The sequence below is a fragment of the Hirundo rustica genome, chromosome 12 (genome assembly GCF_015227805.2).
Source record: "Hirundo rustica isolate bHirRus1 chromosome 12, bHirRus1.pri.v3, whole genome shotgun sequence".
Taxonomy (NCBI): Eukaryota; Metazoa; Chordata; class Aves; order Passeriformes; family Hirundinidae; genus Hirundo; species Hirundo rustica.
Window position 1 is genome coordinate 15,301,429 of NC_053461.1, and position 60,948 is coordinate 15,362,376.

Sequence of the window (60,948 nt, forward strand, 5' to 3'; positions counted from 1 at the left end):
AGAACCAAGTCAGTTTTCACAAACACTGAACGGAATTCCTCCCTCAAACCCAGTCATCAGTGGAATGGACCCCTTCCATGCTTGTAGTATTCTTCAACAGCTGAAGACCATGTATGATGAAGGACAGCTGACAGATATTGTGGTGGAAGTGGATCATGGGAAGACATTCTCCTGTCATAGGAATGTTCTTGCTGCAATCAGTCCTTATTTCAGGTACAACCGTTCATTGTTCTAGTGCTGATCAAAGCAGATAGAATGCTAGCGTAGGTATGAGTTTTAAAATTTTACTTTAATGAAAATGAGTTCTGTGTATTTGTGGGTAATACAGTGCACCTAGCAAGTGAAGATTATTGTTCTCCTCAGATCAATGAATTATCAGTGTCTGTTTCTCAAAGGAAAGTTTCATTGGAGAGAATGTCACACAATTGTAAACCAAGCAAAACCGCCTCCAGTACCAAGGGTGCTAGAGCATCTTGAAACTACTTGTTTTCTTTTCAAGTTACATATTTTAGCATGCTAGAGTATGCATATGAAATAATTTGTTGAAAACTGAATGCGAAAACTTGGATATGTCAAGAGCTTTGCTTGCAAACTTGGTGAATCTTAACATGGGGTTAGTGAGAAAATTAAGCAAGAAGTTCCACTTTTGTTTCAGTAAATGTAGAAATGATCTTAAATTTAGGTACCCCAAGAGGAAAGTTTAACACCTGTGATAAATGTGTTTCTGCTGATGGAGGGGCCAACACGTTGTACAGCTGTGCAATGTATTTAATTCCATGCCTGTAGTTACAGGTGATTACAGACAAAGCGCTGGCTGGTTTTGTTTTGCAGATCGATGTTCACGAGCGGCCTTACCGAGAGTACCCAGAAGGAAGTTCGGATCGTTGGTGTGGAAGCAGAGTCGATGCATTTAGTGTTGAACTATGCATATACCTCCAGAGTAGTGCTGACAGAGGCCAACGTTCAAGCTTTGTTCACTGCAGCCAGTATCTTCCAGATCCCTTCCATACAAGACCAGTGTGCTAAATACATGATCAGTCATTTGGACCCGCAGAACTCCATTGGGGTGTTCATCTTTGCTGATCACTACGGTCATCAGGAACTCAAAGACAGGTCACAAGACTACATTCGCAAGAAGTTTCTGAGTGTCACCAAAGAGCAAGAGTTTCTTCAGTTGAGAAAAGACCAACTGATAAGTATCCTCAACAGCGATGATTTAAATGTAGATAAAGAAGAGCACGTTTATGAGAGCATTATAAGGTGGTTTGAGCACGAACAAAATAAGAGAGAAGTGCACCTTCCAGAAATATTTGCCAAATGCATCCGTATGCCTCTGTTGGATGAGACCTTTTTAGAGAAAATCCCTCCCGTGTTTGCACAGGCGATGGCCAAAAGCTGTGTACAAAAGGGACAACCCAGTGCCAATGGCTACACGCAGCGGCTTGGAATGACCGCTTCCGAAATGATCATATGCTTTGATGCTGCCCACAAACACTCAGGAAAGAAGCAAACAGTGCCTTGTTTAGATTCGGTCACAGGGAGAGTGTTTAAACTATGCAAGCCACCAAATGACTTGAGGGAGGTGGGAATTCTGGTGTCTCCTGATAACGATATTTACATTGCGGGTGGTTACCGGCCGAGCAGCAGCGAGGTCTCCATCGACCACCGGGCGGAGAGCGATTTCTGGATGTACGATCACTCTGGCAATAGGTGGATTCCCAAGGCTCCTTTGCTGCGGGCCAGGATAGGCTGCAAGTTGGTTCACTGCTGTGGGAAGCTGTATGCCATCGGGGGGAGAGTTTATGAAGGAGATGGGCGGAACTCCCTCAAGTCTGTGGAGTGCTACGACAGCCGGGAGAACTGCTGGACGGCTGTGTGTCCCATGCCGGTAGCAATGGAGTTCCACAGCGCTGTGGAGTATAAGGATAACATCTATGTTTTACAGGGTAAGGTGGTTTGACTGCCTCTCTGATGTTTTATTGGAAGTGGGGATTGTTCATTCTGGCTGTGTTTTCTTAAGCGATTTGGAAAAACCCTTTGGGCATCGGGGAGGGGGTGTGTGGGGGGACTAGGAAGAGGAAGGTTGCTGCTTGGATTCTCACGCGCTGAGAATGTGTCACTGAGCTGTAGTACTGAGTTATTGCTCACATGGCAGTTTTGATGGTATTCTGAGTCAACAATACAGTATTAACTCTGAAAATTCTTTATTAAATCCTTACCTGGGTGAAATGCACCAACGTTGAAGGAAAGATACTGTCCTGTGAAAAAACTTTGCATTTTACTTGGCTGAAGCTGGGAAAATTCCTGGTGTCTTTCTTCTTGGTGACTTGTAAAAGTCAATTAAGGACTTCTGAGTCTTCATTTCCTGCCCTATGCTGCTTTCTGAAGTCATCTTAGAAACTAGAAAGAGATATAAAGCACCTCTCTAAGTTAACTCGGTTTTTTGGTCAGTAATTACAGTACTGCCTTTACATTCAGTGCACACTGAAAGTGTTGAGGCTGGTCTGAGGCTGTGGTAGGAGGCCACAGAGTGGAAAGAGGGAAGGAGGGGGAGGTATCCCAGTTTTTTTCTGCTGAGGGCCACCTCTGTAACCACCTGCACAAGTTGTGGTCTCGGATGCACACCAGCTCCTTCTTGGGTCACTTCCATACAAAGCTGGACCACAGGGAAGAAACAGGATGGAGAATACTGTAAGATCCTTATTATTTACCAGAAGTTGTTAACATTATTTCTTGACTTTGCATTCGTGATCTTCCATGTGACTTGCAGTTCTTTTCTTCTGTTGTTTCTGTGTCATGTTTGACTCTTGTTGGTTGTGGCTTTAAATAGTTGTTATGCCAAAACGTTTTCTAAATCTCTCTCTCTCGGGTCAGATGCCTGCTTTAGGTGGTTAGAAAGGAATGCTGAAGAGTACTGAACCTCAGTATTTGTTCTTTTAATGTTTCTTTGAACTGATAGAAGGTGGATGATACTATTATAACCTACAGAGTAAGAGTGCACCTTGTTCATAAATCTTAGCTGCACTGATGCTGTGCTTCAGTGCTTTTGAGGACTGACTGTTCATATAAATAAACTACTTCCTGTGCTAACCAGCAAATTCTGAAGAGTAGTGTCATGGGTGGCTAGAAAAAACCTTGACTGAGTTGTGCTGTAGTACAAAGAAGTTAGCTTTTAGTAATTTTTCTAGGGAAAACTCAGAAGTGGTCAATAAGAATTGATGAGAGTGTGAAAATGCCTATGGAGTGCAAGTGACAGTCACAGGAGATTGCACTGTGGAACAAAACTGAAAAATCAAAATCAGTATTATCTGTAAGACCTTATCTCTTAAACTCTGCTCCACCAATTTTACTGTCTGTATTCTTTGTTATACTTGAGGTGCTTGGTCACACAACAGCTTGGTTAAAATGCTTGAGATAGTCACGTGAAATCATGCATGATTTGAATTATGCTGGTGTTTGTCAGATTTTAGGCCTTTCTCCCACTGGACTTAAAAAAGTCGAGATGGTCTTTATCCATGAAATGTACAGAGCACAGGTTTTTGGTTGTCTGAACTTCCTTTATCTGCAGTCTGTAGCTGCTGCTCTGTGCACTGAGCACCAGAGGTGTTTTATAACCTAACCACAAACCTAACTGTGAATCAGTCACTTCACGCAGGTTTTCACCTGGCCTCTTTTTAAGCAAATCAGCCTAAATGTGTAACCCAGCCACCTGGTACCAGTAGCTTCAAAATCCCTGTCTAGTATAAGATGGAATTCAGGGTTTGAAAGCTACTAAACCCGAGCAAATAATTGTGAGACTCCCTGTCTGCAGATGACACATTGTGAGGATGTTAAAGAGTGAAACAAATGTACTTCAGACATTTCAAGACTGGAATCCTGAAAGGTTTTGTCCCAAATTAATAAGCATGGTTTAGAAGTAATAAAGGACACCTAGAAACTGTGTAAAATGTGCTTCTGATATGCTTCAAAGTCCCTTTGCTTCAGCTGAAACAGAAACTCAAAGTAGGTTTTAGTCATGCTGTTAATATTTTTGTAAAGCACTGAAAGGAAAGCAGTTGATGGTGCTGGGGTGTTTGTTCTGGGATCCAAGCTCTAGAAAATTTGGAGCGTTTCTATCTGTGGAAGAGTGTACCTGGGAGAGCGTTGCCTCAGATCTGTTGGCCTGGAAACAAAGCCTGAATTACGTTTTGTTTTTCCTCTCTGTTTTCAGGGGAGTTTTTCCTTTGCTACGATCCTCAGAAGGATTACTGGGGCTTTCTGACCCCGATGACTGTGCCTAGAATCCAAGGCTTGGCGACAGTGTACAACGACTCCATCTACTACATAGCTGGCACCTGTGGGGACCATCAGCGCATGTTCACCGTCGAGGCCTACGACATCGAGCAGAACAAGTGGACTCGAAAAAAAGACTTCCCGTGCGACCAGTCCATCAACCCGTACATAAAACTTGTTCTCCTCAAAAACAAACTCCATCTCTTTGTCAGAGCTACTCAAGTCACTGTTGAAGAGCACGTTTTCAGAACCAGCAGGAAGAATTCGCTCTACCAGTACGATGAGGTCACTGACCAATGGCAGAAAGTCTACGAGACTCCAGACAGGCTCTGGGATTTAGGCCGGCATTTTGAATGTGTTGTTGCTAAATTGTATCCGCAGTGTCTTCAGAAAGTTATTTAAATTCTTTTTTTTTTTTCCTTCTTTTTTTTTTTTTTTATTTCTCAGTAACAGGCCTTAGTGATTTCAGTGGTAATTTGATGCTAGAGAAAACATGTCTTAAAAGAAAACAAAGAAATTCTGTCAGTATTTATTGTAAGATGAAACAGTCAGTTTTTTTGTATATGGGGATGGGTGCTCTTTAAAGGTTGCAGTCCAGGGAGGGAATCGTTCATTAAGTTTCATATTTACTGATATTTTCCTGGGAAATGAGAAGGAGGTTACAAAGTGCAATTATCAGCATTTTTTTTCTGGTAAACACTTAATCATGTCATACTAAAGGTTTGATTTTTTTTTTTTTTTTTTTTTTTTTTTTTTGTGGTAAAAGCAAATTAAGTGGAAGAGCCAGGATAACTATGCACTACAGTGAAAGAAGATCTAGCATTAATAGTTAAGGATGTCCAAGATGTTTTGAAGTGACTTTTCTTCTTTTTCTCTTTTTTTTTTAATACGGGTAAAATTTGAGGCAATATCACTAAGTTTTGTTGCTTTTCTTTTCTTTCTTTTTTTTAATTTAGATTGAAAATACATAGAGAGGAATGGTAGATCTTGATTCATAATGATCTCTTCTTTTTGTACTGTTTTTGAAGTCTGCTAAGATGTTTGTGATGTTGTTTGTGCACTGCAATTTGGGAGAAAAACTCAAGTCAGATTTGGATTGTGGAGTACCTTTGCCCCGGATGGAGGCCTGTTCATATTGTTGTACCAGTTCCTGTCTGTGGATTTTTGTTGAGATTGAGCTTAATGATAGTGGGGAAAAAAACCCCAACACCTGTTTTTTGCCACATAGGTGTAGTGCTGTAAAAACTTTTTTTTTTTTTTAAAATCACTGATTAAAACCTTTTTTTTTCACCCCGTAAAGGGCTTTAACCCAAAAGTTGATGGTGCTAGTACATTTTTAATACTTGTTTGTCTGAACTGGGCCAGCCTCCTGCTACTGTTTTAGACAGCCTGTTGTTTTCCTTGGAGTGTGTGTCTGTCTTCAGGCCCTGTCCTGTCATCACATTGTCTTTTCTAACATAACATTTTTACTGCAGTGGTGTTCTTGCACAGAATGGTGACAGGATATGGCCTTAATAATACTGATACTCTTTTATTTTTTCTTTGTGTGGAGTGTTCATTCTGTCTCCACTACAGTACAGTGCTATCTGCAGAGTTGGTGTGTGCTCTGGTGATTTGGAAAAGTGTGGTTTAACTTTGCGAGTTGTTTTTCTTTTCTCTTTGCGGTCAAGCCCCCAACTATCTTCTATTTCCTTCTGATCTATAATGTGAAAGATTGCACTACTGAGCTGTCAGCATTATCCAGTGTATTAAAGCAAAACTGACAATAAGCGTCCATGGCTTAAATAATCTTAGGGGAAATACGGAATAAGGAATATATTGCAACACTTTTCTTCATGTATTTAACATTTAACTTATTTTTAAAAAGTAAATAAGTTCAAGGTTCAGCCTCTACTTCAACAGTGAAAATTGGATTTAAAAGGGAAAAGAGGACTCCTAAAACTTGCATCAGCTGTAATTTACCGGGTTTCTTACAGCTCTGCTTTTTGCAGAGCTTTCAGTTATCTTACCCTTTCCTGTTTTTTCCTGTTGACCTAAGTAAACCAGTTAACTTGACGTGGCACTGGCCATCATTGGCTGAAAGTGCTTACCATTATCTGGCTTAACAGCTGATATTTCAGTCAGCCAAATATTTAGCTCATTGTTTATCCCCCTGGCATGGCTGAGGATTTGGATAATGTTTGTTTACTATGTGGTCTTCCTGTTCCCAAATGGAATCTTCCTAATACATGAAAATACTCGCCTGGTTCTGTTTATTAATTCTTGCACAAAATGTTTGAGAGGCAAAAACAAAAAAACTGTGAAATGAAAAGCAAAATAAAAATGCCTCTTTGCATTACATACCTCATCTTCCAGAGATTCACCAAACTCTTCTTCCAATGGGAGCATCTGCATTTTTGTTTTTTTCCTGAATTTGGCAATTCTCGCTAAGACTGCATTTTCCACCGGTGTTGAGGTGTATTGTTTCTTTGTTTTGTTTTCTTCTGGGTAGTTTTATCTATCTGCATAGCCAAGAATAAGGGGTTTTCTGAAAAGTACAACTAATTAAATTTTTAACTAATGATCCTTAGTCCTTGGCTAGCTCTCTTTGCGCTGTTGTAGGCCTCTAGCTGCAAGCTTTCTGAAGCACCCTCCCTAACAGTGTTGCATTTGTGTGTGACCTTTTTTTTTTTTATTTTGCAAAGTGTTATGTAACTTTTTCTTTGTTTCTTTTTTTTTTTTAATTTTGAGCTTGGTTGAATATTTACAAGATTTCTTGCTGCTTTTTGACAATCTATATTTATTTAGTAGAACAAATTTCAATATTACTTGAAACTATGAAATAGAATTGAGTTAGCAGTTGACTGGTCGTGATGTATAGAAGTACAATATGCTGTGGTTAATTCTGCAGTAGGTTTGTTAATTTTGTTTATCTGCACTAAAATACGAAGATCTCCATTCTGTTTAACCATTCAAACTGAGGGTGTGATCCAAGTCTGTCATGTGTTTGAAAGCTAAACCCTGGAACTTGCTGTGGGAGTAGAATATACTAAATCTTTTGCATGAGGAGTTGTTGAGACAGTAATGTAGCTGTGACATTTTGCCAATTCTTAAATGCTTCTCAGTTATGCTGAAAGTCAGATTCCTGGTAAAGTTTTGCTTTAGAGTTGGGCTTAAGTAAACTTGCACAGCACACAAAAAAAAAAAAAAATTGCACCAAAGGTACTGATAATATTTGAACAGTAATCTGTACATTTTGCTCATTTGGAATTTTTTTTGCATTCGTTTGTTTCCCTTCATGAAATGAATTTCTAGTGTTATAAGACCTTAGGTGAGTATAAATCTCTTCCAAAATTATTAGTTACTTTAGAAGGAAACATTTTGTAATTTCCACTTGCTTCCATCAATGAAATTTAGACTAACTCAAAGCAGTTTTTGGTGCAGCAGACATGCAGCGTGTGTATGTTCTACAAGAGATCCAAGAGCTCCCTGTTTGTGAGGCTGTTGAGAAGTGGCATCCAACATTCAGTGCTCAGGTATGTTAGTAAGAAGTACTGTAGTCCTATGAGGGCAAATGTGTGGATTTTTAAACATTTTGCCATAATTGCACAATTTTGCATTTTTACTTAATGTCATGTTATGTTTCTTAAAATAAACCTATTGTTGAAATACAGTGGAGTTCAACTGTTTTTGTGACAAATCTGTGTGCATTTTAGTAAATTTCTGAAAATTAATCTGATGTATTTTTGATGTTTGTTTGGTTCTTCTATTTCTGCACTTGTGCCTCACTGTGTATTGTCATTTTTTTTTTAAAGGTGGTGGAAGGTCCTTTGTTCTTTTGTCTCATTCCTTGTGGCTGTTCAGGTGTAACTTCTTACTTGTTTACACACAGGCACCGTGGTCTTTCCCTTCCCTTTCTCCTTGCCTTTGTCTGCAGCTGGCTTCCCAGCAGGAGAGTCAAGTGGGGCTTTCCAGCCTGAGAACGCTGTTAGAAAACCCAACCCCCTTGACACTGAATTTCCCAGCAGAGCTGTCCTTGCTGCAGAGCTGAGAATTAGAGGCCCCTGGCTTTTACAGCAAAGCTCCACCATTATTTGTGGTTTCTGCTGCAGTGATGGTGCTTAGGAGAACTGCTTTTACCTGATACTGGTTGTTCAGAACCTTTGTTCTCCCCAGAGCAGTGGAGATGCCAAGTCATGGCAGCCTGGGAAAGCTCTGTGGAATTCTCTTGTTTGGGAGCGTGCTGAGGCTGTCAGGTTCTGCAGGCAGTGTCTGTGTGCACTCCAGGGCTCTGAGCTCACTGTGGCTGCAGAGGTGTGCTGGGGTGGCTCCTGTGATTGGGATGGTGGTGTGGAAGGCTGCGCTCTTTGGGGAAGACAGACCAGGAGGGCGCCATGCATCTGATGGCAACACTGGGAATGTGTCAAAGTCTGTCTTGGGGTGAATGATGAGTGAGCTGAGACTTAGGGCTCTGCTTCAGAGATCTTGGAACAATCCCATAGGAACAGGCTCTGCAGGGAGCAGGGGTCCAGGAGAGCTCGTTGATACTAAAGGATCACTTCCTTCAGGGTCTAAAATGATGCAGCCTGATGAACAAGAAATTGGGTAAAGGGGGCAAGACACATGTAAGGAAAAAGGAATTGAGTTCCTGCATAACCAGGAAATGCACAGGAGATGGAAGTGGGATCAGAACACGTGAGGGAGTGTTTCAACCATGCTCTTTGGTTCCCTAATTTCTCTTCTGCTGTCGTGGCAAAGAACAGATAACTGGATTGTCCCGTAGTGCCACAAGTTCCTGTGGAGCTCCTGTGGAATCCTTTCAGTGCTGCATTGTGTTACAGTGCCAATGCTAAAGAGGATGAGATCACTTTGCCAAGGTCAGGTTAACCTGCTCAGGTGCAAGGAGTCACCCTCCTTGCTGACTGAGGGAGCTGGAGAGCCACAGGTTTGCAAATGATTATACTCCTTTTGTGTCAATAAGAATTTTCCTTCTTTGGATACTGAGTAAATTCCAATGTGTTTTTTTTGAGGAGAGAAGTAGCTGAGCCCTTGAGAGATTCTTTCCGTCTGCAGGTTGGGGGTGGAATTACTTGCTGGGCTTATTTTCTTTTTGGAAATGAGTCGTGTTATTTTGGAAGTGTCTGCTGAAGGACGGGAACACACAAACCCTGCACAACCCCTAAAACTAAGTAGCATTACTTCAATGAATTTATCCTCTGTGTTTGTGCCCCAGAGCTGTGCAGTGTATGCGGCATGCAGGGGAGTATCTCACAGCTTGGCACTCATGTGCAGCCAAGAGGTGGGGAAATAATCATCCAGCTGTTGCTTTCTCCTTATCTCTTTGCACATGTTCCCCCCTCTGGGCCTCTCGAAGATGGAACAGTGAGACCAACAAAGCTGGAACCTCCCCCATTTCTTAATATCTCACTAAGGTCCCCATGCCTCACTGCTGATTTTTGTGTTTTACACAAATGCAAATACACACTGTAAGAGGCAGGTATTTATTAACTTTTACAAAGATTATGTGATCAAGTTGCTTAAAGAGTAGGAGCAGCAAAACCAACTGATTTCTAACACCTCTCCAAGAGGAATTTCTGAAGTACAAGATGTATTTTTCAGCTTTCCTGTTCAGAATCTGCTGGTGGGGTCTCTGCTTTTAACCAACCAGAAGGACACAAGTCCTGGACACACTCTACATCTTTGAAAGCTTTGACCCTCTACAAAATGCAATTTTTAAATCAGTCACCACCTGAGCAGTTGGGGGGCAGTGAGCAGACAGTGAGAGTGATCAAGCACATATACAACCCCCTGAATATTGTATTTACTCATGGAAAAAGTGCTAAAAATCCCCACTTGGAGAACATTTGGCTGTGTTTGACTGTTTTTGCAGGAGTAGGTGAATTCCTGCATGTCACCAGCTTCGAGTGAAGAAGGCCTTAGATCTGCCTGAAGAGGAACAAAAGGGAAATAGGTAAAGCATGATGTGCTGCTCTTTGTCACACCTAGGTGATGGGGAGACCTTCCCAGCATGGAAGGACCTGTGTGTGATTCATACAAGTGGGTCACAGCTTTCTCCTCTGCCCTCCCTCGTTCTGTGGCTGTGAGCCAGGGCACAGCCCGGTCCCAGAGCCACGCCAGGGTAAAAGGACTAGAGGTTGTGCCCAAATAACCTCAGGCTGCTGTCTTTTAACAGATCAGCTCCACAATTTACGTATGGTGTGTGCGTGTTTAGAGCTTTAAGTGTCACTGAGTGCTAGCAATGGTAACGTACCTGTAAAACATCCACCAAAATGGTATCAAATATATCTATTTTAAGGAATGACCTCTGTGTTCCCATGTCTCAGATCTGCATGTGACCTCTGTTTTGCAGCCCTCACTGTCACACAAAAGTAGCAATGTCCAATCCAAGTGTAAGAACTGTGAACTGAATGCCCACTTTGTGCCAGCTTTTGATTCTTTTATTTAATGATACATATCTAATTTTTGATTATCTATAAACTCAGTTCTAAATTTCATTAGATTATTTTGAAGTCAAGATGGTATGTGACTTATCAGTGGAAGAAAAGGATTTGCAGATAAATTCTGAATTACCTTAAACTCTTCCAGTTTGATTCAGTTCATATTCCTTCAGTAACAGATTTCTTCATAGATTCTGAAAAGTTCAGGGGCAGGAATAGCTGGTGAATATCAGATTAACCTTCTCCAACAGCCAATAAACTAAGTGCTGAAATTGTCTTTACTCTGCAAATTTACATTTTATTTTTCTTAAGTAAAAGGTATACCACATTTTATATCCAAACTAGTATATGGAGAGGTAGTTAAGAAGAAAGATCTATTGGATTAGTCATTCAAATTTCAGTATTTCATTCAGGCCAATGAAATAGTGAAGGAGAGTTTCTGCTGCTTTTGTCCATCTCAGCCACAAGGGAGGTGTCCAAGATTTTCCAGAGTGCTTTTGAGGAGCAGTCTCCATAGTATGAGTTGCTATTGTGTCTGAAGTGCACTAGAAATGGTCACAGCCCAGTAAATACCAGCAAAATCCTTTATAAATCAGGAAAATGCTGTTAACACAGAGATGGAAGGAGGGACAATATCCAACAAATCCATGTTTTGGTTTGGTAAAGCACCAGTCTGAAATGGCTCAGTGCCAAGGGAACTGTTAAGTATCCACAAGCAAAATAGAAAGTACATCTCTGGAAGTGTAGAAGTTAGTTTATTCTGGAAGTCTAAAGGAATTTCACCTCTTGCAATGCCATTCTTTTTTATGGTAGCATTCTTCCAACATTACCCTTTTAGGAATAAATGACTCCCATGAACTCTAGGTCTGGTGCAGTTGCATTCACCTCCACAAGCAGCTCCTGGTGCCCTCCCATGGGGGGGAGCACAGAGGATCACATGCACCTCCAGCAATCTGCAATGGGTCCCCACATCACCTATAACTGCCTTTATGGATTTACTCATTTTAGAAGACAGAAAAAGCACCAGATATGCTTGTTATATTTCTGGCTGTAAAACATAACTGGTAGGTGCCATGACTGGTGAGGTGCAAAGACCTGGACCACAAGATGGATCAGCCCAAGGAATTGGAATTCTCTCCCTGACTCTGAGCTAATGGTGGGTGCCTGGGGAGACGAGCATGGAGCTGCCTGTCAATACTCCCCAAGCTCCAGCAATTCGCCATTTGCGATGCCAGAGGTGACATCTCTGTGTTTAATAGCTCTCAATGGATTTCTCCTCAGAATTTATCTTCCTGTCTTTTGACCACTGGAGACGTTTTTATCAAGCTGTTACAACTGCCTGGTAGAAAATCTTTTTAAATGGGAGATTGTGTATTGTGTGTCCTGTGTTGTGAGAACATTTAAGCTGGCTGGGAGAGCACCGTTTGCAGCCTTTTGTGCTAATACAAACTGGGAACATGTGTGGGGGTTTGGGCATTTATTGTGTCCTTGCAAGAAAGATATTTCTGCTGGGACCCTATGAAACAGTGTGGATGGCTGCATGTGGCTACAAGGTAGGAAATATGGGCTACAGGAGATTCTGACTGGCAAAGTTAACTTGGATGTGTCATTTTTCTGTCTCCATTTACCTTTCTGATGAATTTTCTACTCAGATTGGATGAAAACATTTCCCTGGCCCACCTACAATCAGTATTCTTTTTTTTTTTTTTTTTTTGTGTGTGTGTGTGCTTCAATAGTGCGTAGCAGCGTTGGGATTATAAACACGGCAGGGGAATGTTTTAAATCCCCCAAATGGGGATTTGCAACCTAAGTCTGGTGGAAACATTCCTGCTGAAATTGGGTTACATTAACCTTTACAAAGCATGGACTACTGTTGTGGACATTTCTCGTTTAATAGTCCAAGTCAACTGCTTGGTTGCTGGTAAAAAATTCAGGAATTTTCTGTATCTTTTCTCCTCACTCCAGGGTAACATTTACCCCTTGATGGATGTTGCTGTGGCTTGTCAACTCCTTCATCTCTTGGGTGATCAAAATCAATCTGATGCAGGATTTTGGATGACCCAGAAGTCATGCAGGAGAACTTCAGGCAGATGGGTGAAATGCCTGTAGCAGGATGGGCAAAGACCTCCGTATGCAAATTTCCCTGGGTGAGAGTGGGAGCAGAGCCTGCAAAAATACACTGTAAAGAAAGAATAAGTTAATAGGTACAAGGAAAAGCGATACCTGACAAATAATTTATCAACACCCCCAGGGAGCTGGGACACGCCGGCATTCCAAGCACAGCGAATGGAGAGTTTGCCCTGGATTTGTTCCAGGGCAAGTGAAGGGCCACCCCCGTTCAAGAGGAGCTAACGTGAGATACACCAGCCTTTGGGTCTAAGAGGTGGCAGAGGGTGTTCCAGGTAGAGCCTTCAACCTCAACCTTTGATCTCAGCTCTGTCTGGGGTGGGGGATGAGGCCAGGAGATGGCTTTAAAAGTGAGCAGGTGGCTCCCAGTGGAGCCAGCAGCCGGCATTCCCGAGGGACGGGATCGCAAGCGGTGCGATCGGCTGGAATGGAGCAGCCCATCGGACAGTGGTCAGTTGTTGCACTTTATCTTCCTTTTTGCCAGAGTTGGGATTAAAAGCGCCGGACAGTGTTTCTTGTTCTGACTGAGATGTTTATTTATTCTTATCTAAGTTACAGTCTCACCAGCTGTGACTTCTACAGCACTTCCAGCTAACAAAGTAAAAATGGAGCCCTATCTCTCTCTACGAGGCCTTTTCAGGATAAACTGTCCAATTAAGAAATGACACCTAAATTATTCTCATTTTTAACCCAATAACCAACCACCCCTGCCCTGCGGACTTAGTTATCCAATTACAAAATACCACCCAGACCCATGAAGAAGAAGGTGATAGAGAAGGACTCAGCCTCTGTCCTAAAACCTCCATCTTGCCTTATATATGTATTACTGTATTCTAAAACCTTAAACTCTAAATTTTCCACCACTTGATATTACACACTTTTATTCTACTACACACCCATAATCCCAGTGCCATCACTCAATTTTGGAAGCCTTCTCCACAGCCTCAGGTCCGATGCAGTGTTTGCTTGGGGGTCAGTGCCCGTCAGCACAGAAAGCCTGAAATTCTCAGTGGCCAGGGTTCCAACAGTCAGTGAGTGTTTGTATGTGGTGGCGTGCTTGGGGTCAGCGAATCTTGGCCCTATGGAATCCTTGGATCAGCAGGTGAAACTTCGTTAGACTCAGGTTTGATTTTTCATGGTGCTCTCATTTAGAAAAAAAACCAAACAAACCCACCCAGCCCCAGCCAAATAAAAGAAGTGGCGTAGAAAAATAATTGTACAATCTGAGAATAGTTCCCAGTGGATCTGATACAGAGTGAAGATTGTAAGTGTATGCATTGGTTCCAATAAATCAAGGAAAGAAGATGGTAAATGTCAACTGGATTGAGACGTAACGGCCTTGATTGTGCAAGAGACCTGGAATTCCTTTATTTCCAAGTTGTTGTTACTAGCCTCAGAGAGATCCTGAAAAGGATTGAAAAACAGTGGAAAAAAGATCCAGAGTACCTGTCTAAAGAAGAAGTCTAAATAAACTAACAGAAATTAAGCAGGAAGCCTACAGGGAGTGGTAAGCAGAGAAATGGGAAAACCAGACTTTCCAACTTCACCAAAAGGAAACAGGGGTAAAAATGAGAGAGCAGAGAAGTAAATTTGTGCCAGACAAAGACAATTGTTGCTTTAATATTATGAAGTTGTGGTTAAGGGGGTGGTAACAGAAGGGGTAATCCCTGTGAGAGAATGGTCCTGGGCCCTCCTCAGTGCTGATGGCTCACAAACCACAGAGGATGCCACAGGAGAAAGGAGGGGAGACTGGGGCTGTATCACATCACTGTCTGCTGATTGCTTAGGCTATTAAACCCTCTAAAAATAATCCTGGATTTTATAATCCAACAGCTGGATTCCCCTAAATCTTCCTCTGGAAGCCTTGTTTTACAGTTGGGGAGGTGAGAGTCAGATGGTGTGATTTTTATTTTTGACTGTACCCTACATTTTCATTTAACTTTTGTTCTTCTCTTTGGTTTTCTGTATTAATTTGCCTTGATACAGAAAAAAAAGATGGACAATGATCTGATACCATAATCTGATTTTATGCTAATGTCTTCTCACTATATCTCTCATTAAACAAAAAAATCTAATTAAATGGACAAATATATTAATCGTGTAGACTTCTAAAGGTGGTGTATAATTAGTCTTAGTTTTAGAATTGGTGGTAATAAAAAAATAGCCTTTCTTTTTAATCCCGTGTATAAAGTACAGGATCAACCTTTTCAAAAGTCTACCAAAAAATTTTGAATTTGAGGGGCCTGAGAATTTCACATATCCTAAATTTTGGTCGATTGTGGATACCAAACATGATGTTAAATAGGGAAGCATGTCCTCACTCTAACCACACCTTAATCAGTTTTATTTTGCCTAATTTCAGAACCATTAGTATACATCAATATTTGGGGGAGCTTGGTGTTCTCCATAACATTTGAATGGCTTAAACTGGGTAGAATAACCATAAATGAAAGAAGAAGCGCAATGAAATGCAATTTGATGAGTAATAAGATCTCTTAAACATCAACAGACAGGCATTCCAACATCACCACTATTACTTTTTAACTTGGGTTTTCCTTTTAAAATCTCACCCTACAACAACAAAGTAGAGTTAATGTAATTCTAAAATAAAATTATTTCTTTTTATGGAAAGGCTTAGATGATGGGGTATAACAGACTCTGCATCAGAATGTTCCATATACTGTGGATACCTGTAAAGGAAAACTAACGTTTCACGAATATCTATCAGACCTCTTTATTACCAAATATCAGAGCAAGAGAAAGTTTGCAAGTACAATCTTGCTTGATCCTGAAATTAAAACATAGCATCCCTCATCGTGTAACGGGGCGATTTCCTTATTATTTATCATTTCATTGTAAAAGACTTAGTTGGTCATTTCTTGATGTAGCAAGGAAATCTCAGGAAACCCAATAACTTGCCATCCTGGATATTATCCAGGTAGAAATTAGAGTTCTTAAAGACTGGATTGATTAAATATTAGTATTTTGGGCTAATAATTTTTCCAGTTACAGTCAAGTTCCACTAATGTTCCAGTGAAATCCTTGGAAAGGGGCTGGAGCTGGATGATCATTAAGGTCCCTTCCAATCTAAGTCACTCTGTTATTCTGTGTAAATGGCAGTGAATCCTCTCGTGGGTCTCAGAGGATCAAAGCTTGGAGCCACGTGTGGGGCAGCCTCTGCCCTGTTAGATTGGATCTGACCATGGCTCCTGACCCACAGAGGCTGGGAGTGGATGCCCAGGGATGAGAATGGAGCAGGTGTGTGGTGATCCTCTTCCAGTGTAACCCCTCACTCTGAGGGCCTCCAGTGCCAGCACTGATGCCTTTAGAGCACTGAACTTGGGATTACATAAATTTCCTTCAATTAAAAATAAATGGAGATGGATGGTCTTGGTCCCTAGCAAAAAAAAAAGACAGTGAAGAAAGGCCATGACAAGAACACAAATCAGCAATTATCTTTCAGGACAGGCCTGAAAGTTTTCAGTGGAGGTCTGACTATTTTGCAAAGGGATTCTAAAACTCACCCCTGATGTATCTGAAAGAGTCACAGAAAGGGCATGTATGCCTTACTTCTTTTTCTTTTTATCCTCATTTTATTTTAATGACCAGGGAAAATGGGAAGAATGCAAATGAGTGAATGCCCTCTTTGATCTGTGCTGTTCCTGCGCATAATCTGGTAACCTGGCAGGCATCAGGCACGAGTGGAATTGCTGCCCATAAGCAGGAAGGAACTTCAGCCCCTTTGCAAGCAGTTTCTCAGTTTGGTTGTTGGTTTGAGGGAAGCAACACCCAAAAAAGCCTTGTCCCCTGCAGAACAGGAGAGCTGGGGGGGCTCTTCACCTGCCGCTTACACCATGGGGATTATTCTTTTAAGCAGGAATAACCTGAAATCATAAGGACTTCCACCCACATCTGGAAAGTGCACAGTGAAGGAGTCACCCTAAAAAAGCTCCAGCCACAGCACTGGGTCCTCTCCAGAGGAGCTGTGACCGGAGTAACCTCCAGAAGCCATCTCCAAGGTGGGACACAGAGCCGCAGGCTGGATGTGGCAGGGAACAGAAAGTGGAGGCACTGACTTCATCTGGAACTGAGGAGGCCGTCGGAGTATTTTAGGGTATGTATTTAAAATACAGGTGGAAGAGCTGGACAGGGTTCTTGGAGAGGGAAGGGTGATCTTGGTTGTGTTAGAATTGAACAACAGAACTGTTAAAAGGCAGCAAAAGGACTAAGGCTTTAAGAGGGGGTGATTCTCCGTACCTCAAAATTATTTTAATTTGCTTTAAAATGATGCCTGACCACATGTTATGAACATTCTGTACAACACACAATCTCCTCTGCTCTGCAGGGCACCGGGCAGCAGGGTTTGCTCTGGAATCTGCTCCGGCCATGTCTCCTCCAGCCCTTTCGGACCTGGGCTATGTCCCCCCCGATGGTGGATGGGGCTGGGCAGTGGTGTTCGGAGCCTCCATCTCCATTGGGTTTGCCTTTACCTTCCCTAAAGCTTTCACAATCTACTTTAAAGAGATCCAGGCTGTTTTCAGCGTCTCCTACAGCCAGATTGCCTGGACAACATCCATCATGTGTGCTACCACCTACGGAGGAGGTGAGTGAAGCGAGGCTGTATCTTCCTTTGGAAAGAGAAGACCTGATCTCTGCACCAAAATGGGAGAAGGTATTTCTTTGAGAAAGTTCCTGGAAAGTGCTAACTCTGAGCCTGGCTTTCTGTTTTCTGATGATATATATTGGCAAAACTGAGAGAAACCAGTAGTGCTAAGTTTTTTATTGCTGACATACATGAAGTCATCAATTATTATTTCTTCAGAAATCTTGCTACACGTGGGTGAGCGGATGCTTGGAATTATTTGAGTCTGGGCAGTTATTTCAGTATAGTCAGTCTTTTGTTCTGCTCCTATTCTTGTCTTTCCTTTTGAAACAAAAATGTGTGACTTGTACTCATGATGGCAGAGAAGCCACTGAAACTCAAATCCCAAGTTTTGCTGATGTATGTGTGGAATATGTGCACATATATCTTGACACAGCATTGAAATATGTTTTTCCCTAAACCTGTTGCTAAAATTTTGCTTCAAATAAGCAAGGGATGAAGTTTTAGACTTTTCTGTGCAGACTCTTTCTAAAAGAGCAAATACATTCACCGGTTTCTTCAAATTGAAATATTCACTGGGTACCAATACTGTGGCGGCAAAAGTTGCTGACGTGGGAAGGTATTTGCTGTCCTCATAATGAAATCATCAAATGGATGTTCCCTGGGGGATGTTTCCAGGTTATCAGTCTGCCCCTTTGGTCTGAGTAGTTGGTTAATCTTGCTGTTAATGGTTAGTAGAGATCATCTGGTTTAGGCTGTTGATGCCTTCGAGGTGCAGCTGCTGGCAGTCACTCCTGGGCTCTTAGCAGATCCTGGCGGTTCTTAGCCGGTTTTGCAAGGGTGAAAGGTAAAAGGATTAACATTTAAGAGCACAAGAATAGCCACCCAAATGTGAGTAGCCTCACACCTACCCAAACCTGTACTCTTCCTAAAACTGACACTCTCTGGGCAAGACTGTTGCAAAAAATGTTGTGGGTGGAGGGTTCTTCTTGATACCCTCCTGCCTTCAGGACAGGGTGGTTTGGAGGCTTCCTGGGTCACTCATTGCAAAGATCAGGGGTACACCCCGTGTACAGAAAACACACACTCGTGTACTTTGGGAACTGTTCTACATGGCAATAAAAGGAGGAGCTGGTGTGGGATGGGTTAAGGTGAAAGGAGATAGATGTACGTGACCAGAGAGGTGTGAGGGATGAGCTGCCTGCAGAAAGAGCCTTTTCAGGTCTGCCTGGAGTGGATCAGACTGGCAGTGAGCCCAGATTCCCTGGGCTCTTTGGGCTGTGCTCTCTGCTGCAGATGGACAGCAGGGTTCACGTCCAGGGGGAATCAATCAGCAGCTCTACTGAACACTGATTTCCCTGGAAACAATGGCTGTGTATCCTCTGGCTGCTGTTTGGTGCTTTTGTGTCAGGAGCTGAGAAGGGCTGACAGAGTCAGAGCGAGAGACTGAGGAGAGATCCAGTGAGAGGGTTCATTTCCTTAGGGGGGCTGTTCAGGGCTCCCTCTGGAAGCTGGGTGTCTGAAACTGAGCGCCAGACACTGCACATGTCTCAGCCTGGCTGGGATTTCCAGCTTTTTATTCTCCACATTCCCTGAGCCCTTGACATCTGGGTGGAAACAGGGGAGAGGACAGCGAGGGAGCTGCTGGCTGTGGTGTTGAAGAAGAAGAAGCCATTACAGTACCAGACTTGTGGCTTTGGTCACTGATCTCCCCATCTTTAAATGCAGACTCTCATGGCACCATCTTGCTGCAGAGCTGCTGTTACAAACTGCAGCCGTGTGTGCAAGTGCCTGCCCTTCCCAGATGCCACCTGTAACAGCAGGAGGGTGCAGCACAAGCAGGAAAACACGAGATGCTGTGGAGCAAGCTGACTTTTCCTTTTCAGCATTGCATTTCTACTCACTCAGACTTTGGGCCAAGAGCTCAGTTGCTGGTAGGGGGGTCCTGTCCCTTTCCTTGCTCCAAGAGCACTTTTCCTCTCTGGGGGTCTGTGCCCCAATCAGTACCTGTTGCTCTTCACCTCACTCAGCTTTTAAATCACTGCAGCATCTGAAATAAATATTGGAAAAATGTAAATCTGAGGAAAAACCCCTGTGTACTCTTCTAGAATTAAGGAAGATCAAGTGTCTCATCTGGTTTTGCACATGGTTCATAATTCTGAACATTTCCCTGTCACGTTCTCATCTTTCAGTTTTGCTGGCAGTAACTGGTGTTGACATCTCCACAGATCTGAAAGCAGCAGCATGCTAATAGTAATAGAAGAGGGAATGGCAATAATAACAGATTCAGGGGCTTCATCTCGGGGAATAAATACCTTTGAGTGCATAAGTAATTGAATACTCAGTTTGATCTTCCTTTCAGCTATAGCTGCCCAAGCCTACAACAATTCTGTAGCATCCACTGAAGCTGCATGCTGTGTTTGAGGAAGGAGGAAAGCACCGAGTGGTGCTTTCCAGAGTGGCTGAAAGAATGCAGGGGATCCCTTCAAACCCCAGCTTTTATTTTACAGTATGCAGAAAAGCTGCAGCTATCTGTATATGAAACAGTTGCTTAGGACAGCCTGCACAGGAGTAAATAGGAAAACAAACAAACAAACAAACAAACTTCAACAAACACTGAATAGAACTTTTGAGTAAAGCATGGAAGTCATCAGGCATCTTGCCATGACCTTTAGTGGAGCCAGGATTTCTCTTTCATCTGCTGAGTTTGACCTGCTGAACTGTAGCACTAGAAGCCTGGCAAACTTCAGCCTCGAGCATTTTGGGGAAGGGAGCTTCCCCGAAAGTCTTCAGGAATGGGAAGTAAAGGAGTGCCCTGCAAACCTTACCTAGGCAATAACAGGTGCCTCTCTGAAGCATGTCTTACAAGGAGTTATTTCTGTGGAGCTTAGGGGGCTCTTGGGAAGCTCAGTCTGTAAGCCTGGACTACAGCAGCCTTGAGTAAATATCGCACTTGGGCCAAAAAGTCTCCTCTTTTTGCTCTTGTGGGGTGACAGAGATGCACAATGTCAGAAGTTCAGCGAGTTCCTTAAGAACTCTCCATGTGAGACCTTGAAGGTTAATGCTAAAGCATCGTGCTTGATCTGCTGGCCAATGGTCAGCCAGAAGGGCAAAGCAAAGCAGAGAATTCAGGCCCAGGAGGCTGGCTGAGTTTTCCCCCAGCAATCCTGCGTGTTGCATCACCTTGTGTTGAGGGCACAGGGATGTTACACAAGCTCTCTGCACCCTGTGATGTGCGCACTCAGCTCCTCCCAGGTTTGTTTCTGTCTTGTTTCCATATCCCAGCCTTTTACTGAATTTAAAGGGTGATGAGGAGCTTCCTGACTTTCCTCCACCCCACCAGGTTGTGCTGCAAGGAGCTGCACACTCGATCCTGTTGTCCTGCTTCTCACCTGCTCTCTTACAGAGCCTCGCTGGTGACGAGCACTGTGTGGTGCCAGCTGAGACTGGCTCCTGCTCAGACCATCCTTGTCCTTGGGGCAGATCAAAGGTGTTGATCTTTGCAAACAGCAAACAGCAGCACCTGCTCCCAGAGCACTGCAGTCCTAGAGAGAGATTTCTTGGGGAAGCTCCTGTTGAGAGGAGACACCCTCGTGGAGTTACAATCATGTGTCACAATTTTATTCTGTGGGGAACCAAAACTCATACCAAAACCCCAGCTGCCTCTTCATGATATTTTTCTGTACTTATAATTGACTATGCCTCCATCATCTTAACACTTGGGTGAGGTGGGGTTAATTTTTTTGGAAAATACCTGCATGATGTAATGACCAGGAGTACTATGATCTGCAAACAGTGGTGTTCCAGAGACTACTTGGAAACTGCTGTGACATCCCCCTGTCCCCAGGTCACTGACCCTCAATTCAGGCTCGGCTGACATTGTGCAGTTCCAGGTTTTTGCTGCTCTGGAGTGGGAATCACTCTTCATGGTGATCCTGCAACATCTGTCGTCTCTCAAACGTCCTGATTTAATGACATCTGAAGCTCTCAGAAATGTTATTCAGGCAGCCTTGAGGCAGCTGACCCTTTTCCTGCCCTGTTGACAGCTACTTGAGAGTTTACTTGGAAGTGGGCTGGAGACAGCAGAGGTTTTCTGGATCCAGATGTGCCCCAGCTGCTGGGGGCCATGCCTTGGAGATGGTGGAGATGGGGAATCACCAGATTGGTTCTGGCAGTCTAAGCTGCAGACCTTTGCTCACCTTTTCACTGAAGGGAGTAAGGGAACCCTCACAAGAACATTTCCACCAGAAATCCCAGGCAGGCTAAGTGGGTGGGACGGACTGGGATAAGGTGGGATACCACACCTTTATTTATTTTTTTTTTTATATAATTATTATATGTGTTTACCTTGAGCAAAAATGCAGGGACGCGTTATCCTGTGGTAAAACCTCATAGCAAGGACAACAAGGCTTGAGTCTGGAACTGGAGAGCCACAGGGTGGGGAAGGCAGAGGTTTCTCTGTCCCAGTGTCACCAGTGGAGTCCCCTTTACTCTCAGTACAAATGAAAGAGTGCCCAGCTCTGCTCTGGCTATTGTGTAATTACACCTTCAACACAACCTCCTGCCCCAGCTGTTTGCCTGTCTTTGTGTGCACAATCTTAAATGCCTTGAGGCTCTGCATTCAGCAGTGTTTGGAAAAAAACACAGCATTTCTCCTCATTTTCAGCCATTTAGGACTTGGCATAACCAGACTTCTGCCATAAAAGTTAATAGCTAAACTCTTGATTCATCTCTGAGTACTTCAACCATGGTGGGTTTTTTTTTTTTTTCCCCCCTTTCTGTGCAGTCATTTTCCAAATATAACAGAGGAAGATCCTTCTGGGATTAAAATGTAAATGAGACAAAGATGCAATAGCAAAGGAATAATTTGTTTTAATTCCCCGGTGAAAACATTCCAGTTATTAGATCTAGATTAATTGTCACCATCTTTTTACCAACAAGAATGTTTTGGTTTGAGCTGCTGATTAAACTCCTGCAACAAGGGAAAAACAGAAGAAGTGATTCTACTGCTCGGTTTATTCTGTTTTCTCCAGGAAGCCAGCACATCCTGCAGTGATGCTTCATGCACCTAGCTGGATTGATGGCACAGACACAGGGCTGGGGCTGTCTGAGAGGCTTCCTGGCTCTGGAGAAACTTATTTCATGTCATTAATCCCTCTCCCTGTCTGCCCTTCACGCTATTAATACCGGGGTTTAGCAAAAAGCAAGTTTGACATTTCATAACTTTCTATTTTGACCTCTCCTTTGTCCCCTTGTAAAACATATTACTCAGTGTAAAACAAAGCCAGGAGGCTCTGCCAGTGTCCCAGGTGGTTTTGGTGCCAGCACTGATGTCACTTGGCTCTGTGCAAGTGTCACCCCATCAGCAGGTGCAGGGGGTGAGGAGCTGCTGGCTCTGCCTGCAGCAGAACATCTCCCACAGCAGCAAAGAGGCTGCTTGGAATTTAAAGGTTCTCCCCTTCCAAATAGCCACAGAGATGTCAGGGGATGTGGACAGGCCATGTTTGACCAACACATGCCACTTGGAATGTGTTGGTGGGGTGCTGCCTGCACCCCTCCTGATGCTCAGGAGCCACCAACCAGGGTTAGGTTCTCTTCAATTGAAAACCCAGGCATGAAAATATTAGTGGGAAATGCCTGGATGCTGGAGCCTTATGGCTAAACACTGAGGGATGTGTTTTATCAGCCTGGTCCTGCTCAGTGGTGGGGAGAACACAAGGTATAAGGGAAATTCTGCACTCACCGGGAAGGGAAGTGATGTTTGTTCCCCAACTGGCATTGTGAGGTGGCATCTGGTTGGAACAAGAGCCTAGAATTTTGGTGACCTTAAATCTATTCTCAGGTATTACCCTGTATCAGTATGGATTAATTCCTTGGAAAAAGTGAAGAATTTTGTTAAGAACATAAATAAATGGGCCTGTTTTTAAGGACTGGGATGTTTCTCTCCCAAGACAGGTCACATGGGGGAACTGCAGGGGATGTTCTTTAGAATGGCACCCAGTCCAGTATTTCTGGAGAAGGGAATTCTCATCTTCCAGTGATGGCATCCCATGGGTCCAACCCTTTGGTTTTGCAGAAAATTGCTGCCTATATCCTCATACATTAATTCAGGAGCTCCATTTTAACTTGGTTATGGATTGAATTCCACTGCTGCTGCACTTTATGAGCAAATGGAACATGACAATAGAACAGTTTTAAGGAATGGGGTGTGCCCTTAAAGGCCCTTTAAAGAAGTGCAGAGGTACCTCCTTTGGTACTTACCAGATGCTGTTCTCAAGCAGCAGAGCTAGGTATGGATTATTTTATTTAATGTGGAAGCAATTTCTAAAGATTTTAATTGACTTGCAAAGACTCAATGAAGGAAAAAACTCTGCTGGAATTACAGAGTTGTAGCTCTTACCTTTGGCTGCTATAAGCTGCTTTGCATAAAAGGCATTGAATAAAATTATTTCCAAATGCCAAAGTGGTTCATTGAAAATAAATAGAAATGTTCTTCATTCTTGAGAAGGCCCAGGGGTTTGCCCCCAACCCTGTTGTTTTTTTATTTATTTTTTCCAAGACAAGAAAAAACACTCAAGTTGTCCTCACTAGTCACTTCTTTCGGGGGAACTTACGTGCTCCAATACATGGGTGAAGTGAAGTGAGGTCCTGGCACAGGCTGACCAGGGAAAATGTGTGTGCCCCATCTCTGGCAATGTTCAGGGCCAGCTTGGATGGGGCTTGGAAACAACCTCGGTGGGAGATGTCCCTGCCCATGGCATGGCCCCTGTCCTCCAAAGCCGTTCTATGATTCTAAATATTGTTCATCAAACCTCGGGTTTCAGTAAGTAAAGGCTGTTAGTTCATTTGATCAAAAAATCATCACCTGGGAGCTGTCACAGAAAGCTTTGTGAAGGCTGGAAAATGCGGGCAGGGGAAGAGTTTCAGACTGTGCTTTGCTCCTGGCCCCTTTTCCAGGCGTGCCCCTCTCCTTTGAACAGCCCTGGAGCGGACACTGGGAATTATAATAGCAGTCACTTATTTACATGGAGTACTGTGATAGGGGAATGAGTCACTTGAAAAGGTATTTTGCAATTTTAATCAATTTTGTTGCCGCTTGCCAGCAAATTAAAAAACCTGCCCTCCAGGAAGAGTCTGCTGTCAGTGGATGAGAAGGCAGAGCCCGGTCCCGGGGGAGTCTCTGATCCCGGCGTGGAGGGGGAGCGCTGGCACAGGCAGCTGCTGCGAGATGAGCCCAAGGCTCCCAAATTGCTAGGAAGTCCTTTTTGACCTAGTGAGGCCAGGATTTCCAGTGCCAGTCCCACCCTCTGCCCTCGGGCGTGCTTTGCTGCCGAGCTTCTCTGCGGAGCAGCAGCGGCAGCGCAAGGACTCAGTGTGTAGACACCTTTAGAAATCACCTCTTTGCCCCCAACAGCACCCTCTGCAGCTGGATTCCTGCTCCGGTTCCGAGTTTGCCACGAGTTTGGGTGAAAGTTTACCCAGAGGTGTCCTGCTGGGCTTGGCTGCAGGGGCCATTCTTTAGCACACACACAATTTAGTAGTTCTGGAGGAGGAAACTCTCAGCTCCCAGCTGGGAGTTGTTGCAGCTTCCATGGCTGAAGTTGTACCTGCTTCTTCGTCCTTCTGCTCCCTGGGCTTTCCATCTGTCCTCCCACTTCCCATGCTGCTGCTAAGGATGTGCCAGGTTCAATCTTAGGTGTGTTTATTCAATTTTGGTCTTATTTTTGATTTTTAACGGAACACAGAAAGCAGCTGGAACAATTAAATGCTGGTATCCTCACAGCCCATAAAGTGGGTCAGGGCTGTACCAAAATAAAACTCTCCAAGTCATCACGCTGTGACCCCACAGCTGAGAGTTGAGATTTCTGGTCATTTTGAGTTTACTCAGTTTTATAGGAAGAAAGGAAATGGCAGTAATAAAACATCTTACAGTTGTGTTGCGAGGAGGTTTTAAAGCTCCAGATTAACTGTGCCAGGTACACTGCAGAGCAAAGCCCTGATTTTCCCCGCTCTCTGTTGCTTCACGGTGCAAATAGAAAAATGGGACCCAAACAGGGCTGTTAGCTGGGCCAGGGGTGGGCAAGGTTGAGTAAGACACGAGGTCTGTGGTGAAACTTCACCATCCCAGCCACAGCAAACACTGCTTAATGTTTTCCCAACCAGAGCTCCATGTGAAAACTCGAACACACAGCAAACCGGTGAACACAAACAGGGGCCAGAAGTCTGCAGTGATCACAGAGTCATAGAAATCTGAACTGGGTTGGAAGGGACCTTGAGCCCATTCCATTCTAACCCCACTGCTACCTTCCCCTGTCCCAGGCTGCTCCAAGCCCCATCCAACCTGTCCTCGAACACTTCCAGGGATGGGGCATCCACAGATTCTCTGGGCAACCTGTGCCAATGCCCCGTCACACTCACAGTGGAGAATTTTCTCCCAACCTTTAATCTAAATCTCCCCTCTGGCAGGTTAAAATGCTTCCCTCTTGCTCTATCACAGCATCTACCCGTGTAAAAAAATCACTGTCTTTTTGCGTTTATAACGATGATGTGGTCCAGGGTCGGGAGAGCAGCAAACAGCTCGGCATGGAGGAGAAAAGAGATTTAGCACGGAAAAGAGGGATGCAGGTGGAAACAAGAGGGAAGTAAAAAAAAAAAAAAAAAAAAAACAACAAAAAAAAACCAAAACAAACAAACAAAAAAAAAAAAAAAAACAAATTTGCATCTAAGTAACTGAGGGTGGTTTAACAGCCTCAGCTAGGGGCGAGGGCACACGAGGGGACAGGGTGCTGCGGGAAGGGATGTGGCTCTCGGGGAGGTTTGGAGCGGGTCCCCTGCGCCGGTCCCGCCCCGTCCCGCGGGGCAGAGCCGCGCCAGCGCCGCGCTCCGCGGGTGGGTTCTGCCGCGGGCTCCCGTGTCCCACCGCTATCCCACCGCTATCCCACCGCTGTCCCACCGCTGTCCCGCCGCTGTCCCGCCGCTGTCCCGCCGCTGTCCCACCGCTGTCCCGGGGGCTCTGCAGGCACCTGGGGGGCGGAGCAGCGGCTGGGAGCCGCCGTCTGTGGTTTTGCCCAGTTCCACGTGGCATTTGGTCCCCGTCCCGCCGGGCCGGCACAGCTGGGAGCCGCGGCGGCCGCGCAGGGGGCTCGGGTGGGAGCCGCGCAACGCGGGACTCACCTGAACCAAGGTGGGCTGGGGCACGGGGAGCAGCGTCCCCGACCGGGGCTCCAGGGGAGCAGAATCGCGGAATTGGGGGTTAGGCGAGCAGCACTCCAGGACTGGGGTCTGGAGGAGCAGCATCCCGGGACTGGGGCTCCAGGAGAGCAGAATCTCAGCATTGGGGGTTAGGCGAGCAGCACTCCAGGACTGAGGTCTGGAGGAGCAGCATCCCAGGACTGGAGGTCCAGGAGAGCAGAATCTCGGGATTAGGTGTCCAGGGGAGCAGCACCCCAGGACTGAGGTCTGGAGGAGCAACAGTCCAGGACTGGGGGTCCAAGGGAGCAGAATCTCAGGATTTGGGATCCAGGGGATCAGCACCCCAGGACTGTGGTCTGGAGGAGCAGCATCCTGGGACTAGGGGTCCAGGGGAGCAGAATCTCAGAACTGGGGTCTGGAGGAGCAGCATCTCAGGACTGGGGGTCCAGGGGAGCAGAATCTCAGGATTTGGGATCCAGGGGATCAGCACCCCAGGACTGTGGTCTGGAGGAGCAGCATCCTGGGACTGAGGGTCCAAGGGAGCAGAATCTCAGGACTGGGATCTGGAGAAGCAGCATCTCAGGATTTGGGGTCCAGGGGAGCAGAATCTCAGGACTGGGTGTACAGGAGAGCAGCATTTAAAGACTGGGGTCTGGAGGAGCAGCATTCTGGGGCTGGGGGTCCAGGAGAGCAGAATCTCAGGATTTGGGGTCCAGGGGAGCAGCACCCCAGGACTGGGGTCTGAAGGAGCAGCATTCCGGGACTGGGGGTCCAGGGGAGAAGAATCTCAGGACTGGGATCTGGAGAAGCAGCATCTCAGGGTTTGGGGTCCAGGGGAGCAGAATCTCAGGACTGGGTGTTCAGGAGAGCAGCATTTAAAGACTGGGGTCTGGAGGAGCAGCATTCTGGGGCTGGGGGTCCAGGAGAGCAGAATCTCAGGATTTGGGATCCAGGGGAGCAGCACCCCAGGACTGGGGTCTGAAGGAGCAGCATTCCGGGACTGGGGGTCCAGGGGAGCAGAATCTCAGGACTGGGGTGTGGAGGAGCAGCATCTCAGGGTTTGGGGTCCAGGGGAGCAGAATCTCAGGATTGGGTGTTCAGGAGAGCAGCATCCCGGGACTGACCCCCCAACTGCACCCTTTGTATTCCAGGGCTCCCGGGGAGCGTGGGCGCCCCCGGCCATGCCGGCCCCGGCCGAGGCAGGCCGAGCCCCCGGCCCGCCGGATGGCGGCTGGGGATGGGTGGTGCTTGTCGGCGCCTTCGTTTCCATCGGCTTCGCCTACGCCTTCCCCAAAGGCTTGGCCATCTTCTTCAAAGAAATCCAGGATTTCTTTGGCACTTCCTATAGCGAGATCGCGTGGGTCTCGTCCATCTCGCTGGCCACGACGTACGGCGCAGGTGAGTGGTCCTGCACCCGGGCACGGTGCGCTGTAAGAGCAGGAATAAACCAGAAATCCCCACTCTGGGCCAGAGCAGAGGGAGAGCAACCACGGTGTCCATCTGTAGGGGAACCATCCGCGGATTTACTTTCTGATCGTGTTTCCAAATGTTTGTTCAGGCAGAGAAGTCATATGTGGAGCCTGAGGGGCTCCTACCCAGAAATCAGAAGATTACCTATGAAAACTTTCTGTGGGCATCAGGGAAAAAGCCCTGAGAATAGGCTGGTGTGAAATAACTAGGTCTGGGTTTCAGCCAGAGCTGAGTGTGGAGTGGAATAATAAATGAGGTAGCTGCTTGTTTAATGTGGCAGCTGATAATCACGGCAATGAAATCGACAGTCATTCTTATAAGCTGTAAAGCAGTGCATGTAACTTTGCTCTTTTTTATGATTTCAATATCACTTTCATGACTGAATGAAATACATGGGCTTCCCTTGATTAAATCTTCATCTGGAGGTGGACAGGAACCACACTCTGCATTTGCAGGAAGCTTCATCAATATTTATCCTGTCTGTTAAAGAAATTCTGGAAAGAATCTTTGTTTTTACAAAGGTGTGGTTTTTTGTTTTTTTTTTTTTTTTTTTCTTTCCTTAATATTGCACTGTAGTGCTTTTTGAAGAGCACAGTTGCTAGTGAAAATGAAGTTGTTTTGTGTAAGTTTGTAAGGTGGAAGCGAGGCTTGAGTCAGAACCTATTGTAATCCACTCTGCTGTAACCCAGACTTGGTCCTACAGGGATGAGCTCTGCAAAGTTCCTGAAGGAGAACCCACAAATGGAGCACTTGGAGGGCAGAAGCCAAGCAGTGATTTAGAAAGAGACATCCCCTGCTTGTGTCAGTGCTCTTGTCCCATTGGCTGTCCCATTACACTGCAATAAATGGGCTGAGGGCCCCCTGGATGCCTCTATGCATTGTTGGCAGCTCTGCTTTGTCTTCCAATCAAAGAATGTTGTCCCCTCCCCTGACATGGAGGAGATGCTCTGTGCCTGACCATGACCAGGCGAGGAACATGCTCTGCAGATTAACCCTGCACCTGGCAGAACCTCAAGTTGCTCTCAGGGATTTAGGTGGGGAGCTTGAGCCTCTTGGAGTTCAGCTCATGGCCAGTGAGCTGGGGCTGCAGCAGGTGAATGCTGCTCTGACCTCCTCTGCCTCCTTCCAGCTGCTCGTTTCCCAACTCACCTTCTTCTCTGTCTCTCCAAGTGCCCCGAGTCACTGCTGTGTGCACCTTGGATGTTGCAGTGGACTTTTATCCCGACCAACTGAGCATCCTCTGCCTTTCTGCAGGAGCTTTAACTCAACCCTCCCTGATGCTATTCCAGGGTGATGTGGGGGGTGATACAGCTGAATTGCAGGTGGCTGTGCCTTTGTGCAGCCCCTTGCCTTGCAGCTGCTCAGAGTTACGTCTGGTTGCCAGTCCCACTCTGCTCTGCTCTGGAGTAACCCTGGAGCTTGTTGGATCCCCCCTGTGACCCCGGCCGAGGTGCTGGGTGGCTCGGTGGCTGCAGACAGGGCGTGGTGGGAGCTGATGGAACACGGAGTCGATGGAACACGGGTGCTCAAGGGTGCATTTAGCATGTCTGCTTTGATGGACTGGGCATTTAACATCTGGGCGCAGCTTATCAATGACTCCAGTGATTTGCAAACCCTCATTAAAGGACATCTCCTCTGAGCTGCCCAGGTTGTGCTCTGCAGCAGTGCCCGTTAGAACTGTGAGCATGCAAGGCGTGATTTACTCTGCTGAAAAACTGTTTAACGCTGGATTGTTGCTAACCTTTCCAAAAAAAGAAAAAAAAAAGAAATTCTGAAAAGGCCAAGCTTTCAACATATACTCCTGAGTAATTAACAGAGCTACCCAACCAGGTGATTGTTGCCATAGCATGTCCATCCTTCCCCTTCCCTTCCCAAACGAGGCCCAGGCTGTGTGGAGGTGCAGGTGATGCTGTCTGCAGGAACAGTGTGGGGGCACTGAGCATCACGAAGCATCAGGCACATGTCCCTGGGGGGCTGGAGGGGCCAGTGGTTCATTGCTGGTGCCAGGTGTGGGCCGTGGCAGGAAATCCCAGGAAAACCCATCCCAGCTCCCTCCATCCCCAGGATGCCCTGGCAGGGCACGCAGAGGTCGATGTTTTCACTGACCACAGCTTTTGTTGACACAGTGCCTGGTTTCCTTGGTGTTCTCGTTGGTCTAAGGACTTGTTTTTGGGCTGTGCTGCTTACACTGTAACAGAGCTCGTGTTTGCATTTCATAAATAATGCAAATGAAGCTTATTTTCTGAAAATAAATGACCTAACCTGAATCTCCACTGAAGAAGCTGTGTTGATTTTGACAGCATGGATGCAGATTCACAGTGACCACCTGAGGCTTTGCTTGTAGCACCAAAGGAGTTCCAGTTTTTCAGACTAAAACTGAAAATCAGCAGCCAGGAATTCGCTTTCTGCTGAATTCCCCCAGGAAGCTGTTTTATACCAGCTGAGGCTCTGGCAATATATATTACAGAAGTTAATGTGTCTTATCCCCCAGTTTCTTAATCTGAACTAGGTTGCAGAAAACAATTCTGTCACTATAATACCAGTAGTAAAACAGATTACTGTGCAGTAAAGTGGATAGCCTGGACTTTATGATGGGGTACTTGTAGTTCTTGCCAGAGCTCCTGTTCAGCAATTCCACATTTCCAATTGCAGAGGGCGGACTGGGAGGTTTGAGAGTGAGGAGCATGAGGGAACATTGCTTTTCTCTGACCAAATCTCACAGGCTGAAGTCTTATCAATCTGATAAAGAAGGATTTGTTTTACAATGTTTCTACTTTTTTTTTTTTCTCTCTTGCCATGGGTGAAGAGCTCATTTCTTGCACCAAATGAGAAAGGTATTACAGATCAGAGTCTTTGATGTATGGGAAAACAAAAATATGAAAAAGGGTTCTTATCGATGATCTTAGAGGTCTTTTCCAACCTTAATGATTCTCTGATTCTCTAAGGGACCAAGGGCCATGGCATCATCCTTCCCTAGAGGTGCTTTCAGCTGCACCCCAGCACCCGGGTGTGGCTGTGAGGAGGACACAGCAAATGTCCCAGGATGTGCAGCACCCCAGGGTACCCCTGGTGCTGCCAGATGCCCTGGGCAGGGCTCCTTTTGGCAAACTGCCTTCTCGGGCACTGTTAGCTGTGCCAACACAAGGCTGAGGTTCCCAAGGCTTTGCCTCACGTACAGGGGTGGGTTTTGTTTAGGAAGCAATTTCATTGCAAAGCCAAAAGCCTTTGGCCCTTGCACCTCCTGGTTTGGGCTGCGTGGTGCTGCCGGCGTCACAGAGCTGAGCTGCCCTTGTGCCACGTTTAGGGGGGACACGTTGCAAGCTAGGCCACAGGTGTGTCCCTGGGGACAGCCACTACCCAGGGAAGGCAGGAGGCAGCAGGGCTCTCAGGAGGGAAAAGACAAGCAGTATTAATTTGCTAGGAAATTAGCTGCCCTATTCGGCATCAGGGGAAACAGCCAAACATGCTAAAAATAAGAAACAGTGATGCCACTAATTTAATAGCAGTAATGTTCTTGCAGCTCTTTAAGGCTGTAAGAGCGGGAAGGACTGTGGGAAGAAGGCATATCTTTGATTATGGCCAACTGTTAGAGCTTGAGCAATGAGCCAGCCTCCTGGCCACATGAGCCAGAATAGAGAGAATAATTTAATACTAGAAGAGGATCCGCTTTTTTTTTTTTTTTTTTTTTAATAATGGTGACTGTGTGGCCAAATGCTTCCTTCATCTTTATAATGGAATAACAGGAACCATCCAAGGGGAGCTCAGAGAGCAGATCCTCCTGCAGAGTCATTTCAGCTTCTTGGCTTGAATAATTGGGGTTACACCAGGGGACATTGGAGCTTCTTTTTAGTAATTTTGAAGAACTTCACTCTTTTGCAGTTGCTGTGCATGTTTGTGTACAGCTGGTAGGTGTAAATCTGTGCTGCTTCTGTTGCCCTTTAATACAGAAAAAGTTCAGGTTCACAGCATCAGCCCCATGCATTGTTTTTATGCAGAATGTACTGCAGTGGAGTCTTGTCTTGGTGTCATTACGCCCTGCTGTAAAACTCCCCCCAAAATTTCCAGGGTGCTGCTCTAACACATCCAAATTTCTATTAAAATTAAGGAATCACCATCTGTCTGTTTTACAAAGACAACACCAGAGAGCCACATATTGCAGACACAAGAAAAACGACAATGTTTCTGGTGGAGAAGTCTCCACCTGAAACCAACCAGTGTTTATTGGCCTTGTTATTTATTGGTTCGTAATTTGGCGAAGATCAAATTACCTGAAGATTTAATTCTGGAAATACTCCACAACTAAATCTTTTCTCCAAAAAAAAAAAAACTTTCTCCCAGAGCTTGTAAGTGCTTAATAGAGCATCTGCTAAAGCAGCAAGGAAGAGATAGGGGAGCTGAAAGTCCACCATTGACCTTGAACATTTAATCCAAAATTTTATAGCTGTATTTTATTACACTGCTAGCATGATGAATTGCGGTGACAGGTTTAGAAAGCACCTTACAACATGCAGTGGCATAGAGCTATATTAATAATGAGTTTGGCTCTGCAGTTTTTAACTTAATCAAAACTGCCAATGTTCTGCTCTGGCCCAGACTCTATCAAAACCTTCTCTGCCTCCAGAAGACCCCACCCAGGGCTCTGCACCCATCTCAATTGCCTTCAAAGAGCTGTGAAGCACCACAAAGGGAAACTGAGGCACGGGAAGGGGGTGGGTTTTTTCCAGGACAAGGTTATGTTCACCTGTGTCAGCTCTCTCTACTGCTGTGCTTGCAGCCCTGCTTCAACAAACACTCATTCTCGAGTGGGGCTTTCACTGGGATTTCCCTGGGCGTGTGCTCTTCCACCTGGGTGTTCTGTGGAGGCTGGAACAAAAGGAGGAAGGTCATTCTGTTTATTCACAGTGCTGTGGACATCCAGCATCCTGCTATCCCGGCCCAAGCCCTGGCAGCTGCTCCCTGGAGCTGCTTGATGCTGGCCTCCACCTTTTTCCTTACCCTCCCCACCTCTTGCAGTCCCACTCAATCAAAAACCTTTTCCCCTGCAGGGGCAACCCCCGGGGTGGCAGCACCATTGGAACTCTAGATTTTGATAAGAAAGCTGGATGAGGAATGATTTGATTTCTGTAATGAATGGTGCTGCAGATCCATATACTTCTCCCAACTCTCAGAGAGCACTCCAGCTCTGCAAGGTCACCACGTGTGGGCTTACATTTTTTATTTTTTTTTTAAATAGCTCTGCTCTACTTAAGAGTGATCATAGCACTACAGGTTCAGGTGAAATATTTCTGTGTTCGTGGACTTGGTCACAAAGCTTTATCATTTTGCCCTTCATTGGAGCCATCAAGGTCACCAGGCAGCAGAAAGAGAGAGATGTGATAGACTTAATAAAAACCAAGTTTAATAAGAACTAGGAAGAAGGAGGCAAAGAGTTTTGATTGGGGGGTTGTTAATGCTGTTAAGCCAAGTTGTAATCCACTCCCCCTACATGGAATTCAAACATGTGGAAGCTTCCTCCCCCAGATGCCAACCTGTCCCGGAGCGCTGCAGCTCTTCTGCCCCTGGCTGGGCTCTCCAGTGTACCTGGGGTCCTGCAGGGATTCCCAGGGGTGGGCAGAGCCCTTGGAGACCCCCAGCAGCCAGCGCCCAAACTGCTTTTGGAGCCGCATGCTAGGAGGGCTAACAAAGGGCTGTTGGCCTCCAGGGATGGATGTTCCAGCCACACAGGGAGCTCCTGTTCTGCAGCTGGGCTTCCAGTGCTGGAAGGGATCAAAGCCAGTGGTGCCAAGGCAAAAGGACAGCTAAAGAGATCAGGGGAGAGCAGCTCCAGCACCGCGATGCCGTGACCTCGTGAAGGCGAGCAGCTGTGATCTGCTGCGTGGTGAGATCCAAACCTGCAGCTGGGGAAGCCCCTGAGAGCTGTCCCTTTGCAGGAGAGGTTATTGAATTGCCTAAATACAAGGTGACACAAAGTACCTTGGCTGGAGCCCCAGTTTGGGAGCTGTCGGCCTGTGGCTCCTCCGTGAGCCGCAGGAGCAGCATCTAAGCTGGGTAATCTGGAAATTGAAATGCCAGAGCACTGATCAGATAAGACTGCTGGATAAGGAGGAGAACACTTCGTCTTTCTGAAGCTTGGGCCCTGTCTGCTTTGTTTTTTTTCTTCCTTTTTTTTTTTTCTTTTTTTTTTAATTTTTTTTAACACCAGGTTGCTGCTGAGGCAAGTGTGAGTATTTCTGCTGGGAGGTGGGGGTCCCTGTGTTCCCAAGGGCGTGCCTGCTGGGTGCAGGGCAGGGAGCACTGCTCCAGCCCGCTTGCTGCGGTGGGTCATTGCCCTCACTACCTGCCCAGCTGAATGCTGTGCCAGCCCTGCCCAGGAGACCCAGCACCCCAGGACTGACCAGTTTGGGGACTGAATAATGTGTGTCCAGGCAATTGCGTGCATCATCTCACAGGTGTTGTGCTTGAAGCTGCAGTCATCACCCCCTTAAATGAGCTGACTGTTTTCCTCACCCATGAGGAAGCAAATGAAGCATCTCTGGGGCCAGGTTGGAGCTGCTATGGCACGTGCTGGATTTCAGCCTCCTTATTTAAAATCGATAATTTGCAATGGAAAGTAACACCAGTGGAAGGCATCGGGGTGACTGAGGTGTGGACAGGTCTTTGGAAGCTGCTCTGTCAGCTCTGGCAGAGGAGTGTTTGAGACTGTGGCTGTCCCCTGGGGCGTGTGCTCGCCGCGCCTTGTCCCAGGTGTGTGGCCATCCCGTCTCCAGCAGCACTGCCTGAGGAAGGGTCGGGTGTCTGCGGGCTCCTCAGCCCACGCAGGTGCAAACCAAACCATGTGAACCAAGCAGCTGAGACTAATAATTATTAGGCTTCCTCATCAGCAGGTCCCACCAGTTATTCTCCAGTGATCTGCAGCAGGCAGGAGCGGGGCTCGGTCACCGAGGGTGAGCAGCAGCTCTCCACGCCCTGGTGGCACAAACAAAAGCGTGAGCTGTCCCAGTCTCTTCTGGCATGACACGGAGTGAAAGGCTGCAGGTTTGAACCCTCTCATCCCTTTCCACCCCCTGTTTGCAGCTGGGCTCTGTGTTTTCTCTGGCTGCCTCCCTGCCAGGCTGTGCCAGGGAAGGGAGGTTGTTACCAGGAGCTGGTGGCTGATCCCCCCGTCTCCAGAGGCTGCTGGGCTCTGGCAGCACATTAATAACGTGGGGGCACTTGCTTTCATTGGGGGGTAATGAGGAGGTTGCTGTGTTGCCATGGGCTGGTACCCTGGTGGATAAATTACCAAGCCAAAGGCAGTGTTGTTATTCCACGGAGGGAGTGAGATTATTACTGAGGAAATTGCAGGGCTGCTCCCGTCCTTGTTTTACTACTGGTGTAATAATAGACTTTGTTCCATTAGTATAAACGATTCCCCCCCTCTCCCTCTCTGCTGAGTACATTGCACTCTCTCTTATGACCCCAGTGACTCCCCACAGTCGATGGCAATCGTGGCATGCTCAGTTCCTATTTGTATTTTCACAATAGTTTGGAAAATATTAACTACCCGGGCAGTTCTTTTGGTGCTGACCGATGTCCCTGTGCAGGAGCTGCTCTTTAGAGCCACTGGTCACTGTGGAAAAGCAGGAAAAGCTGAGCTGCCTGCTGCAGCCCCTGCCATGGGGGCACTGGTGGTCCCAAATCTCCCAGCCCTGTGGTCTGTGTGCTTCAATATTTTAAAGCGTTGTTGTTTTATCACCTGTGTGGTGATCAAATGGGCTGAGCAGCAGACCTAGAACGTTTGCACTGGTTCTGTGCCATTTTACACTGTCAGAAGGTCAGTGTTGTGTAACCTGGCAAAAAAACCCAGATTGCTGGAAGCCTCTGGGTTAGAGATTTTCAGGGCCTCAGCTCTTAGCTGCTTATCTGAAAGCCCCACACAGAAATGTTGCAGCAGAAATTCATCCAGGACAAGTTCCACCAGAAAGGAGGAACGCTGATACTATTAGTACCAAGTTAAGCTAAAAAAAAGAGAGACAAACCAAACCTTACAAATAAGGGATATATATACACACAGGGTCAGAGATATGGGAGAGAAGAATGTTTCAGTCCCTATTAGAAATACATCAGTGTTTCACACCGGCACTGGAAGTTTTGCAGCTCTTGAAAAATTCATAAGGCTTGCTGAGGAAAACAGGAAGGCAATTCAGGTGTCTATTTTTTGAGCACTGTCACACTTGCAAGAGTTTAAGCCAGTCTGGATTGATATTTCTTGTTATATGCCAGCTCTGCATTGTGATCCTCTCTGGATCACAGTTCAGTGACTCAAAAAGAATGAATGACGAGGTGGCCTGGCTTTGTGGAGGAGAAGACAGGAGAGTCCAGGGTACTTTGCTTTTTCTTTGTGGTTTTACAGTCTCCTCTTCAGGGTCCTTTTCACTTCTGCAAACACAAAACTCAAGGTGAAAAGTAATTGGACAAGCTAACAAATGAGTTCAGGCTTGCTGCATTCCCCACTGGCGAGTCTCTGTGTTTCTCTTGCCACCAAGAGCAGCCTCTTTGACACGGCCTTTCATGTACCAACTAACAAAGAATGGAAATCTGCCACAGGTTTGAGAGAAGAGGGGCTTTAAATAGGACAGGCACTAAACCAGTGTGATTTATATGGGCTGAGGATAATGCTTTACATTTCATCAGTCTTCCAGGGGCTCCATGATCCCAGCTGCATCTTTTGGGGATATTTGGTGCAAACTGTTGCTCTCCAGGCTGCAGAGTTTTGCTGCAGGCAGAAGTGGAAGCCTCATGGTGTGCGCCCTGCTCTGCAAGGGCTTGGGGTGCAAAGGGAAGCATTTCACAGAATCACAGAATAATGAGGTTGGAAGAGACCTCTAAGATCATCAAGTCCAACCTATGCCTTAACACCTCAACTAGACTATAGCACTAAGTGCCATGTCCAGTCTTTTTTTAAACACATCCAGAGATGGTGACTCCACCACCTCCCTGGGAAGACAACTCCAGTGCTTTATTATTCTTTCAGTGAAAATTTTTTTCCTAATATCTAACCTATGTACCTTCCCTGACGTAGCTTGAGACTGTGTCCCCTTGTTCTGTCAGTTGCTGCCCGGTGGAAGAGACCGACCCCCACCTGTCTACAACCTCCCTTCAGGAAGTTGTAGAGAGTGATAAGGTCACCTCTAAGCCTCCTCTTCTCCAGGCTAAACAACCCCAGCTCCTTCAAACGTTCCTCATAGGGCTTGTGTTCCAAGCCCCTCACCAGCCTCGCTGCCCTCCTCTGGACACGCTCAAGCATCTCAATGTCCTTCCTGAACTGAGGGGCCCAGAACTGGCCACAGCACTCAAGATGTGGTCTCACCAGTGCCGAGTACAGGGGAAGAATGACCTCCCTGCTCCTGCTGGCCACACCATTCCTAATGCAGGCCAGGTGCCATTGGCCTTCTTGGCCACCAAGGCACATTGCTGGCTCATATCCAACCGGCTGTCGACCAGCACCCCCAGGTCCCTTTCCGCCTGAACACTGTCCAGCCACACTGTCCCCAGCCTGTAACGCTGTAGGGGATTTTTGTGGCCAAAATGTAGAACTCGACACTTAGACTTATTAAACTTCATGCTGTTGGACTCTGCCCATTCATCCAGCCGATCTAGGTCTCTCTGCAGAGCCCTCCTCCCTTCCAACAGATCAACACAAGCTCCCAGCTTAGTGTTGTCTGCAAATTTACTAATGAAGGACTCAATGCCCTCATCCATGTCGTCTATAAAAATATTAAATAGAACTGGTCCCAATACAGACCCCTGAGGGACACCACTGGTGACTGGTCGCCAGCTGGATGCTGCACCATTCACCATCACTCTCTGGGCCCGGCCATCCAGCCAGTTCCTAACCCAGCGAAGAGTGCTCCTGTCCAAGCCACGGGCTGCCAGCTTATCTATTTCTGAGCAGGCATTCCTTGCTCTTACCATGGGCTGATGGAGAGCGTGTCCCTGTGAGCCAGGGGAGGTGCAGAGCCACAGACACAGCTCTGAGTGAAGGCAGCAGCAGGATGAGGCTCAGGGTCCCCACTGTGCCCTATGCTGTCCCCCTGCATGGCTGGAAGCTCACTGGAAGGGAGGGAGTCACTGGGTGATGGAAGGGGCTGCTGGGTGGGTGGGAGGGTGAGAGGGAATGCCATCCCTTCCTGCACCAAAACACCACCCTAATGTCAGCATTCCCGTCACTGGAGTGTGCTGGGGTGCAAGGGGTTACATAAATGAGACTTCTAACTTCTTCTTTGCGAGTTTCAGTGCTGTATTGGTGGTGGGGCTGTGGGGACAGCCCTGACTGCTCTGCTCCCTCAGAGCATTGGGACATTCTCAGCAGCTGGGATGGCTTCTGCTCCGAGCTCTGACTTTTCAGGGACTTGCACAGCATTTGTGTGGCTGCTCCTGCAAGGTCCAGCTGGGTAAACGGCAGCTTTCTGAGAGCTTTGCCAGCTGTTTCTCTTGCCCTGATGATGTAAATTAAGAAGCAAGAAGCACCCTGACTCCTCCCAGCTTCTCTGCAGGCTTGCAGGAGGGACAAATGACTTCATGTGGATGCCAGGGCAGGGAGCCTGTGGTCCCTGCACATTTGGCCAGGCAGGTATCAGCAGCTGAAGGGGCCTTGGCATCCAAGCTGCACACGCTGCTACTGTAAATGGTTTCTCTGTGGTAATAAGGCCATATCTTTATTCTTTCCATGCCAGCTGGGTAACTGATAAATGACAGGTCCCGCTTTTCAATTCCACCACGCTGCCAGGGCCTGCCACACTTTTAATTTGTGCAATAGCTGCAAGCATAGCACTAATTGTGTTCGGTGTTTCTTACAACTGCAGTGCTGGCTTTGTGTTCCCTCTTCTTCAGTCCTCTGCCCCGATTTGAGCTATTTAACGTTTTCTGAAGCTACCCCACAATGCTGCGGTTAAACTTACCTAATTCTTGATGTTCAATCAGCTTCCCCCCCAAGAAATACAGTGCAGGTGGCATGGGGCAGGGCAGGAGGGGGCACTCAGAGGTGCTGGGTGTGATGCTGATGGCTGCAGACACCTGGGCAGGGTGAGGGGGTCCCTGTGTGTCCTCTGTCACCTGCCCAGGCTGGCAGGGCTGGGAGCTGAAGTGTGCACAGCTCCCAGATGTGACAGACTGCGTGTGCCACTTTCCGCCCAGAGAGGGGACAGATTTTGAAAGGCTGCTCTCCTAAAGCCTGTGGATGTTTCTGTAGCTCCAAATGACTTAAGTGGAAGTAATTTTGGGGATGTGATTTTGCATTTGCTTCAATGCATTTGAAAGATCTGCTCGGGACTGTTACAAACCCTTCAGCCTTTGAGCAACAACTGAAGGAAGTTTGATTTCCCAACTATTTGAGGCTCTGGCTTTTTGGTGTCTTCTCTAAGTCTAGCTTTTACTGCAGGTTAAGTGCTCATCCTGGCTTTTACTGTGGATTTTCTGTGGCTGAGAAGGTTTAGTTTAGGTGTTCTGCTCCTGTTTTCTCCTCTAACAGGATGCACTCAGTATCTGGAGGTCTCTGATCCCCAGTTCCGTGTGGGTGAGGCTGCCCAAGTGCATGTGATCTTTACCAGGCATGTCCTGTGATCTTTACCAAAGCAGCCTCACAGGGCCTGGACACTTTCAGGCTGGGAAGGAGAAAGGCTTCTGTGCTTCTGAATTTTGTCACAGTTCCCTGTGGGCTCAGCCCAGCCCAGGCAGGTGACACCCCTGAGAGCACAGCTCTCCCAGCCGGACTGGCAAACATGGGGCTGGTTTTCCTGTTGTAAAACTGATTGTTCTGTTTGCTGAAGGTCATGCAGACCTGTAAAACACTGCTGAGAGATCACACACGGCAAGAATGGGGAAAAGCTTCAGCCTCAATACGTGCTTTGCTGGGGAGCTGGGATGTGGCTGAGGACACAGCACACATGGAGTGTCCCCAGGGACACAGAGAGGCTGCTCTCACTTGTAAAGCCAATTGTTGGGATGCAAATATTTATTTTCTCTCTACTTCAGCCTCTGCCCTGGGCTGCCCCCACAACTGGGCAGAAAGTCTCCTGCCCTCAGCGCCTTCCAGTTCATTATCTGCTGTCATGGTCCAAACCCATCCTTGCTGATGGGTGAAGCCAATACATTCATCCTTATTTCCCCTCTCCTAAGCTGCAAGGGTGGGACATATGTGAGCAGTCCTGGGTTTCCTCTCTCTCACAGCATGGGAGCTGTCCCAGGTCAGAGCAGGAGAGGAGCCTTAGCAGGAATATTGAGGGCTTTAAATGCTTTGCTCCATGCTACAACATCCTGTAGGGTGAAAGCCCTCTGCCAGTGGGCAAAGGTAATTGAAACCACATTTTCTTAGCTGAGTAATTAGATTGATTCTGCAGAAATGCAGACATGTGGAAAATTGAAAAATGGCAGAATTGCATGCCCTTAGGCTGCAGATGAATATGTTGGTGCCTTTCTGAGGAGCACTGGCTCGATCTATTGAATTACAGGACGTGCTGAGACCAGCTCAAGCACGATGCAAGCTCAGGCCCTGACTGAGGGGGAACTCAGACAGAAGGGGGTCTCTTTCTCGCTCTGCTGATCTGAAATATGTATCCCTTTCCCCAGAACCTCTCACTGAATTCTGCAGTGCTCTGTGCAGCAAAAGGATGCACGTGTGTGAATCCGGTTACAGCATTAGCAGAAAAACTCTCCATGTAATTATACACATGCAGAAATTTTAATTGAATGGTGAATTTGATGGGACCAGATCACACAGCCACAGGGATGTTGTTGAGACCGTGCTTGTGTGCATTTCATTCATGAGTGTTTTGACCTCAGACATCAAGTAGAAAGTATTTCTAATGGCTTCATGCCCCAGATTAAACCAGCCATACCTACTGTTTTCTATTCTTGCACATGATAGCAGCTGAGAACATGTTTGGAAGCTGTCAGCCATGCTGAGGGAGCGTTGGGGTTTCTGGATTTTGTTCCTGTGATTGGGAGTGCCGTGGTTTGCAGGGTCTGGAGAGAACTCTGGAGCTATTTCTATCCGAGATTATTTAAGCAAAGGTAAATCTTCTGCCATGGCTCTGTGGTGAGGTAGGTCCCACAGCCGAACTCTTCAGAGATGCCTGTGAGTTTGAAATACCTGTTTGCAGCATTGTATGTGTGGGTGGTGTGGGAAGTGGCAGGAATGAAGGCAAACAGGCACACTGTGCTCTGAAACACCCTTACTGCAGGATGAGTAGCACCACAAATAGCCAGGGAAGTTCAGATATTAAACCTGCTTGTATTTCCCTTCCTCATTTCCTGTATCACCTTTGAAGCATTTTGATTCAGGATTTTTGAATAATACAGAATCTTTTCTTTACATCTCATGGCTTGGGCTTCTGGACTGCCCTTTCCTGTTCAGCCTGCCTTCTTTAGTTCTGACTTCTCAGTCTGTTCTAACTTCAGAGCTGGCTTTTCTTTGGGCAGGAGGTTGGTCCTGAGTTACCATCAAAGCCCCTCCAATATACATCATACCGTGATTCTGATTTTTACTGGTCTCACTTCCTCAGATTTCAATGCTTTGTTTCAGTGTGCACAGTTTTTGTCAAGTCATTTCCCTCTTTCATAATTTTGCACTGCCCTGAACCTCCTCTCTGCATAAATGCAAGTCCAAACTGGTTTTTTGAGCTCTGGCTAATCCATCATCCCAAACCTTTTCTACCTACAAGGACTGCTATTAAGATTTAATTAACAACTGTTCTGCTGAAGCTTCGGTCCTGGTCAGCAGTATTGGAATTGCATTAAATAGAGGTATTAAAAATGCAACAGCATTTGTGATATCAGCCTCGCAATATGAACCGCTGCTTTGTGCGTAGAGTTTAACACCATCATCAGTCAAGAAGCTCCTGTGCTGGGATCCCGTGTTCACACAATTTGTGAACACAGGAAGTCTGATTGCCTTCTCTGGTGACATTTCAAAGTCCTGGGGGCAGGAGCTGTCACTGACTACACCCCCATGGCATTGGACGTTCTGCCATCTCCCTGTGGAAGATCTCTGCTTTTTCATTTTCCTCCTGAGCCCACCCTGGGAGCTGTCAGCAGCATCCAGAGCCATTGATATTGCAGAGCTTTACTTGCTTTGTGTCAAACATGTTTTCTGTCAAAAGATGTGACTCCAAGGTCCCTTTTTGCCTCTTTCCCCAGGTCCCATCAGCAGCATTTTAGTGAACCGCTATGGCAGCCGCCCCGTGGTCATGTTTGGGGGGCTCCTGTGTGGCGTGGGGATGATCTCAGCTGCCTTCTGCACCAGCATCCTGCAGCTCTACATCTGCGTGGGCTTCATCACAGGTGAGAGCAGACATCTCCCTCCCCTCCACATGCCAGGGTCCCTGAGGCTTCCACACCTGGGCACCACCACAAACACAAGGGGAAGCTAGTGAGATAGAAAGCTTGTGAGATAAAAATCTGCTGGGACAAAGGCCCTCCTTATCAATGCTCCAGATGAATTTTAGCAAAGAGCACATTCCCTGCCCAGGGCTGTGCTCCTGGCTGGACATCCCTGCGGGATGAGTGGTCTGGGCCAGGCTGCTGGGGGTGGTGGCCACCAGTGCCCTCAGCTCCCCCTGAAGCAAACCCAGGATGAGTGTGCTCTGCCCTGGGCAAGGCAAGTCCTTCTGGGTACAAGTGTGACCATCAGGAAAGCACCCTTGCTCCTATTCTGCTGTGTATTTTCTTCCCTCTGTGAGAAACATGAGATGAGATTTCAGAGATTTGCTTCAGTTTACCTGCCCTTTGCCAGCTTGTGAGGTGATGAGGTCCTTTATCTGAAAATAAGAACTGCTGGAGTTGACTGAAAATAGGCAACAGCCTCCCTATTGTGAAAAAAAAAACAAAACCCAAAAACAAACCCTGTATTTCCTTCTTGAAGTTCCAATTTGAATTGCCTGTATTGAAATATGAAGTTCCATACTGGGAACTCAAGCAGAATAAGGCATAGGCTCAGTCCAGCATCTTTAAAGCCTGCAGGTGCCAGGTTATTTCTTTTAAAGGTAAATGGATTAGAGCTCTCCACCTGTGTGAGTATAGATGCTTAATTGTAAGTATTTGTGTTTTGTTATCTTGGATAAGGTACAGCCAAAGTTTATTCCAGTGCAGCTAGGACATCTGCTTGAAAACATGACACAATGAGTTCAAAACTGGCTTTTGAGGTTGCCAGGTGTATGGTTTAATGAATGTTCCCAATCTCTCTGCAGATGCATTAAGTGTTGCTGCTCTCTGAATGTGAAAATGTGAGCTCAACATTTAAAATCAATAAAACCAGCCACTAGCAAAGTAAATTGGGACAGAAAGTTTGTCACCTTGTTCTTCTGTATCAATATTCCTTTATTAAATCTGTAGAGTAGTGAATAAATCCCCATGTAGGATTCCCTCTCTTAAACCTTACTCTTCCTAAGGACTGTCACTGTAATTAAATGAAACTGGGTAATTATTGGATGAATAAATCTTGCGGATTCTTTGAAAGAGAACAAAGTGAGGGGAAATAAAAAAATAACCAATGTCCCCCAGTATTTCCTTATGCATGAGCCTGCATCATTTCCTCCTAAAACAAAGGTCCTCTAGTAGGAAGGCAAGGGGGAAAGTGACAGGACAAGGGGGAACGACTTTCAGCTGACAGAGGGCAGTTTAGATTAGATGTTAGGAAGGAATTCTTTATTGTGAGGGTGGCGAGGCCCTGGCACAGGGTGCCCAGGAAGGCTGAGGCTGCCCCATCTGTGGAAGTGTCCAAGGCCAGGTTGGATGGGGCTTGGAGCAACCTGGGATGGTGGGAGGTGTCCCTGCCATGGCAAGGGAGTTGGAATGGGATGGGTTTTAAGGTCCCTTCCAACCTAAACCATTGCTGGATTAGCATATGGAAACCACAAACCCTGTGCTAAAACTATTCCACGCATTTTGGTGAGAGAAGGACTCAGACAAGAACCAGGGCTGTAGAAAGGCACCAGCTTCTGTGTTCTAAAGATGAAAAGGTGACAGGAGGGAATTCTGTGCATAGCCCCAATGGACCTTAGGATTGATAAAGACCTTGCTCTTGCCTGGTGCTGGCTGTGTCTGCAAGTCTGGTCCATCAGCCAGCGCAGTGAGGGCAGTGCTCAGTGCACACAGGTGACCCTCGTGCCAGCCCCAGGGTACAGGGCTACAACACCCACGTCTCTTTGTCTGCAGTGCTGTTTCCTCTGAGCACAGCACACCTTTGGTGTGCACTTTTCCTCCTGCTGGCTGAACAAAGGTGGCTGTGTGGATGAGGCGTTGGCTGATAACCCATCATCTCCAGGCACGGGCTGTGTGCTGGGGAAGGAATATTAATTTGACAGAGAAGGGAAGATGCTTGTAAACCTGCTAACGTGCTTGATGCCTCTAATTAAGCTTGAAGTGTTTTTGCTGGTCAGGCCTAACCTGGAAGCGTTCAAGGGCAATTATGAAGCTGCCTGCCCGTCACGGCGACAGCGCTGCTGCACGAGGGGAGAGGCTTTTGTCAAGGGGATTTGCAGTAACGGCAAAGCAACCTGTAAACATCACACTCCTTCTAGCCTCCTTCCTGGTAGCCTGGAAAGAAAACATACTGATGTAAAAGCCTGTGCTCGTGTAAGTCACAGGGATGGAGGTAAAAACAAGGTCTTGGCACAAGGAGGTCTCTGTGCCTGTGGCATATTAATAGAAATCTCTTCAGAGGAGCAGAGCAGGAAGTATCTGTTTGCAGTGGAGGGATTAGACACGGCGATCTCAGTTCTGACTTGATTATGCCTGTTTCCATCTGCATGCAGAGCAGGAACCAGGCTCTGCTGGTGCAGGCAGCCCTGCCCTTGATGGCACTTTGTGTGCACTGGAAACCCCACAGCCTCTTCCCATTTGTTTCTCTACAGCGCTTAGAAGAAGAAATGGGGTTTGCAAGCTGTCCACCTGGACGGATGCCAGCCTGGATGCATTAAATAGGTGTTTCAACATGAAACCTCTGCTGAAGTCTGAGGTGGAAGCAGCAAATTCCAAAGCTAATTGCGAGGTAGTAACGACTGGTCAGAGTTTAGTTCAATCTGCTCCAATTAGAGCGCCATGAAACAAAATGGGATCTTGGGTGAGGCAAATGTGGGACTAATGAGAGTAGAGTCTTTGCCATGGCTGTAAATGCTGAGCACTGAAATACCTGGTCAGATTGTTCCTTGCTAATAAAGTAAGATCAAAATCAATAACTACACAGCTGAGTCCTGTAGCACCACTTATTTCTTTCTAATATGAGTGAGATGTATTTAATCCAGGAAAGGACACTCCCTCTGGCACAGGTTTGCTTCTGTTCTTGCAACACCACTGACAGACCTCTCTGTCATATCCCCGGGGAGAAAATGTGGTTATTGAGTAACAATTCCAGCTATGGAAAAGCTGCTGTAGTTTCTGAAAACTGCAATAAAATGAATGTAAATATTTCCTGCTAAAGTCAGCCAAAAGCTTAAAGTAAATTGAAATTCCAGTTATTCAATTTGAAACTCTCCAAATTTAATTAATGGGAAGAACATGAGGTAATATTAAATTAGATTTGTCTGACTGGCAAATTAATGTTCACATAATAAAAAAAAATTGAGATGATTATTGTTTAAGTGGGTAGCTGGCATCCAGTCGGATTTTCCTCCTTTGGAAGACATGTGGTGTGCCCCTACCAAAAATGACTCTGTGGAAATGATGGTTCAATTTCTACCCTTACTGACCAGCCTGGGAAATGGGGAGTTAATGCAAAACCTCACCTGCTGTGCTGCACCTTCTCAGGTGGAAAAGGATACATTTCTATATTTCAGCACTGTCCAAGGGCTGTGATTTTTCTCTGTGGTTCCCAGGTCACCCTGAATTTGGCCCTATATGCATTGCAAGCACCTTCCCAAAGATGTGCCCTGCCTAACATATGGACTATCTAAAAAAGTTCATGCTGAGAATGTTTTGTATCCAGATTTATTTTAATATGTAGCCATTTCAATTTGATTTTAATGTTGTAAACTTCCAAGTAATTAAAAAATAAAAAAAGAACTTTAGGCTTGGAAAATATCATAATTTTGTAAACCCATTTAAACTGAAGTTATCCAGCATTGGCTGGATTCTGCTGCATCAGTTGGATTCTACTCTATCAGTGACTAATGAGAGTGTTCCTTAATTAATTTTGAGGACCTTGACCTTTGTAAATTCTCTTCTGTAAAGCAATATGCCTAATTATGTACTGCACAGTTAAACAAACTAATTATATCGACTAATGAACAAGAAAAAAATCTGCATGACCCTATTTTCAGGATTCATGTTCTCTGATATAATCACTTCAAGGATTACACTTCTGCTTTGCTCTAATGTGGCTCAGTCTTTCCTGGATGATGGAGTGGAAAATATGTGGCATGATTTTTAAATGCCATTTTGATGGAGTTCTGAAACATGAACTTTTAATGAAAATACTGCATGCCAAAGAAATGCTTGAAAATATTATTGATGTTTAATTATTGATTATTGATGTTGGGCATCAGGAAGAATTATTGGGGATCAGGAAGATTTTTTTCACTGAAAAGGTGATTAAGCATTGGAATGGGCTGCCCAGGGAGGTGGTGGATTCACCATCCTTGGAGGTGTTCAAGATAAAGCTGGATGTGTCACTCAGTGCCCTGGTCTAGTTCATAAGGTGATGATTGGTCAAAGGTTGGACTCCATGGTCTTGGGGGTCTTTTCCAGCCTTACTGATTGTTGTGATTCTATGGTTCTGTGTGGCAGTGTTCTCAAAACAGAACCACAGAAAACTGAGACCATCACAGCATTTGGTATCTCTTCCTGGCCAACTGAATTAGCAATGCAGATTTATAATGGCATTTATATATCTAAATGCAATAAAAATAATTTCTAATTAAAAGAAACACTCTAGGGTCCTCTTTAATTAGCATCCTCAGTAGCTGTTTTGCTGTGTGCTTGCAGACCTCTTAATCATTTGCATGAGACCTGAATTGCTCGCAGCACCAAATCAGTTGTGGCTGAGGGGGGTGATGTTGTTTTCTGTGCAGGTCTGGCTGCCCAGCAGCACAGCTGGGTGCCCATGGAAGGGGAGGCCAACCCTTGATAAATCCACTTTGGTGGTTGGCACAATCCAAGCCAAAACAGCCTTCCTCAAACTGGGAGTTGCCATTTTTAAAAAATAGACCCATTGTCTCCCCCAGCAAGGCTGCTGTGTCTGGAGAGAACCCACCAGCATTCCATGAGGGAATAGTTTTGGTTCACTCTGAATCAAACTCCTGGTGCTAGTTTTGCCACCCAAGAGATTTGCAGTGCAAAAGGAAGAGGGTTCTCTGACTGAAAGAGTGTTTCTGGGGTCTGGCTACCCAAATGTGGAAGCCAGAACTCAGAGACACCCTTAGGAACGTTTGCATCCAGTTTATTGCATTGAAAGCCACCGGTGAACCAATTGCCTCTGAATATCCATAATCAATGAGCTGAGGAGAAATGGGTCTCAAACCTTCCTTTGTTTATCTGAACTGTTTTCCAGGATTTGGCCTTGCTCTCAACCTTCAGCCGTCAGTGATAATCATAGGGAAATACTTCTTGAAGAGAAGACCCATTGCCAATGGCCTTGCTATGGCAGGGAGCCCCGTGATGCTTTGCACCCTGGCACTTCTCAACCAATTCCTTTTTGACAATTTTGGCTGGAGGGGCAGCTTTTTAATTCTTGGGGCAATTTTATTAAACTGCTGTGTGGCAGGAGCTCTCTTCAGACCCATCGGGGCACGCACAGCGCTGGTGACAGCTCCGGTGACTGAGGAAGGGAAGGATGCTGTGAAAAGAAACATCACTGAAGATGGCCCCGTGGAGAACAAACCAGAAGAGGAAGGAGGAAAGGACTGCTTTGAAAAAATCAATCAGTACCTTGATTTTTCCCTCTTCAAACACAGAGGGTTCTTGATTTACCTGATCGGGAACGTGCTCATGTTCCTGGGGTTCTTTGCCCCCATCGTTTTCCTGGCACCCTACGCCAAGCACACCGGCATAGATGATTATTCAGCCGCTTTCCTGCTGTCCATCCTTGCTATCGTGGATATGTTTGCTCGCCCCCTCACCGGCATCATTGCCAACAGCCGGTGGGTGAGGCCGAGGATCCAGTACTTCTTCAGCTTCGCCATCGCCTTCAACGGCGCCTGCCACCTCCTGTGCCCGCTGGCCTCCAGCTACACTGGGCTCATCGTGTACTCCAGCTTCTTTGGCCTGGCCTTTGGCATGGTGTGTGCCATGCTCTTCGAGACGCTGATGGACCTGGTGGGGGCTGCCCGGTTCACGAGCGCCGTCGGCCTCGTCACCATCGCTGAGTGCTGCACGATTCTGCTGGGACCTCCTATTGGCGGTGAGTGTCTTCTCCTCCTCTGCTGCCACTTGGCTTGGCACTTGGATTTAAGCTTTTGCAGGCAGAGTTTGTGGGAAATTATTCTAAATGTGTTTTCTCTGCCTTGCAATCACCGTTTTCCCACTAGTAAGTGGACAGGAAAGGATGTCCTTGATGTCTCCTCCAGCATTTCCTCTTTCCTCCTTTCTGTGTAGTCCTCCAGTTAAAGTGAGTCTTGGAGAGTCATCTTTTAATCATGGATCCCTTCAAACACTTGAACTGAACTTGCAGAGTGGGACTTCCTACAACACCAAGAGCCTTGCACTTCAGACAGCTCCTCCTGGAGATTCCTCCTTTTGCAGAAGGCTGGAGTCCACCACAATTTAAGTAAAACACAGCAGTTTTTTGAAAGCCTCTTGTTGACTCAAGCCTTGCTGTTTGCCTCTAAGGCTCTGAGTATGCCACTTAGGAATTTCAGTCATCTTAGTGCAGCTGAAAGATTGAAGTCTGTTCTAAAAATAATTTTTATAAAGATTTATTTTGGATGGCACAGTTTGAAATATCAAAAGGCAGAGCCCACAAAGATCCATGTGGACAATACTGAGTCTCTGGAGGAATTCCAGTCATCTAAAGATGAGTAAGGGCAGTGATCTCCTATGATTTAAGAGCCTTAATATTCCCTCTATAGCATGTGCTTCTTTTGCAGTTTGAGTCCTCTTCCTGGACTCAAAACTGAGATCTGGCTAATGCTTCATATGACACATCCTGCAGAGCTGTTTAATTCTTCATATTACTGGGTAGCTCATACAGTGTGACAGAAGCAGCTGTATCCTTTTGCTGTCCTAGAGATTCATTATTTAATTAATGACAAACAAAAGAAAGTACGATTTTAAATTGACCGTTTTCTGAATGATATAATTTTCTGTGTGGGAGATTAAGTTAATGACTACAGACTGCTAATGAGGCTAAAAGAGTTCTGTGTAATAATCAGTAATATTAGTTTTGTAGGGTTTTCCCCACCATTTTAATAAGCAGCAAATTTATTGGTTCTTTGGCATTTTAATAACCTACTGCAGGGTTCTGCTTTAATGAACTAAGTAAATTGTTCTCAGTGTGTTTTATGACTTTATCTTATTCTCAAAGGGAAAGAGGCAAGACTATCTTACTGTTGAATTTTCCAATACTCTACTCATTAAAACTCTCATTGAAACCTATTTAGGAGACCTCTAGGTCATCCTGATGAGCAGAAAAGGAAAAATTGTTGCAATTAGCATTTAGTTGATGTTTCACTAGTAGCATGAAAAACACAGTGCATTGAAAATGGTGTACCAAGTCAGTTAGAGATGATTCAGGAAAAACCACCGACCAAAACCAGTTAAAAATTATTATTTTTCTGATCAGAAAATCTATTTGGTGACCACAAAACCGCTTGCTAGTGCAATGCAGTGGGATAATTAATCATCAGCTTTTCAACGTCAAGGGTCAATTGGGAAGTAATTAAAGGTCCCTCTTTTTGAGGAGGAGAACATATTCCAAAACGTCAGAGAGCTAATGGATGATGAGCCAGTTTCAGGGAAGACTGTGTCTGTACTGTGAAGGCCAGGTTAGGAGCAGGTCTTAATTTAATTAAGATCTGGGATGTTGAGGATGGTCTATGTTGCCCAGTAAATGGGGATTAATGTTCAGGATCATAATCCCAATAAGATTTGCATTACGTTTTGACATAATGGAGAACGGTGACATTTCAATTAAGCCATCTCCCTTCAATTACTCCATAACTCCGTAGCAGAGGCATTAACCTTTGAGAGGAACCCGTCACATTTGTCTTGGCATTGAAATTATCTGACATTGACAGCATCATCTTTGCTTTCCCTGGAACTAATGTTTTCCAGTTTCACGCTGTGCCCTTTCCTCTTTAGATCATGAGTGTCGCTGCAGAAAGGGCAGCTGTGACCAAAAGCTGAGTCCCCCCTGGTGCTGGTGGGTGACCCATGGTGGAATAAATCACAAAATAAATCTTTGCCAAGAGCCTGAGATGGACCCAGTGGGCAGGTGCCTTCTCATGGAAGTCTTCCCAAAAGCTGCCAAGCTTTTTGACTGCCAAGCCAAATGGATGTCCTTGTAGTTGATCACTGGAGTCAGTGGAAAGGCTCCCTGCAGGCTCTGTGATCAGAGGAGCAGTTTAGCATGGAAAAAATAGGTCTGCTGGAGAACTCCAGACTTTGCAGTGTAGGTTCTGTCCCTTTCTACTGAACTGTGCAAATGATCAGAGCATTACCTGTACCAATGTCAGCCACCCACAGGCTGTACAGTGCGACACACGTTCAGCATTTGCAGGCTCAGGGTGTTTGTGGAACAGATCAGAAGCTCAGAGAATGTTTTATCCTAAAGCCACAAGGGTGCTCCTTGATATACAGGATCTGAAAACACAATACCCTTGCCTTCATCTCTAAATTTCCTTTTTTTATATATATATTTTACAGGAATTCTTATTGATGCCTTTGGGGACTATAAATATATGTTCATTAAATGTGGAGCTGTGATGGTCCTGGCAGGAACCTTCCTGTTCATCATGAATTATTATAATTATCGTATGCTTGCCAAGGAAGAGAAGGAAAGAAAGACAAAAGAAGAGGATCCTAAATCTGTAAGAACAGAAAATGAAGGCAAAAAAAACTGGAACAAAGACTCTACACAGGATGGCCCTGAGCTGGAACCTTTGAGGGAGAAGGGAGAAGGAGTACAGAAGGAAATGAATGGCACAATTGAAGTTTAAACCTGTTCTCATGGGTTGAATGGGAAATGACTTCTGGGTTGCTCAAGTGAGCACCAGCTGTGAAATCACACTAGGTTTTAAAATTTTACTCTCTTCTCTGCCATGTACATCCTCTTCTTTGTTGTAAGAGAAGACTAGAACAGAAACTGATTCCTATAAACTGCTGGGACACTGCAGTATCCACTTGCATACCAAAGGGCCTGCAAGATTTTCCTTTAAATATTCCTTATTTCCCAGAGAAAAGGGAAAGGTGATGTTTTGCAGGGGGCCAGGACGAAGTTGACATGAGACAGGAGTCCTTCTTCATTCAGGTGTTTTGTCTGTGCAGGGCAGAAATTTAGTCTTAAGCTTAGCCCTTGACCTACATTCAAACAGTGCAAGTTTAATTTTTCCCTAGGAGGTTATACAGCCCTTATTATCCAATTTCTGTGTGCCTTACCACTTCTAGAGAGCTTTTTCTTTACAACACCCTGTCGAGACAGTAAGTGTTGCCACTATTAATTAATTGTACAAATGAAAACCTGAAGCACGGAGGAGCTTTGGGCATCATTGCATCAGTGAATAAAGCTTAGGTGTGCCAGAGCTGAAATGGAATCCAGTGCCCCGAGTTAGTTGCCTAAAAGCCCTGCCAAGCACAGGTATTCCCGTGCCAGAAAACAGGGAATACAACGGACAGTGGTGCATTAAGCCCCAGCCTGCTCCTCAGTGCACTGTGCTCACTGTGTGCCTCACACTACTCAGGATCAATGATTTTGAACACTGTCTCAGAGCTGGGACACTGTGCCTTTTTTTTTTTTTTTTTCAACCAGCTTCAGTTGCATCCATCCTGGAGGGGATCCAAACCCAGCTGCCTCCCCCTTGTCTGGGCTGGAGTAGGCACCTCCCTGGTGCTGGCACTGCAATTCCTGCTGGCCTCCTGCCACCCTGCTGCGTTAAGGAAAGTTTGCCCTGGTCAGTGGTGCAGAGGCGGAGCTGAGACCACTCAGCTCTCGTCCTGTGGTGATAATTGTGATCTGGGAAGATCTGCACTCTGCTGTCTTTTATACCAAGCACCTGGTGCCCGAGAGCTGTGGATGCCGAGCATGGCATCATGGAGTTGAATCACCAGGCTTCTGTGGAATGTCATGGATTTGATTAGATAAAAAGCAAGGGCTTTTCAGGCAGATCACCCAAATCCAAAGCTAAAACTAGTCCAAAGGTCAGTTCTCCTTTTTTTTTGCTTCAATGGTACCCATATGAGATCAGATAATATTTTTTCTTCGAAGAACTGTATTTTCTTGTCACTTGTGTACACAATATGAAGAAAGCCTTGTAAAAATACTTTAATAAATACACTCTACTCTTAAAATTAGATCATTCGTATCTTCTTGCACAAAAGCTTTTCTGTGAATTCTTTTTTTTCTTTGAAGAATAGTGGCATTTGACTTCAGTGGGATTTAAATTTTAGCCTTATGTCATAACTTGTATTTTCTCTGAAAAAAATCCCAAATCTATATGAAATAATTAGGCCTTCAGTGCTTTTTTAATACCCTTTATTTCTGTCAAATATATCTATGATATTTCACTGAAAAAGGCATTAATATAAGGTCATGAATATTTTCCAATATGCCTTCTGTCATGTACTGTCATATACTTAATAAAACAATTTTAAAAAATTAAATGAGTTTACATTTTCCTGTGTGTGTAATGCAGCCTTTTGGAGTTTAGGAGTTTATCCTCAGAGGGTTTCTAGTCCTGGCTCCTTGCACATGGTCACACAACTCTCGGTCACAACCTCACGTTCTTGTTGATTTGGATTCCTTTGACATCCTTGGTGGTCTGGGCCAGCCTGACTCACACCTCCAGTTGTGTGGGCCCAGGAGTCTGAAAGCAGAATGACCTGGCAAGGACCTGACAGGATGATTTTCATACCTTTCCACCAGGTTGTATCAATTAATCCTCAGAGCAATGACCCAGATCGCCAGCTGTCCTTAGAGCAGGAGGTGGTACTCAGGCTCCTCATCTCTCAGAAACCCCAAGCAAGCTTTTTAGGTCATAAAACTTTGTTAATACAGATAAGATTTTTAATAAAAAGGTGTTCTGCTCAGCCGTCTGTGAAAATCCTCTGGAAAAGACGCCTTTGTTAAACTGCCCCTGAGGCAAAAAATGTTTCATTGGATAAGTAGGTCTTTAAGGCTTCAGAATTCTTCTAACATGAAGCAGCTATTTCACTTAACCTACTCACCCTCCTGTCAGAGAAACTTACACTGCCTTTAAGATTATGGCACTGTTTCTGTCAGGTGGGAAGCCAGACTATTTTAAGGCAGTTTTGGTGATTGTGGCTGGTTTTCAGTGGTGGGTGGCCTGACTCTTTCCTGTTACCTGCTCCTGCTGCCACCCTGCACTCAAACCTCTGATCATGACATCCCACTAATCACTGCAGCAAAGCAATGCCAAATAACTCCGTACTTATAAACTAGAAATGCTTCCTTGACTCAAATCCTATGAATTCGACACCTTGCAGACTCAAGCTCTAATCCTTTCTTGGAAAGCTCTCAAACTTTCCTAAGAACGCTTTCAGTTATTAAAAATGACTAATGCAACATGAAATAACCATTACAAAAAACTCTTGTGACGCAGTAGAAGCTGCCTGTGCATCTAATTTAGTGATTTGTGTGGCAGATTGAACACAACATTCCACAATATTCATATTTACCTAGGTTTGGAAAGCACTTGTGTAAGCAAATCAAGAGGTGTGAGTGTTGTGCCATAAATATGTGTGCTGGGCACATGGGGGATATTTGGGATATCAGATGTGAGGGATGATTGCAAACACTTTCTTTGGAGTGCAGTTATGAGACCTTTTTGTCATATTTCATTAGCTTGTGACCTTATTAGAAGCAGTTGCCCATTGTTTCCAGGGCTCAAACTTCATCAAGAGCCTGATTTGGATGCTGAACCATCATTCCCAACAACCACAAAAGAAGCCAACAGAGTGGTGCTCGATGGGAACAAGCATGTGACAAGTACCATGGATTGGATTTAGATTTATCCCATGCACTTGTTTTTTATTGACAATTCCCCTCACTTACATCCTTCCTTTCCAAATTCAAACGCATGGAGGTAGAATTCAAATATTTCACTACTTTGGTGTGGCAAAATTTGTACAACCTACTCTGTCCCCTTTTAAAAGAAGTTTAGAGCAGTGACTCTGCCACATGATGGAGTGTCATGGAGAAAGGGGATATTTTCTGCCATCACACCTTGGGCCAGGTGGTGCTTTGCCCCACACATAAACATCATTTAAATAGAAAGAATGGATCATGTCCAGAAAGTATAAAACACTCAAGGAGACTTGAGAAATCTGGAACCACAAATGAACTGAGGCAACTTGGTGGTAGCTGTGTTAAAAATTAGTAAGCCAGCAAACAAACAAATGAAGTGCCAACCTATATGTTTGAAATATGCAATCATTTTAGACGACACAGGAAATTATTCAGAAGGACAGTTCCCATGGCAGCTGACACCAGATTTATTTGGTTGTGTTCAGAAAACACCTCGTAGACAATACAGGTGCATTCAGATTACATCTGGAATGAATTTAAAGGATGACTTTCGTGCCCTCTGCGGTGACAGTGACATTGTCTATAAAATAGCATTATTTAGACTTATCAGAACTGTGTGAGGGCGTTTTGATGAGTGACATTCATAACTGTCAGCAAAGCTTCCCACGGTGGCAGTGTGGCTCAGAAACACAGATTTGATTCGCTGCCTGCTCTGACACTCACTGAAGTATTGCTGTGCTTTAGCTGGGGTTTGGAAAGAGGCTCATTTACATCCTGACACTAAAAATACCAACACCCGTGGGTAAATGTGGTGTTCTGTGTCACTGTGGTCGAGACCCTGCTATCACCAGGGTAATAGCGTCACAAAATTCCCTTTTATACAGTGTACAACCCTTTGTTCTGCAGGGCCCTGTGCTGGCCAAGGTGTGACCCTGTGGTGGCATTTGTGCTGTGCCTTCTGCAGAGGGTGAAGCTCCCTGTGTTCGACAGTGCAGGTGTCTAAAGGCTCAAACAAACACAGTCCCACGTGGCTTGAGATATCCAAGCCCTTAGCTCATCAATCAGTTAGAGAGGATGTCTATGTAAGGGGAAAATTATATATACCCTCCCTCCAAAAAGGCATAAATTTGGACAATATTTAAAAATTATCCGTATTTTTTATTATTGTTTGTTTGTTTATGTTACTACTTTCTGAAATGTACTCTATGTCTCTTCAACTTTAGTGTTACTGATGATTTTTGGACTGCAAATGTTTCCTCTAATGTCCTCCCTTTCTTCACTCTTTTTAAACTCCCTTATTCAGCCACATTGACTTTACACAGCACTTGGCTGCCATACCATTCGGTTTTTTTCCTTTTTAACAGTATGTTTCCCCCTATTCCAAAATTTCTGAGGCACTAAAAAGCCATTTAAGAGTTGCAGACCGTCAGCTGTTCAGGATGTAGTTTGCTGGACAGCCTGAGCAGCTTATTGCAGCACAAGTCAGCCAGGGACAGCTTCAGAGGAGCAGCTCCACGCAGGGACCACGCAGTTCATGGGGAGCCTGGCACAGACACCCAGGTTTGTACCCTCTAGATATGACAGTCCCTCCCAGTGTTCAAAAGATGCATTTACATTTTGATGTCTCCGATTTCACAGGTAACTCAGGGACAGATGCTTGGTGCCCAAGGCCGTCTGTGCCAGCTATCACAGAATCACACACACAATCACAGGATGGCTGAAGTTGGAAAGGGCTTCTGGAGATCATCAGTGCTGCAAAGCCTCTTCAGACACTGCATGTCCAGCACTGCTCCTCTGCAAAAGCTTATTCATGTCACACCAGAAGCTTGCAGGGGGCTGAGTTTGTGTTTCCCAGCCCACGCTGGGGCAGAGGCTGGAGGCAATCCCAACAGGCCAGCGTAGAGTTCAAAGCCTTTTGGTGAACACAGGTCTGTTCTATGTCTCACCTATCAAGGCATACAAGCCCAGAAGGTTTTAGGAGGGGTAAGAAGGAAATAGATCTCCTGCCAATGTATCTTATGCTGGAAGGGACAGGGATGTCCCTCAGTGCACACACAAGCAGAGTGCTGCACTTTGCTCTTAGGAGCCAAAGTCTGCATCTACTTCAGATGAAGCATCTGAGAGTCTAATGGTGTAAACACCTCAGCTGGTACTGCCCACCCTTGCACCATTGCCATCTCTGAAGGGTCCAGCCCATGGTCCGACTCCCCAGCCCAGGAATTTGTCATTTTTCATGTCAGACTAAATCCATGGAAAATGAGACATGGAGAAGCCAGGCTTCCCATAGGCTCTCCAGAGTTTTTTGGGCTTCTGTCTGCTGGGTGCAGAGGTATCCTGACAAAATGTGTCACATAAAGAAACTCCCACCTCCTGTGGGAGCACTGCTCTTTGGGACAGGCACCAAACAAGAATGTGCTCCTACACCCTCCTGGTCACATCCGTTGGCTTCCAAGAAGGGGAAGATATTAATTCACCAAAGATATCAGCTTCAAGGTCTAATTGTGACACAGCAGATTCCTTATGAATCCTGGATCCTGTTTGATGTGCAAAGCAGAGTCTTTGAGGTGAATGGGTATGATTGAAATGAAATAGGGACAAGCACTTGCCTCCTGCTGCAGAACCTGGCATTCCTGTCCTGGGCAGATGAGATTCTTAAGTAGTTTTAATGAGTATCTTATCAGTCCTGACCATTAGTTATGCCTCTGATCACAAAGCACAACTCCAGAGAAAGATCCTTAGAATATCTAGGAGGTTCCATGCATTATTAAGTGAAAAAAGCACAGGCTCTACCTATCACCCATTAATACTACGTATGAGAAATGCTTGTTGAGCAAACTTGCCAACCCTAATTATTCTCCCAGCAGACTGTGGAGGGTTTTTTTGGCACTTGTACAAGTCTAATGGAAACCTCCCCAGCTCTGCTCCTGCAGAGGAAGCGTGGGCAGGGAAATCTCTGTGATGTGCCCTACCTTGTGTGCAGGTGCACGCACCCACATCCAGCACCACTCCGACAGACTGAAGGGAAATCCCCCTGCTGAAGGCTGGGGAGCAGGGGCTGCACTCCTCTGTGATGTCTGCATCCATGTGCTGGAAGACTGAGTCGCTCAAATCTGGTGTCAGAAGGGATCCTCAAGGCTTCTTTGATCCCAGAGGTGCCAGTTGCAATGGGGAGTGAGAAGGGAGCTCCTTCCAGCACCACCCCCAGACCACAGCCAGGGACTGGGGAGGGAACACAGGCTGCTCTCCGTGTCTGAGCTCCACTTTCCACTCCTCCAGGCAGGACAAACCACGTAATAAAGTTTGTTCACAGCTCATGACCTGGGACGTGACGTATGTTGATTCGTATTTCTTATTTCTTTGGACTTTTTGTTTCTTTTAATCGAAAAAGACTGTGAGTGCAGTGGCTAGAAATAAATTGAATTAACTGAGTAGGTATTTGTCCTCTGACTTACCTGTCACAGAAGTCCTTCAAAATACAGTATTCTGTAGCACATTTCAGTATGATACATGAGGAACAATGATATGATTTCAGCTTTCAGCCAGAGAAGATAGTAATTATACACCATATAATAGAAGTGCAGTGAAGCTGCTTTGTAATTACAGTGTAACTAAGCTGTACCTCATTTACTTGTATTCTGAAGTGCATCTGGAGTCAGCAATTAGGGCCAGGACATGATTAAACACTTACCTTCACCAATGCCAGCACATATAACACTATACTTACCTTCACATGTGCATTATTTTTCACTCATATCTGCTGTGAACCTAGATATTTTCTAGGGATTAATGATACTCTGTGGAAAGTTGATAGCCTGAAGTTCAGCAGAGAGCTATTAAACTGGCCTGGCCATTAATCCCTAGAAAATACCCTGCACCAAGGTTGTTAAAAGGTGAATATGGAAAATAACTTTCCACTCGTGCTGAGCTTTGTCATGGCTGCTACACCTTTGTCAGGGTGTAGGAACAACACCCCAAATGCGAGTGACTCCCTTGGGTTTGGGTGTGTCTGATGTAAACTGGATGAATCCTCCCTGAGTTCACCTTTGTGCATCACCAAGGCCCAGAACAGACAGCTTGTGCTCCAGCCAGTCTGTCTTAGCCACAGGTTTCTGGCAATCTTTGGAGATCAATTTTAGAGCGAACCTCCATTTTCTGAAATGTGTAATTCCAGCTTCTGTGAGCTGAGAAACAACACTGGCAGCCCAGTAAAAATATCCATTACCGGGGGAATATGTAAAAACACTGTTTCATCAGTCATCCTGCTCACACAGCTCCCTCCCAGAACTCAGAGTGGTAATGAAAGTAATTTAACACACATCTATAATTAATTTACTACATTCTTCCTGCCGATGGCAATCATCTTACCTAGGAAAGTTCATGAAATTGATCTTAATGCATAAAAATAAAGATGGAAAAGCGTTAAAGGCAGCTAAACGTGGTTTGCTCCTAAGCATGTAAGCAGTTAAGCGGTGTTTGGAGAACTGATTTGGGGCTGATTTAGCAGCAGCCATTACCTGTGAGCAATGACAGTGAGCACACGAGCGGAGCAGGGCTTTGCCCTCAACACACTCAGTTTGTGAGCACTGCTGAGAGCAGCAGCCTTTGCTCCTGCTTTGCATAATGTGAACAGAAATGTGAGCGCGGCTTCCAAGAGGCAGCGTGGGAGGGGAGGAGGCTGCAGGACAGCTGGAGGCAGCAACAAGGACACAGCCTGCACCAGCTCTTGCCCCAGTGCCATCTAAAACCACGAGCTCAGGCCCCAGGAATCCAGTTAGGACAGCTCTGGCCAGTGTGCAGAACATCCAGGTGTGCAGAGGTGTCCAAACCCTGCACACACACCCGATACCATCTGTATATCTGTATATGTGACAGGCAGTCCTTCCTGTGCAGGCTGTTTCTAGAGCTTTCTAGTGCCTCTAACAACATCCTGTTGTTGCTGAGACATCACTGGGTCTTTGTTTACCATGCATTATCGCTTCAGCTGTGGCTTTCCTGCACATCCATGAGCCACACCAGCCCCACACTCTGCTGGGCTGGTGGCTCCTACCCTCTCTGTGCCCCCTAGAGCTGCAGAGCAGCTCTTGACACCTTCATACACCGATCTACAGGTTGTACTCTGCACTTCCCAGACATCCTACTTCCATAATGCATGACATTATGACTTCAGTATGGGTGGGAAAATGTAGAAAAGCCGGAGCCTCTAAAAAATAATACTTCAGTGCTCTGCAGCAGCGATACAAATATGAACATAAATAAGTGGGGAGGCTTTTAAGTGTGTCTTCCATCACTGTGGCCTCCAAATGAGGGAGTACAGTAGCCTTACCTGGATGGGGGACAGAGGAGAAAGAGCCACTTTGGTGCCCCCTTCGAGGTGAAGCACAGCCTGTCCTGCCTGCACTGCAGGGGGAAAAGCAAACCCGCCATGGGAAACATCCCTCATCCCATGGAAGAGGCCAAAAGAGCATGGAAGTAGGGCAATTCTTTCCTTCTCCTGTGCCTGCCTCTGCCTGAGAGGCCACCAAATATACCCTTGGCCTCTGGAGCTGTGGATGCAGCTGAATGAGGAGGATTCCCCAGCAAGATGCATTTTCTACACGTGGCCTCCTCCAGCTGAAAGCTGTTCACTGGCCTCTCCTCAATGCCAGGAAAAGCAGGATGTGTCAGGCCCCTGCTGCCAGAGAGGGGCATGAATCAGCCTAAGGATCCATAGAGATGACAGCAGCTTGCTGCAGGACTTTTATTACCTGGTGGCTGTCACACAGCTCCTCATCACAGGGCAGCAAATGCTGTCAGGACCGGCTGCCAGGGCTGTGAGAGGCACAGCCAGGGGGGAAAATGTGAAAAACAGGTCTGAAGCCAGCAGGAAGTGTTCAGGGTTGCTTTGAAATGCTGGGGTGTGAGCCCTGAACACTTGCTTTTCACATTGCCCCATGGCAGGAGTTTGGAGGAGCGTGTACCCCACAAAAATCCAAACCAAGGAGCTCCAGGAAAGGTGACAAAATTGGAGAGCTTCCTCTACACGCATGTGTGTTCCCAGATTGTGCTGGCATGAATGTGACTTAACACCATGCCCTCAAGCCTCCAGAGGCTCCTGCCCAGCTCATGGCATGAACAAGTACACTGTGCAAAACCTGCACACTGTCCTCTCTTTCACACCACATTTTACATTAACATTGCATTTAACATTTTAACATTACAACCAGAAAAGCCCTGTAGGAAATCCTTTCCTCACAGACATTAAGGAATTTTCAGGACACAGGCTGAGACCTGCCCTGGCTCAGGGAAGGGTGGCACTGGCCACCACCACTTTTTTTGAGGAGCAAGATTTCTCTCTTGGAAGCACTTGTCACCAGTGAGGCAGCACTGCAGGGGACAGCCCTGCTTTTGTCAAAAGAGGAAGTTATTAGCAAGAGGCAGAAAAAGAAAAAAAATACAAAACCAAACCAACAAAGAAACCTTGGGCAGAAAGCACAATCTGAGGAGTAGAGCTCTTTGTCCAGGAAAATGTGGACATGGGCTATGGCAGCACAGGTGTCAGTGATGAGCACAGGGCAAGCTGCTAACCCTGGTCAAGCTCCACTGCTGAGTGGGAGATGCCCAAAGGGATGCTGATTACTGAGATTTTTCAAATGTGAGGGACATCAGAGGGATTTGACTCTGCTAGGAAAGGGTATTTT

General features: G+C 45.8%; 2 protein-coding genes across 2 annotated transcripts in view; both read left to right on the top strand.

The window, feature by feature from the left end:
* Positions 1-7,917, top strand: part of KBTBD8 (kelch repeat and BTB domain containing 8) — a 9,346-nt gene extending 1,429 nt beyond the window's left edge. Inside the window, exons 2-4 of the mRNA XM_040076620.2 lie at positions 3-213; positions 832-1,946; positions 4,211-7,917. Of these exons, the coding sequence (XP_039932554.1) occupies positions 3-213; positions 832-1,946; positions 4,211-4,674 (1,790 nt within the window). The 3' untranslated portion in view covers positions 4,675-7,917. The remainder of the gene's footprint in view (positions 1-2; positions 214-831; positions 1,947-4,210) is intronic.
* A 19,895-nt stretch (positions 7,918-27,812) lies between these two features.
* Positions 27,813-52,606, top strand: LOC120758266 (monocarboxylate transporter 2-like). The gene is made up of 4 exons (XM_040076362.2): positions 27,813-28,029; positions 42,277-42,420; positions 47,624-48,472; positions 50,935-52,606. The coding sequence occupies exons 1-4, from the start codon at positions 27,813-27,815 to the stop codon at positions 51,225-51,227; spliced, it is 1,503 nt and encodes a 500-aa protein (XP_039932296.1). The 3' UTR covers positions 51,228-52,606.
* The last annotated feature ends 8,342 nt before the right edge of the window (positions 52,607-60,948 follow it).

Bases quoted from the DNA above. Each gene is read 5' to 3' on its own strand.
- LOC120758266 (XM_040076362.2), top strand. From the start codon at position 27,813: ATGCCGGCCCCGGCCGAGGCAGGCCGAGCCCCCGGCCCGCCGGATGGC. The intron at 28,030-42,276 runs GTGAGTGGTCCT...CTCTTTCCCCAG, and splicing joins GGCCACGACGTACGGCGCAG to GTCCCATCAGCAGCATTTTA. The intron at 42,421-47,623 runs GTGAGAGCAGAC...ACTGTTTTCCAG, and splicing joins CTGCGTGGGCTTCATCACAG to GATTTGGCCTTGCTCTCAAC.